This window comes from Bradysia coprophila (genome assembly GCF_014529535.1).
Source record: "Bradysia coprophila strain Holo2 chromosome IV unlocalized genomic scaffold, BU_Bcop_v1 contig_5, whole genome shotgun sequence".
Lineage (NCBI taxonomy): Eukaryota > Metazoa > Arthropoda > Insecta > Diptera > Sciaridae > Bradysia > Bradysia coprophila.
The window spans coordinates 3,616,148-3,687,200 of NW_023503374.1; the positions used below are offsets into that span (position 1 = coordinate 3,616,148).

Sequence of the window (71,053 nt, forward strand, 5' to 3'; positions counted from 1 at the left end):
TCCTCAACTCACATCACGTCATTTTACTATAAAAATGTTGAAATTTACCAATATGTTCAAATTAAATACTTTTATGCGTCGGAAATACCCGATTCCTGAAACGTTTAGGGTGCCCCTCATAAAACGAAATATCAGACTCGAGAATAATTCAATGATTACAGGATATGAAGGGTTAAAAATTTGAGTATTCGACGCACAGAAACTGTAGACATTTTTCAGGCTTAAGGCTTAAGAGACAGACGGATGTCTCACTCTGGTTATTCATGTATTGCACGGTATCACAATGTTTCATAAAGCTCGTATCAAACATATTAAGCCCCTGTTGCAGATTTATTTCACAATTTTGAAACTCCCAGAAGGTCGACGACGACGTTACACTATTCACACAATTATTTCCCCTCAGCACGTCAAATGGAGATGCTCATACACCGTACTGTGTCCTGTCACATTAACTAGAAGAGATCCTGATCAGCCTCAAAGTCTTCACTAAATCTAATTCAGATGAGATCCTCAAACAGACCCAAATGTTGTTCACGAAAATATTAAAGCAATATCTCTGAAAATGAAGTCCTCATAAAGTCTGAAGTTCATCCGGGGTGGAAAGAATGTCTGGCCATCATAAGACATTTTTAATCGAAATTCTCACAAAGATAAATTAAATTCAAATATTGTAAAATCAAGTAAACCATTTCTCACAAAGGTAATTACGGTAATCATTCTTCAGTTCTTCAGTTTTTTTTTTTTTTCGTGTAAGAAAGTGATGTCTTGTTCAGTTAAAAACTTATGCATGTCGGCTGTCTTTCACTAAAATTTCTGTTTGAAACGAATTTCCTCATTTCCACCTTATATGACATTGCTAACGCACAATCAGGATAACGATCAACCATCGAAATCGAACAGGCAAATCACAAAACCATAACACAAAAAGTAATGAATTACCGGCGTTAATTGCTTTTGTCCGAAATTAAATTCAATAAAGGTAGACGTAGAAAAGCATGCAGAATGCACATACACCAGTAACAATATACTGATAACGTATTAATCAATAAAACTAAGTATGTCGTCGTTGCAGTTTTTGTATTAAATTAATAGGAATGTGGGATGTTCGGCTAGCGTTCGATGGTTCAGCAAAAAATTGAGTTGAGCTTTGAGATGGTAACTGAAGTGTCTTTGACAATAATTCTTATTAGATAATTTAGCATGTTTCAGCACGAGCGGAGCTAGCTTATACTCCGTGTCTAGGTTATTTACAACATTATCCACTGGGCTATTCACGCCGTAAGTGTGCCTAAAATGTGAATTTCAAGTGAACGATTCGATGAAAAAGTGAATCGAAAAGTAAATTGCAACGCTTCCTTGTATGATATTGACGCTGCGTTAGAAAGACCTCCGCACTTTTCATTTTGAATTTCGACCGCACTTACAGAGTCAATTCCTTATTCCTTATAGGCGTTTCAATACAATTTTACAACATTAAGCCGTTAAAATATATGACAAAGCGCACAGCCCTCAGCAAAAGGGCTTAATAGTGATATCGCCAAAACATCGAACAAAATCAGACATTTTGGGACAAGGGATCACGGATATTATTGCGTTATAGCTCATTCGATTCGTTGAACTGTTGCGAGTAAAACGTAGTACTGCGTTTGATGAAATTTATTTTGTTGTCGACGATCGAGATCAAGAAGTAAGGGTCTGTTAAAATCATTTTCTTGCGATTAATCGAGGGAAACAGTTTTGAGAAAAAACTTTTATAGGCCGCTTTTCCGCGTATCCGCGTTTCGTAAAGTGCGATTTTTGATTATTGGAAAATATGCGTAAAACTTTCGAAATTTGAAATCGCCATACCATGTCACGGACTTGTGTCACTGCAGGCGGTCGGGGACTTGGAAAAATCACCTATTTTTTCTCCTAAAATCATTGTTATCACCAACAGGTCAACATGGACCTGTTGGTGTGTATACTCAAAATGTGCGTCTCTTCAAGGCCTATAAGGCTAGCTAAAAAAGTTTTTTCTCAAAACTGTTTCCCTCGACTAATCGCAAGAAAATGATTTTAATCCTTTCTTCTTGATCTCGATCGTCGACAAGAAAATAAATTTCAACAAACGTAGTACTACTTTTTACTCGTAACAGTTCAACGAATCGAATGAGCTATAACTCAATAATATCCGTGACCCCTTGTCCCAGAGCTGTTCGAAGATTTCGCGATATCACACTGGATGAGCTATCTCGGATATATTAAAAACAAAAACATTAAAAAAGCAAAACGAAGATATAAAAGGAATTAGATTCACTTGTTAGCGATAACGAAGACAAAAAAATAATGACAAGCTCTGGATAATATGGAGCTTTATATAGTAAAATTGAAGTACTCTTCATATGCTTGCCGTCTGTAATAGGTTAAAGAGCAAAATCCTAAAACGTCGCATTGGAGAGAGCAAGCCACCGACGCTGAGAAGCTGCTCGTTCTGCCTCCGAATGTAATGGCAGTCACTGGTTACTCAAAAATGTTTGTTGACTTCAAACTTTCTATTTTTACGAGTCGGAAGGTTGTACCTTAACGCGAAGCTGTATAATATTTTTGTGTTGACGCGGAAACACGAAATTAGGTATTTTTCTAAAGCATTCTAAAAGGCTTAACAACACGAGCCGCGGAGGCGTATTCTGGAATTCTGGCGAATTCGCTAAAAAAAATCCTTTCCTATCCTTTCCTAAAAGACGACGTAAATACAAGTTAGAAAATACTAAATACTTACTATTGGGACATATCATACAAATAACACTCTTTTTTTGAATTTTGCCTATCTCGAGCTATAATTCTAAAATTCTGCAACGACGTCACTTTCGTCAAGGAACAGGTATGTTCGATCGGTTGAATTATATTAATAAGCACACTCAAAATATATGTCAAAATAATATAGAAATGGCGTGCGTTTAGAAAATCGTTATGTCCTCCGGGTCCACATTATGCCATACCTGTTTTATACATTCATTGACTCTGGTCCCCAAAGCCTGTATAACATTACAAAACGATATAATTTGCTCTATGCGGTCGTCATGTATTTCGACATTGCTGGATTTAAACAAATTTCATTTCAATGATTAAAATTCCGAAACGAAATTGTTTGATACGCCCGGCTTAAGGAGAAGTAAACGGTAATATCGAAGAAAACGTTGAACTGCTCGAAGACAATTGTTTCCTCATAACCGATGCACCAAACGACCTTTATAGCTACAAAATCATTGGTAAGTGCCTACACATCTAATGCCTAAAACCGCATTTATCACTCCAGAAAAAACTATTGAGTTTGGCGTTTATTGATCTGAGGTTAAGCTAAGGGTCCTTAATGTTACGAAAGAAATGATTGAGTAATAGACACATTTTTTGGTTCTGTTCCTAAATCCTGTAATAGGCTGGCCATTAAAAATTTCCATTGAATTGTAACGTTATTCGCAAGTATCCCATACGTGTACTGTTGTAGATGACCGATATTTCTATATTTGGCTTGTTTAGGTCACACTCTTTATCAGCGTTGAAATTTACAAAATTTGAGTTGAACGCGTTGTCGGTTATTATGTTGTTTTGTTATCGCAAATCTTACTGAAAGTTGTACAGCTTGCGCTGCTGACAAGAATAGCGACTACAAAAATACAGCCTTTTGGAAGTGCATTTATCTAATTTATTGTAATAAAATCATGTTGACAATAAGAAAGCTTGATGATTCAGCTAGGTAGAGTAGTAGATCTACCAGCAGCCATCGCAAAAAAACTTAAAACGAAGGTTTCAGCCTTTCAAACTTTAAAAAAATGTTGGAAATAGAGTTTTTAGGTTTGCGAAAATTATGAGACATATGGTTGGAAAGTATCATTGTCAACAATAGCAAGGCTGTAAACTTTGGGTAGGTCACGCAGATGTTGATACGCAGGTGACAACCGACGTTTCATTCTAAAAACTCACCAAACCATTCAGAATCGTATCTAATAAAATGTCAATATGCGTCACATTCCCAGAGCTTAGAGCCTTGACTAATAGCAGTATTTGACAGCTGTGAATTGTCACAACCTGTCCTGTCCTAATCTTGGGTGACAAAAACAATTTTTTTTTTTTTTTTGGTTTATACACCTTTATTGGTATGTATAGTACAATCTTAACTATTGGTTAAGTTATTACTAGTTTTGAATTGAACATCTCCCTTTTACTTGCGTAATTAGAAGACGTAAGACGTGTGCAGGATTGACGACCCAATGGTCGATTCCCAAATTAATGTGCTGTAAGCATAAGCATACTTCTTCAGGTCAGTTCGTGTGGTTTAAGTCGTTTTAGTCTCCTTACTTCATTTGTAATATCTAGTAATAGGATAGCTTCTACGTTGGTATGGTTTAGAAGTCTCTTCTCGTGTCTTATGGCGTTTTCCCGAATTACGTCGGCTACCCATTGAATTTTTAAATCTCTGTGTATTTCCTTATTTGTCACGTAACGATAAGCATTAGTGATTGGAAATTGGAAATTTTGTTACAACATCGATGAGAACCCCTAGCTAGACAATACTAATGATGACTGTGAATACATACTTCAACTAGAGGTGGAGGATCACCGTTAGGGAAACAATACTTCTTCATTGAGCTCGAGAAACGGTGGTTTAAGAGCTAAATGTACTAAGATATTATATCTGCAACATATGATATCAGACTCCGTCCGCCTTAAGTAAATCGCCAACCATGGTTTTGACATATTTTCGGGAAGTATACTCGACCTTAGCTTTCCAAAGAACCCATAGTCATGCAGGTCCCTGACTTTTAGCGACAACGTTAAACATACCCGGGAAAGCCATTTTTAGACGTTTAGCCGTCAGTTCCTCTTCAAGTATGTGCAGAACAAATAATGGTTCGATTTTCTAAAGAAATGCTTAATACTCAAAACAAAACATAGCTAACGCCGACCCGTACGAAACACCTATTCGTATCAAAAGCCTTTAATGTGAAACTCTTCATTTCTCTTACTTCATTTTCTTCTCTGCTGAAAAACTATTCTCCCTTTAAAATCACTTACATTATCCACTCTTTGCCTTGTTATCATATACAACTAAATTGCCGGAGGCAATATAGACAGCCCCGTACGAAGACAAATTTCATAAATTCCTATTTAAACAGCTATATACCGCTATATTTAACTATATTTCACTATAAATAAACATTTCACAGATAAATATATGCTATTATATAGCTCTATATGCCTGTATATAGCTCAATATAGCTGTATATAGGTATATATAGATGTCCGTATATGGAATCCCTGAAACCCCACACACATAACAAATTATTTCCATGTTAACAGAAACTCTCTAAGTATCATTTTTCCCAAGATATTTCTATTTTACTAAAATCCAATATGGCCGCCGGCAGCCATTTTGTTAGGAGAGCGGAAATAGTACCGACGCTTTACATTCGTTAATACCTTTCAAACAAAAAAAAATTCATGAAATTCGGTCAAAATTTACTCGAGATATTGTCAAAATACACCACGTTCACTGTACTTCCGAGTAGCCAGATAAGAGCTCACTCCAAGAGACCTAGCTCACGCTCCGGAGAACATAATTTCATAAAAAAAATTTCCCTGATTGGTACGGTCAATACCTATCTAATAAAGCTAAAACAGACGAAATATGTTCAAATGTGGCCGACCTACAAGCAAAAACTGCTTGCCGCCCTGTGCCTGTTCCACACCAAGGGGTCTAACTCACGAGTCGGTCATCCGATTTCCATAAACTTTTTTTTTGTCGATCGGTATTGTAAATACCTTTTATTTGACGTATCACTTACAAGTTTAACGTTTAAATGTCCGGAGATATCTTCGAAAAACCGTAAAGCACTTATTGGGCCACAGCTCGGGAGGGGTCGATCCAAAATCACTCATCTTCGAACTTAGCCTGTCTTTTGACATTACCAAACGGAAAAAAAAAGAATTTTCAAAATCGGATGCGTTTTACTCAAGTTATCGTGCAGACAGACAGACGGACAGACGGACAGACAGACGGACATTTTTTTTTTCGCGGATTTGGCATCTCTAGACAACCACAATAGGTTTCCCCTTACTCAGGGAGTCCAATTCGACGTGTTACAAACGTATGCGTAAACCTATAAGACCCCAGTACTTCGTACGGGTCTAACGAGGCATTGAAAACATGTTTTGGTCCTATTTTTCATGACGAAATTTTCAAAACTGTCAAATAAAGTTAGAACTTTTTCTATTCAAAATCGCGACTGCTGCATCTGTCAATGAAAACTAGGACCAAAACACGTTTTCAATGCCTCTTTTGTTTTGAGCATAAGAGCTTCCTTTTGTAGCTGTCCTACGTTATCACTGTCACGTTACGCCTTAATTTGAATGAATTCCGCTATAACATGTTGTCTCTTCAATTTTAGCGCTTATCTAAACAAAATTTTACTTATTCAGCACAACCTTGATGTCGTGTCCATTCCGAATTCGATTTTAATTACTTGTTCATTAGCATGTTATTGATAACGTATCATTCAAATTCTTCTATATAGATATCAATCGATCTCGATTCGCCGGCAATATATAAAAGCCAATCGACCAGTCCAAGTGAGAAGTTATCCGGCATAGCGAATCAGGTGCAATGGCTTCCTCATTGTTGAAAGGTTCGAATTTTTATTTTTTAATTTTTTTTTTTAATTTCAAAATTCAGTTTTTATTCGCAAATTGCAATTACTGATTATACGGTTCTCCCTCGAACAGTTGCAATTTTATTGGCTATTATTACATTAGTGACAGCCCGACCAAGAGTCGAATGTGGCGAATGCGCCGAGGGCTCTCCGGATGTTTCAAATGAAGTACCAATCACAGAAGAACCAGAAGATACATGTGAAGATGGAGTCGAAGATGTATCACGACCACGTCCACCGGAAATCATCACTGACCCACCACCATGCTAAAATCTATTGAAATTTATTGACGGTAAAATTTAATTGGTGATGGAAAGCACACGTTTTGCTCATTGATTGATAAATTGGTTCTTATGCAAAATAAATTTATTTCTTAACGGAGGTAACTAAGCGCATTTTTAATGTTCCGGTGCAAAAGTGCAAGTGTTTTGATCCATGCATCGGGTATAATTGCACTGTCCCCGTCACATACGAAGTTTTTGGTGTTAAAATCATCTTTTCTTAGCAGTTTTTCATTACAATTAGTTGTTTGTGGAATTACTAAGACATATTGTAAAAGTGCATCGGATTAACAATTGAAACGCCACACGAAGTCGGTTGAAAACCAGTCAACGTAACAGGAACAGTTCGGATTTCTGCTTCACCTACAGTCGGTTTTTCTTTAACTTGCTACATACATTAAATTATGATACCAATGTACCAAAGACAATTTAAGTAGAATTACCTCTTAGAAAACAAGGGAATGTAATCTGACAGTGTGTCAGGCAATGCAAAAATTCCATAAAAATTTTCCTTTATTCTTTGACGTTGTAGTCTAGTTTAGTTTTTGCTTGCTAAGCTCTTCTCTACTTCGGTTTAGGACACAAATCGTTTTCCCATAATATTTTTGTTATTTGAAGAGACATGTTACTCTCTTTGGTCGTGACGACCAAACAAATTCAATGTATTACTGTCAATGTCAATCTATGCTTACAGTATCCTAACCTGTCACATACGGCTATTCATCTGTTATTGATAACGTCGACAAAAATAATAACAAGCTCTGGATAATATTATCCCTATGTAAAATTAAGTAAAATGCATGTTAACAAAATTGAAGTACAAGATTTGAAATCAACCGATTGAAAATACTTTGATCTATGGAAGTAATAGACCCGATAATATTACTGGTCATATGCTTGCCGCCTGTAACAGGCTAATGAGCATAGAATTACTTATTATGTCAAATGTCTACAAATAGACAGTTTGCGCAAATGACCTATAGTTTATAGGTCAACTTATAAGTTGACCAAGTTGACTTATAAATTATATGTCATTTGTGCAAACGATCTAATGTAGTCCAACATGATGTTGATGTTGATGACCTGTAATAAGTGCTTAATGAAGATTAACAGGAAAAATGTACCACAGAGCTCAATAAGCAAAGTGTACTACCTGTAATCGAAATAATAGTGGTCCGAAAACACTTTGTGTGTTTTTTGTCCTCCTAGTGATTCTGAATATGTAAGCCCGAGTAAAAATAAAGTCTCAATTGAGAACGATTTGAGCTATCTCAAAGTCTCAAATCTTGGCTGAGGATTGATTGAGGATTGGTGAGATATTGTTAAAGTTTAAATTTTGAGGATTGAGGATTTGTGGCGCTGCAGACATGAAGACTTTGTGCGACATGAGTATTTTCGTGAGATATTTTTTGTTAGACAAAAGGACTACGCTGAGGCTTGAGGACTTTCGTGAGATTTTTTTTGATAGACATGAGGACTACGCTGAGGCTTGAGATTTTTTGTGAGATATTTTTCGTTAAAAGTGAGGACTATGGTGAGATATGAAAATTTTCTTGAGATATTTTTTGATAGACATGAGGACTACGCTGACGCTTAAGGACTTTCGTGAGATATTTTTTGTTAGACATGAGATGTTTTATTTTATCAAATAGTTAAGCATTAGAAGAAAAAACAGAACATGTTAAGTATAAAAAATTATTCAGAAAGGTCACTATCGCTCAAGCCTTCTGAAACGCTGCCTTCTGAAACGCCATAGTCCTCATGTGTAACAAAAAATATCTCACAAAAGTCCTCATGCAGGCCTCTCACTCTAATTTTGGACTCCTTATTAAGGAATTGAGGAGGTTTTAGCACAAAAATAAGGAGAAATAAGGAAATCGTTAGTTGAAATTAAGGAAAAATAAGGAGAAAAATTCAAATTTTTCAACTTAAAAATTTCGAAATTTTACAAAAACTATTTTTTTTCTTCAAGTTGACATTTCAAACAATCTGTAATGAGTATGTTCAATAAATAGTATCTATTTGTCAAAATCTGTGTGTCAGCCGCCCTCGTGGGTGTCTTAACCTGTTCTTTCAGAACCTTGTCACAACAGCCTAGATGCCTCGTTTATGTCTCAAAAAGCCTGCTATGTCACAAAAAGTCATTTTTAGTTCTCACAATGCCCTCAATGTCTCATGAAGTCCTCAATGTTTCACAAAGTCCACAATATCTCACGAAGTCCTTATGGTGTCACACAAGCCCAGATGTCTCGCTTTAGTCTTAGAAAGTCTTCATGGTCTCACAAAAGTCTCGTATGAGTCGCACAGCGTCCTCAATATCTCACAAAAGTCTCACAACATCCTCAATTTCTCACTACAGTCTTACAAAAGTCTCATTTAAGTATCACAACATCCTCAATGTCTCACAAAAGTCTCAAGGTATCACGATGTCTCACAAGTCCTCAGCGCTACAAAGGCGCTACAAATGTCTCAATCATGCCTGTCGAAATCAGATATCTCACTCCCATATTAAAACACGTGAGGACTTGAGACATCTCAATTCGATTTTTTTTACTCGGGAGTGGTTAACGATAAGAAAAATTGGTACAAAAACTTAAAATAAAACTTAACTTCATATGTTACACACAACCGCAACTAAAAAAACGAATGCTCTCCAAACGACGGTGTTCTCTAAAAAGTATAGCAAACTGAATGGTAAAATTGAGTAAATGAATAAAGTAGTAATTATGTATACGCTTGGACGGGTAAGTAGTAATAAATCGACACTACACTGAGAGAAAAGTTGGTTCAGGTCAGGTCTATTCATCTGAACCTGATTTTCAGATCAAACTGAAAGTATTTGAATCTGAACTTATCTGACTTGAACTTAATCGTTAATTTTAAGGGAAACCAGGTGAGATTTCAGGTATGCGTAAAAATCCAATGTAGATTATACCTGAAATCTGACCTGATTTATCTGAATTTTTTCTGATTTTCAGATATCACGTAAATTTAGGCCAGGTAAAAATTTAAAATTCAGATTCAATTTAAATCAAATTCATATATTTTGAGCTTCGGGCTTAAGGTCGATCTGACCCAGAGACTTAAACGCAAGGTAAAGCTTAGTTTAAATGATGCTGCTCGCCCTCGGCTCGGATCGACAACTTTTCACACAATGTGTTTCATTTCCGTCATTTGTGTAATGTGTACTATAATATAATAGTATTTTATCAACATTTTTATTAACAAAATTCATTCATTCATGTACAGTGCAGTTTGAAAAGTATCATAAACAGCTGGTCGTTTGCAAAAGGTAATAATACTCAAGATATGAATCTCCTCTCCTCTTCATATCTGTTGAATTGTTGAGTAGTAATATACTAGTTCCCGCTAGTTAAATTAAACTCTCTCAAGAACGTCGTAGGCATTTATATTCAAAGCTTCATTCTACTATTTAAGTGTAGTGACTTAACGATCATAACATTAGTTTGTAACTTGCATTCGTCAACTTTAAATGCTAATTTTATAAGAGAGCGTGTTTTTGTTTAAACACAAAAATTATTCCGTCGTAAAACTGCTGATAAAGATATATTGCATTTCTGTTATTCATTTCAAAGAATTAATTGTATTCTGCGCTGTAAGTAATATTTCGTTGATCGAGTTGATTCATCCAAACATTAATCATATTGGGAACTGAACGTCGTAACACACGGTAAAGGTAAAATAACAATACGTGTTGAAAAAGACTAAACTGTTTTGCTGATAACATCAGAAACAATACGACCGAAAGTTATAAACATCTTGTGAATTTACTCTGACGAGTCACCATTGCACTTAATAGGTTTTTTTCGTTGTTGTTTCGATTAGTGGAATAATAATTGTTATTATTTCAGGTGTAAAATTCATATCATGACAACAGTAACGTCACTATTACTTTTATTACTGGTTTTTGCATCGGAAAATGCAGCAAGGCCACAACATAATGTTAATATATCCCAGACGGGAAATGTTAGAATTGCAACAGTAAACGGTAATTTTGAGCTATACTAAGATCCCATCCAACACATTCAACGTAATAATGATCCGGTTACTGCATACAGGTGCCATCACCTGCGATGAAATGACATGCCCATCTAATAGTATTGGATGTAGCGTATCGGTGGAAACCACTGAAGATATGGCCAATATTGAAACTGTTCGGAAATGTTATGACAAACAAAGTAAGTTAGCAAGTTCGACATTCAACAATTGATGCTAAGTAGAAGTAATAAATTGGGGCAGTAGTAATGTGGGCAGACCCGGGTAAAAAAAAAAGTGAATGTGAGACCCCTTTTGAGACCGTTTTTTTTGTATGGAGCTGAGACGTCTCTTTTCGAACCTTTGAGACTGGTTTCTTCTCATATACTGATGAATTGATGATGATGATGATTGCGAAACCGATGAGAAGTCTCGTTTTAAATGATTTAATAGACTGTATGAGACGGAGCGAGTGGTCTCTTTTTTTACATAGTTTACGAGACCAACCGAGTGGTCTCTTCTTCTGTATTTTGCGAGAACGACCGAGTGGTCTCTTCTTCTGTATTTTACGAGACCAACCGAGTGGTCTCTTCTTCTGTATTTTACGAGACTGACCGAGTGGTCTCTTCTCCTGTATTTTGCGAGACCAACCGAGTGGTCTCTTCTTCTGTATTTTACGAGACCGACCGAGTGGTCTCTTCTTCTGTATTTTGCGAGACTGACCGAGTGGTCTCTTTTTTAAATAATTTGCGAGACCGACTGAGTGGTCTCTTTTCAAAAATATTTATGAGACCGACTGAGGGGTCTCTCTTTTAGATTTGACTATGTTCGATTATCAAAATATTTTTGAGACTCCTTGAGACGTCTCTTTTGAGTTTTTTTTTTCGAGATCCTTTTGAGGCCATCTGAGAACTCTCACTTTCTTTTCGATATTTTTTGCGATTCTTTGAGAAGTCTCTTTTTAGTTTTTTTCCGAGATTCTTTTGAGGCCATCTGAGAACTCTCACTTTCTTTTCGATATTTTTTGAGATTCTTTGAGAAGTCTCTTTGTAGTTTTTTTTCGATATCCTTTTGAGGCAATCTGAGAACTCTCATTTCTGTTTTCCAAGTGTGAGATATTAAGCTGTTGATTGTTCCTGCATTCACAGATGGCACAGTTTTTCATTTTTTCTTATAATTCGCTGAAATGATAGAAGTTTGAGTATTATTTGATTTTTTTTTACCTTTTTTTTATTTCGTGATGTATTTTCCGGTCACCACTCCAAGTACTAACCGCGACGAATGATGCTTAACTTAGGGATTCGACTGCCAGCCACCTTACGCGTGTTGCTAAATTGGATATATCTGCGTGTAGGTCTTATTTCGAACCGTTGTTACAAAAACTTTGAGACCGACCGAGTGGTCTTTCTTGGAATATTTTTCGTTGGACTTTAAGAGACTGGCCGAGTGGTCTCGTTTTGAATATTTTACGAGAATGCAAGAGACCGACCGAGTCGTCTTTCTTGTAATATTTTTCTTTGGACTTTACGAGACTGGCCGAGTGGTCTCGTTTTGAATATTTTAGGAGAATGTTAGAGACCGACCGAGTGGTCTTTCTTGGACTACTTTTCGTTGGACTTTAAGAGACTGGCCGAGTGGTCTCGTTTTGAATATTTTAGGAGAATGTAAGAGAACGACCGAGTGGTCTTTCTTGGACTATTTTTCGTTGGGCTTTACAAGACTGGCCGAGTGGTCTCGTTTTGAATATTTTAGGAGAATGTTAGAGACCGACCGAGTGGTCTTTCTTGGACTATTTTTCGTTGGACTTTAAGAGACTGGCCGAGTGGTCTCGTTTTGAATATTTTAGGAGAATGTAAGAGACCGACCGAGTGGTATTCTTGGACTATTTTTCGTTGGGCTTTACAAGACTGGCCGAGTGGTCTCGTTTTGAATATTTTAGGAGAATGTTAGAGACCGACCGATTGGTCTTTCTTGGACTATTTTTCGTTGGACTTTAAGAGACTGGCCGAGTGGTCTCGTTTTGAATATTTTAGGAGAATGTAAGAGACCGACCGAGTGGTCTTTCTTGGACTATTTTTCGTTGGGCTTTACAAGACTGGCCGAGTGGTCTCGTTTTGAATATTTTAGGAGAATGTTAGAGACCGACCGAGTGGTCTTTCTTGGACTATTTTTCGTTGGACTTTAAGAGACTGGCCGAGTGGTCTCGTTGTAAGAAAATATTTTTTTTAGATTTTGAGACCAACTGAGAGGTCTCATTTCAGAAAAATGTTTTTTTGGACTTTAGATACCCTCCGATAAGTCTCAATGCAAGAAAATATTTTTTTAGATGATGAGACCAACTGAGAGGTCTCATTCCAGAAAAATGTTTTTTTGGACTTTAGATACCGTGAGAGAAGACTCAATGCAAGAAAATATTTTTTTTAGATTTTGAGACCAACTGAGAGGTCTCATTTCAGAAAAATGTTTTTTTGTACTTTAGATACCGTCCGAGAAGTCCGAGACCAACATCAGCTAAAAAAAAATATTTTCTTACAACGAGACCACTCGGACAGTCTCGTAAAGGCCAACGAAAAATATTCCAAGAAAGACCACTCGGTCGGTCTCTAACATTCTCCTAAAATATTCAAAACGAGACCACTCGGCCAGTCTCGTAAAGGCCAACGAAAAATATTCCAAGAAAGACCACTCGGTCGGTCTCTAACATTCTCCTAAAATATTCAAAACGAGACCACTCGGCCAGTCTCGTAAAGTCCAACGAAAAATATTCCAAGAAAGACCACTCGGTCAGTCTCTAACATTCTCGTAAAGTATTCAAAACGAGACCACTCGGACAGTCTCGTAAAGTCCAACGAAAAATATTCCAAGAAAGACCACTCGGTCGGTCTCTAACATTCTCCTAAAATATTCAAAACGAGACCACTCGGCTAGTCTCATAAAATCCAACGTAAAATAATCCGAAAAGACCACTCGGTCGGTTTCTAACATTCTCCTAAAATATTCAAAACGAGACCACTCGGCTAGTCTCATAAAATCCAACGTAAAATAATCCGAAAAGACCACTCGGTCGGTCTCTAACATTCTCGTAAAGTATTCAAAACAAGACCACTCGGACAGTCTCGTAAAGTCCAACGAAAAATATTCCAAGAAAGACCACTCGGTCGGTCTCTAACATTCTCCTAAAATATTCAAAACGAGACCACTCGGCTAGTCTCATAAAATCCAACGAAAAATAATCCGAAAAGACCACTCGGTCGGTCTCTAACATTCTCCTAAAATATTCAAAACGAGACCACTCGGCCAGTCTCGTAAAGTCCAACGAAAAATATTCCAAGAAAGACCACTCGGTCGGTCTCTAACATTCTCCTAAAATATTCAAAACGAGACCACTCGGCTAGTCTCATAAAATCCAACGAAAAATAATCCGAAAAGACCACTCGGTCGGTCTCTAACATTCTCCTAAAATATTCAAAACGAGACCACTCGGCCAGTCTCGTAAAGTCCAACGAAAAATATTCCAAGAAAGACCACTCGGTCAGTCTCTAACATTCTCGTAAAGTATTCAAAACGAGACCACTCGGCTAGTCTCATAAAATCCAACGAAAAATAATCCGAAAAGACCACTCGGTCGGTCTCTAACATTCTCCTAAAATATTCAAAACGAGACCACTCGGCTAGTCTCATAAAATCCAATGAAAAATAATCCGAAAAGACTACTCTATCGTTCTCTTACATTCTCGTAAAATTTTCAAAACGAGACTACTCGGCCATTCTCATAAAGTCCAATGAAAATAATCCAAGAAAGACCACTCGGTCGGTCTCAAAAATATTGTAAAATATTGAAAAAGAGACCACTCGGTCAGTCTCGTTCAGCCAAAGTTCAACAATCATCAAAGAAATAAAATATTGAGAATGAAATGAGACTGAAAACGTAATGAGACTGAAATGAGACCGTTGATCATGCTCATTTTACGGTCTCACTGAGACCTTTATTTTCACCCGGGGAGTCAGATTAACCCATTGGCTAAGTGGGCTGAGCCCAGGGCGCTGGAGCAGTTGGGCGCTGAGAAGTGAGCAATAGAACGTTTTGAAAGAACAAAATTTAATAAATTTATCGCTCGCTCCGCTCGCGAACATTTGCTTCCTACTTAATATCAACAGCTCAGGGCGCTGGAATTGGTAATCCGCCCCTGAATGTGGGACGTGATGAGATCGTGGTAGCAGATAAAAAGTACCTGAAAAATTTGAATTTATTTTTGCTGACGAGACGAGTTACGAAATTGGGTTTATGATTTATAAGAAACTGATATAGAAGAGTCGGTTAATATAGTATTTCTTAGGCTCAGGCCTATTACCACTCATATAGCTGAATTAAATATTATGTCAAAGCTAATGAAGTAAAAGGTTTGTTATCAGAATGTTGAAAAAATTAGACAAAGTGAAGTAGCAGATTCGGTAGTTATGTTCGTAACACACAAAGTTATCCAGGTTATAAGTGTGTTGAGCATGATATATTGTAATTTGTTTACAAGATGGAAAACTTCATTTAACATTTCATTAGACACATGTGTCGTCTGATTTCAACGCGTTCGTTGGACAAACATGAACTTTTAGTGTTCCGTAACTAAATTGCAAAAAAAAATCTGTACTGCTGTGGTGCGTGAACTTTCGATTTGAATCCATATTAAGCGATTTTGCTTCTGAACAAAAATCTTAAAATTCCTAATTCATGTCTAAGTGATTCGGCTCGTATTGGAAATTTCCAATCTTATCAGAAAAACCAGTCATTTAGGCACTTTTTTCGTAATTAAATGTTTCGTACACAATTATTTAGTGTGAATAACAACGCAATTCCGTTAATTTAATCGAATATGGTTTTATCACGATCAGTCTAATTAATGATTTGTCCATCCTCTAATCAAACATTACTTAAGTCCTCTATGTGTTACGCAGGAGTTACTACCAAAGAAGAAAAAACAACATCGCCGAATCCGTATCCTGGAACTGTAGTTTCTAGCTATTCAGATTCTTCTAACACTGGCGTAATTCAACATTTTAATTATGAATTGAATGGAGACGGGAACGAGTTTTCTTCACAATTGGGTGCGATAAATACGGAATTCCAAGAGTGGCAGGAAAAATTCCAGAAAGAGATGGAGGCATTCAATGCGAACTTTCACAAGCAGATGTTGAAAAATTTTCAGAGCTCGATTCCGAAATAGCCAAGTCAATTGGGGTTTACCGAACGTTCAATGGTATGTAGGAAAAAAATAAAATTTGATGAATTCTGAATACTGAAACAATAAAAGAGCTTTTTTATGTAATTGTTCGTTGCCCTGAGAAGATTAATCTGACCTGAGCATTTTATTGAATCGGTTGAACACACATTTATAGAGAACATTCTTTTATTATCAACATATTCAACGAGAGCTTCTCAGGTTGTAGTATCTCTGAACACTGAAAAAGAGTTGTGCTAAGTAAGAGTTTGTATCTTAAGGACATAAGTAAACAACCATAAAAATTAAGTCAAAAGACAAACGTTTTTTTCATTATTTCATTAAATTTCTCAAGAAAAACGTCTGGTTGGCTGTTGTACAGCATAATTTTCAAATCAATTTACTTCCATACCAATCGGCACATTAATTCAAAATGTATTTTCATGAGATTGATAATATTCGTTTATAATAGTTTCGATTCGTGACATTTTCTTAATATAAACCAACAACTTTCCGCAAAAGATGCTGCTTTTTAGCATGGAGGTGGAGTTGTAATAATAGGCCTATCTAGATCATCTTCTTCTCCACTTTGGCAATAATCTGGAGGCGATGGTGTGACAGATGGAGGGCCACGAGTTGTCTCTCGATCACCTTCTTTGCAGTCATCTTCGGGGCATCGAGTTGTTGTTGTAACACCTGGATCTTGGGTTGTTGTTGTAACGCCTGGATCTTGGGTTGTTGTTGTAACACCTGGATCTTGGGTTGTTGTTGTAACACCTGGATCTTGGGTTGTTGTTGTAACGCCTGGATCTTGAGTTGTTGTTGTGACGCCTGGATCTTGGGTTGTTGTTGTAACACCTGGATCTTGGGTTGTTGTTGTAACGCCTGGATCTTGAGTTGTTGTTGTAACACCTGGATCTTGGGTTGTTGTTGTAACACCTGGATCTTGGGTTGTTGTTGTAACGCCTGGATCTTGGGTTGTTGTTGTTACGCCTGGATCTTGGGTTGTTGTTGTTACGCCTGGATCTTGGGTTGTTGTTGTTACGCCTGGATCTTGGGTTGTTGTTGTTACGCCTGGATCTTGGGTTGTTGTTGTGACGTCTGGATCTTGGGTTGTTGTTTCATCTGGAGTCACATTGAGAAAATATCAAGAAAAACTTGTTAATTTTGCGTTCTTGTTGCTCTTTTGTTATTCCGACGTATTAGTTGTCACAATAAACTAGACTCTGGGCCTCGATTCTCATACGATCGTAACGTTAAGGATTCGCAACTTGACACTTACATGTATAAAATCCCATAAGAACTGTCAAGTTACGAATGTTTCAAGAATCGGCGTCCTGAATCCTTGACTTTCTTATGACTAGGGATTGGAAACCGAAGGCAAAATTATTTATCAAAATTTTGATTGGGAGATATTCTTTTTTGTTGTTGTTGTTGTTGTTAAACTTTCTGTTGTTTTTACTGATTAGCCTTATGTTACTATTGCAACGCAATTACTTTGAATAGTAGATTTCCTTTTGATTTGGGATTTGCGAAAAAAATCAACTAAATCTTAATTTTCAAAGTATTGGAAGATAAAAGAAAAATTACCACATGGTGGCGACGTTGTTGTTGGACAAGGTGGTTGAGTTGGACATGGACATAGCGTAGTTGTGGTGGTCGTTGTTTCACAAGGTGGTTCTGTTGGACATGCACACGGAGTTGTAGTAGGGCACGGTGTCGTATCGTCATCAATTTGCTTCACGATATTCACATAATTTGCTGACTTCACACAGATCTATAATCACACAAATTTTAAAACGCTAATAAAATGTCTATAGCCATTTGACTTACTGCACGATGAGCATTAAACTCCATTCCTGGACTGCATTGCATTTCAATCAAATATCTAGACGGGTGACATTTGTAGTATTTTGTTACATCTTTCGGGTTGGGTATTACAGCATTGTCCAGAACATGGCCGGGACATCTTAGATTTAGAGTGCTCGCACTCGCAACCGTTATCGACACGAACAATAAAAGTACTAAATGGAGCAAACTTTTGAGGTGATTGTTTCAGTATTGATGTTATTGGTGAATTACCTGTTGTAGGTAGTGAATCCATCGCAACACACAATAGATTTTGATTCGAAACTGAATCGATAGCTTTTCATTTCCGCTTTTATATAAAAGAAGTGATTGTTTCGAAGATTATTATCGCGGTGAAAAACATCGCACTTAATAACATGATACATCAACATTTTTGCTTAGTCGAATTACAATTAATTATGATTGACCAATTTCTAAATTAGTACGAAATGCGTCAGTCAGAAATAATTTAAAGAAATGTCTTGCCGAAAATAGTATACCTTTATTGTGCTGAGTGTAGTTATAACATTGTTTTATCCATTGCGGTCGCTAGGTTTTATTAGTTGAAACTATTTGAATTATAAATTAAGTGAGTCGTAAGAGAATAGTTTACTGATGACCTCTAACAATTAGAAGAAGAAATTGGTATGCCTCATTTAGCTCATCCTTACGTATTCTACTTAAGTTAACCTTTTAGAAAGTCGTTAACTCTACTATTTCATTTGTATAACCTATCTCCTGGTGTTGGTGACAAAATATCTTCAGCATTTTAATCATATCTTCCGTTATAGTTATAAGAAAACACTAGGCAGAGAGATCATCGCTAATTCTTGTGGTCCTTGTCGATAGCAGATTAAGAGCCTTTTCTTACTAGTGTTAACTTGAAGAAACTCCAAAAGTTTTAAAATCAACAATTTCAGAAAAATATTGGCGGAAAAATGAAACAATTGCTACGGATGCCTGTTTCTAACTGGCGACAGAATCAGAACACAGAGCTACTCTTAGATGGTTAAGACCGGCCATTATTTTGCCGCATTTTAAATTGAGATGAAAAGTACATTGCGGTGCAAAATTTACGATTCGTATCTCAACCACTTAGAACGACGAGAAATAGGGGAAAGTCAACAGCGAAGAAAGTTAGTAGAATGTGTAGACACCCGTACCATTGCTGAGGTTATTAAAAACTTATCCCGAGACCCATCAACACAGATTTCGGTCAAAGTTGAACGCAGCAGCCGTAAAACCTCACCTAACTGTAGCACTACGGCTGGACCATGTAGGATGCTGTATTATTGAACTAACTATGAAGGTTTGTTCCGACCAAAGTGTATAAACTGGAGCTGCTTTGTTACGAGTTACGACACTTTTGTTTGGGATCTGTCCCAATGAGGATCTATTTTTATTGCTCATTGAAATCTGAACATAAAATTCGTCTTAATTGACTTGCAAGAATTGAGAGTTAGAAACCCCTTTCATACGCACACAGAATCTTTAGTACATCTCATTGCATATATATATTCTGCATGTTTCGCTTTTGTATTTCAATTAAATTTTCAAATCAATCTGATTGAAAACAACAACCAAATTCAGGTAAAATAAAACCGAAACACAACTTTTTCATTAAAAACTAGGCCGTGTCAATGTGTTCATATGATTTGCCGTGATTCGCTTAGAAAATTTGGTTCATAATTTGGAGCAATCATTAGTGAGTGTATAGCATGCTAGCAATGATGAGAGCTTTTAAAATACTTGTGTCTATTTGACAAATCACATTTAATATGCAAATACTTAAACAACTTACGACATTAACATTGACGACGTACGGAAAATGCTGAAACAAGATTATGATTTAGATATGACACTTATTACTTCATCTCGACCGTTGAATGTGTACACACTTAAGTTGGATAACTCACGGATGAGTCAATTAATTAATCAATCGGCTAACGATCGTCATTAGAACTTACGATTACGACTGATGCTGAAAAAAATTTACTTCTTTCTACCTTGGTTCAATTACGTGTTTTGGCGGTGGTTTAACTATGTGAGATTCTGAAAGGTAAGCAATAAATTACCGCTAAGTAAACAGAAGAATCAAAAGTTTTTAAGAATCTTAAATACGAAATAGAAAATCAATTAAAAATTGAAATATACACTGAGAAAATGAAAAAAGATTACGTCTGATACGTATAAAGTGTGGTAAGGAAGTTATACGCCAGACACATATGCGTGCTAACGTACAACACGTATTGTTATCCAAACGTCTTGTATAAAATACGAGTGGCATGTTTCTTACCTTAGTCATCGTATATTATACAGTGACTATGTACGTGTCGTGTGTAAGTACGCATACGTGACTGGTGTATAACTACCTTACCACACTTTATACGTGCCAGCCGTGATCTTTTTTCTCAGTGTACATATAGCTCGTATTGATCTAGACTGTCAATTTGAAACACTTTAAGGAAATGCTATACAGAAAACATGATGACAGTTAAAGTCAACCATATGGGTGTCTTATTTCACTTCGGCTGTTTTACATGACCACTCCCCAAACTAAGCAAGCTGAATTTAAAAAACGATTTTAAAAAAATCCATTTATCTCCTGTGAAGTCATAATATTCACAATTTAAGTGTCACTTTTAGAAATTAAATGTGCTAGATTTAAACGCGTCATTCACAGAACGTACGTTTATTAACTGAAAATTTCGATAAATGGTCATTTACGCACGGATAACTTCGATAATTTCACATTTATTCACGGAAAATTGACAAATTCTTAACATGTGTTTTATTTGTTATGTGGGGAATATGAATGAACCCAGTACTTTTGGGCTGCAAGCCTACAGAAGTATTTTAAAAAAGGTTGGTGCCAAAATGTAGATTTTTTTTCTTCTTTTCCTTCAAGCAGCGTATGTTTGCAGCCCAAAAGTACTGGGCTCATTTATATGTGCAACGATAGTGGGTGAGGCCAACTACAACTCCCCATACTCAGTTCCGTGGAACATCGATGCTGCAGGGTGGACGGACTCTCTGAACATCTGCGCTATATTTTTAGTCATAACTCTCGTGGATCTACTTGCACCACGCAGTGCGTCTACCTGTAGGTCTTTCCAAGGCCGACATTCGTACAACATTACAACAATTTAAAATAATTTTGTCTTGAGTTATTGTCGAAAAACTGTTTTCGGTACCCTCTGACATGTCTTTACTTTTGAGCGCTTTTCACAGAATTTTTTTTTTTAGAAAAAGTGAAAGATTACGTGTTTGCTAGAATTGAAAGACGAATCCAACGAGCTATAACTCATTGAAATCGGACACCGCTTGTTCCCCAATCGCCTGCAGTCTTGGCGATATGACTCTTAACAGGCTTTTGATGACTAAAAAAATTGGATGGTAATTAAGGAACTATTTAGTTTTTGGTTGAACGTTAAAAATAATTAATTTTACCAATATTGTCATCAAATTGGTACCAAATTCGACTTTGTAATGTTAAAGTGATTTAAAATATTTTTAAAAGAAAAATTAAAATGGTTGACCGAGAAAAAATGATCTCTCAAATATAAAAAAATTTCTGAAGCATGATCTAGCCTACAAAGTGATACTAGGAAAGTTTATAATGAGCAGATGCACACAAGTACCCGGGTTCAGCCAGAATTTTGAATTTACATCATTCATTTACGTACGTTTACAAATGAATCAAGCGACCAACTTGCGTAGCTTTCGCAAGTTTGCCATTTCAAAACATTTGGAAAAGGCCATATAACAACAGTATTTTACATGACTAGAGATAAAAAGATGAAAAGTAGAGCTTTCGTGTGAATTTTGTGGATCCGAGGCGAAGCCGAGGCAAATAAACACACGAAAACGAGACTTTTCATTTTAATACCGAGCTATGCAATGGATTTTACATGCTGAGGGCGTCGAAAGAAGTGCTAATATCATGAAAAGTACGATTTTCGACGCATGTAGCATGTAAAAGCATTTTATGTCAAACTCATGTTGCTATGTCGTGTAGTCATTTTCAGAGTCACCATTTACAGTCAAAAAATCGTTCTAGTTCGATAAATTCTGTTATCAGTAAGAAATTTGCTTTCCCCTACAAGCTTTTACCATTTTTTATTGCTGTTAATTTTTCTTGATAACATGCATTTCGATGACAAACTTTTTGTGATGACGACAAAAATATAAAAATATCAAACTGTTCGAATTAGCAAACGACACACAACATACAACGTCAATAGAATGTTAACAGATTTCGTGATAGCAATGAAATAGCTATCAAATTATTACGAACGTGTAGTCTTATCGCGTACACTAAGGTTGTAATTCTTTACTTATCTAAAATTCACATGAAATTGGTACAATTTTTTCATTGCAAAATTGGTAGAAACGGGCGTAGAGGCTATTGAAGTTCGAGGACATATCGTATCGGTATTTCAAACGGAAATTCGATGCATTATCTTTCATTATTTATTAAAATATGGAATTGATTTCGCGGCTCCTCTCATTTCGGGATGAAGTTTGGAATGCGCTTTTGTTTTCGAAAATAGTACGGCGAAAATAGATGATAAAAAGTTGCAGCCAACGCACTGCAAACCAAGTACCAAGCGCCGGAGGAACATAATCATTCGATAATGATTTCCATTTCATTGAGTTAGACATCGTTGAATGACGAGAATTTTCTATTATTTATTAATTAACATTATTATTAATGGGGTTGGACCAATATTTTATTCCAGCAATCTGTAGATCTAATTTGCAGCAACATAGCGACATGGAGTTGGAAAAAATCCATTCGTTTTATACAAAATTAATTATGCGATTTGCGTAATAAAAATGGGTCCCCATCAAATTTGGTAGTTTTGGTAGCTTTCAGTCTGTAGTTGGTATTTTTGGTAGTTGTGTTAGTTGGTAGTTATGGTAGTTGCGAGCTTGATTGACATTCAAAATTGTAAAGCCACCATGAGCATATCAACACCAGGCAAATAATAATTATTTGTTATCTGATGATAGCCAACAGTTCACTTTGCAATTCGAAAATTTGGTAGTTGGTAGCTGACTAGCAAGGCTACAATTGACTATCAAACGTAATTTTCGGAGCAGAGATGTTTACTGTTCGAGAACTACTCACCAACTGACGATATTATTATACCTACTTGCCTATTTAAAGCCTAATTTTTGGTAGTTGACTACCAAACTGGTAGTTGACTACCGTGAGAGCTGTACACAAACTGATTAAATTATTTAGGCTGCTTGCCTATTTATATTTCGATAATGTGGTAGCTGACTACTAAATTGGTAGTAGTTGAATATCAAATTGGTAAAAAGTTGGTGGAGATGTTTACTAGTCAACAACTTAATATGTACTGATGAAACTGTAATTCCTGCTTGCCTCCAGAAAAAAATTGAGAAAAAGAAAAAAGACCTCACCAGGCTTTAGCCGGTCTCTTCTTGTTATCAATTCAATTCGTAATACGATATTCAACAACAGAAAACATCCTCCACCCGACGAACACATGTTGGAAAGTGGCATTTTTAATGGCGAAGAACCTATAAAGGACTCAGATACTAGTGCTACGACAGATTCGAAAACACCGAAACGGAAATTCTTTTGCATCCATTGTGGAAAAATGGTTTCATCAAACACCGACGAAAGGTATTTAAAACGTTGATACCTTTTGGTAGCAGCACAAGATCACTTAAACGTATGGAATATTGTTTGTAGAGTGCATTCCCAAAATTGACATCAAAATCATCACGGTCGAATAAAAAAAAAAACGTCGACTGTACCAAATATGTACTGCTGTGATGGTTGCGATGTCAGTTACACTGACAAAGTCAAGTTCCTGTAAGTATCGCTAGTTTTTAGGTTCAATTTTGACCCGTTCTTGTTGAATTTTTGAACTTTTTGTATCCTCCTCAACGACATGCTCGAGTGACGATGATAACGATGGAGAGAGTCCAGAATCCCAACTGATATCGAAAAGACGTCGGCCAAACGAATCTGGTCCATTACATTCAGCGAATGTGTTCCGTTGTGAAGTGTGTGGTGCAACATACACTGACAAAGTCAAGTTCCTGTAAGTATTGATTTAACATTAACAGTAACAAGTCAGAGTGTCTGAAATAGACTTCCCAAAATTCAATTACTAATCATTTACTCAATTCTTTCTTCAGTCAATCATGCTTCTCTTCACAGAGAACACCGAATCATTTGCCAATATAACTTCACGTGACCCTGTACAAATTCGGATTCGGTGCAATCGGGATTTAATGGAATTCATCGACACACTTTGAATGCAACGGGTACGACAACTTTAGGTAAAGCGCACTTCGTATCTATGGCTACCACTGTAGTCTTTTCCTACGATTTTCGACTAATATCTATACTTCCACAGTTACCATCGACTGGTCTGCACTCTCTGCACAAAAATATAGATTCCAGCCAAGATATCGACGACAATGTACTTTAATTAGAATTGTTTTTTTTTTCGAATCAAAGTCGGTTTATTCATCTTACAGATTAATAAAATGAAATCGCTTTTGCTAGATGTGCACAACGAAATTATTTGTTCCATGCGAGATCCCGGTATCGATTCTTTTCTTCATAGAAAACTAGAACAACCCAACTCTGTGCAAAATGTGGAGATTCGACGAACTTTTTAGTGTTTTCTTTAATAAGTGATGCTGCAAGTACTTACGTCAATTCCTTCGGTCTCATATATTGGATAAATATTGTTTGGAATTAAATGAACGACGACTCGGATTTAATATGGAATTGGCTGAGACTTGCATCGATTTTTTTGGCAAAACACCCATTTTCACAGTATTCAGGCCTGCCGAAGAGGTTAGTTTAGTCCTCCTTCAACGAGAGCTCACCTACAAATCAAATTTCATGTTTAGACGGTTCCGACTGTAAGTGGGCAATCACAACGTCCGGTCACAATATTATTACTATCACAACAAGCACGGCAGAGTAAAAGTAACCCTATAGTGCATTAGGTCCCTCATTTGACTTTTCAATAATGAACCGCTCCTGCCAGGGTTACTTTTACTCTGCCGTGCAACAAGTGAATGTAATTCACGTCAGCTACATAATGGATTACGTGACCGTTGCGCGCTACTCTGCATAGCTTCTACACTAGCTAGTGCTAACTTTGTCAATGAGGCTCTCTTCTCTAAAATCTTTGTTTGAACTTGATAAGAGCTAACCAGGCCTCTCACTCTAATTTTGGACTCCTTATTAAGGAATTGAGTAGGTTTTAGCACAAAAATAAGGAGAAATAAGGAAATCGTTAGTTGAAATTAAGGAAAAATAAGGAGAAAAGTTCAAATTTTTCAACTTAAAAATTTCGAAATTTTACAAATTTAACGATTGGTCATGAACTGAAACAAAGCACCTAGCAGGGTAATAGAGGTTTTTACACGTCAAATAGAGTAGTTTTTTGATACTAATAATACCATTAGCAGCCTTAATGGTAATTTTGCAATGACATTATGAAAAAAAGGTATGGAAATATTCGCATTTTTTTTTAAATTTCACTTTATTATTGTCCCTTTTTCTAAGTGTGGAACACAATCAGTAGGAAACTGTAAGAAACAGTTTGCCAAACAACATTATATCAAAAAACGAAAAACATCTTATTTAATTTAGAAAAATTAAATGAATCATTCATAGGTCAATTTTGGATAAATAAAAAACAATAAACAAATCAATAGAAAAATTACAAATCAATTCAAAAAGTAGAAAGGAGAGATACCTACGAACTCATCACAGTCCTTCATCACTGTGGTGCTTACTATCGAAGGAAACCACAAAAATATATGGTATAAGTCCAGTAAATCAATCATATTGGAACGACAATGCGCCACCACTTCACTTTTCTATTATAGTTCTTTGTGTTGCATAATAAAAGTAATTTGGAAACGCCGCGCAACGAATTATTAATTTTTTGTCGGTGAAATTTGCGAAAAATAAGGAAAATAAGGATTTTTAACAAAATAAGGAGGAATAAGGAGGTTTTCATAAAAATAAGGAAAAATAAGGAAATAAGGAGGTATGAGAGGCCTGGAGCTAACAATCCGTCACTGCAAAGTATAATTATCAAGCTCACCACGATGTGCACTACACATTCAGAGACATTTATTTACAACTTGGGGCACACTCGAAAAACATCTCACTATGTTGTTTCGTTTAACTTAAAGAGCTTGTCCCAAATAAGGTCAAAAAGTATGGATACAGTTCAGCCATTACCTGATTTGCATTTGAAACACGAATTAATTTCTAATTGCAATTTTCCAATCAACGCAATTTGATGCATTTTATTTCTGTTATCGTTTTACCATTCGAAATTCAGTACCTGCAAAAATTATTGGCAGAGTAACATGTCTGTATTGCTAAAAACACTGTACGTTTTCGTTGCCGTTTTAATAACAACGGTTTTACATTGCAAAGAGAATATCCACAGTGCAATAGGTATTTAATGTTTTATTTTAAATTAACTGAGACTTTGACTCAGCCTAATTAGACATAACGGACAACGCTCTACTTACATGAATAATTAAATGCAAAAAGGTGACACGTCACATTAGCAAGGAAAATTAAATTTGCCCTTTTTTCCGTCGTAGTTTTTCATTTTTTTCTTATCGATCAACAATACAAATCACTTACATCGTGTTACTTCAAGAAAGATCCAAAATATTTTCATTTTTTTATAATTCGCTAATGCAGAAGGGGCATGTTCTGTATTTAAGAGTGATATCGCCAAAACTTGAACCGATTATGGGGAAAATAAATACAACGGGACGGCCATCCGGTCGAGCTATAGCACGCGTTGGATTCGTCTTTCAATTCTAAGAAATAGGTATCTTTTGTTTTTTCTGTTAGTTTCCCATTTTTGGAGTGAACACGTGAAAATTGAGAGCATGTCAAAGGTAGGCGGGCATACCACTTTAATAGGATTAACTCGAGATGGACGAATTCTTAAAAGTTGAAATGTTGTGCGATTGTGCGTCTCTAAAAGACCTATCATTACAGTATAGGCACAGGTCGGTACCAGTGCACGTTCGGGAGTAAACGATGAAAGTATGGTCAATTTTCACACGGTACTGCTGGCCCACAACAGAACTTATCCGCGAAACCGACTATGGGGTCTTGTTAGAGAAATGATAAGCCTGTGGCGAGATAGAAGGAATCTGAGGTTAAAAATTGTGTATGCGGCAAAATTGTGGAAACTCTTGAGCACACCCTGGACCGACTTGAGTAAAAAAAAAATTAATATTAATAGTAGATTACAGCAGAGCCTATGTAAATGAGTAATACATATGTGCGATGTTTGCGGCGTGTGAGCCGTAACTTTGCGTACCTCCGTTTTGTTCATTTACGAAAAAATGATCATACAATAGCACACATGATAGGCCTTTTATAACACGTGCTCTTTTGTCAAGTAAACGGATGAACCAAACGGACAAGTCTGAATTCAGCTTTAAAAGTAAAATAACGACATAACTGCACATTCTAAGCAGCACATAAATTGCATCAATTTATATGGACGATGGACTTTTGCGCGGAGAAATGTAATATTGTGTGCAAGTAAAAATAATAATTTCAAAAAAGAAAGAAAATCAGTTTTATTTTCATACAATATTACATTCTCCGCGCAAAAGTCCATCCTTCATATATACACAAAATGTAACATTTCCCCGCGCAAAAGTCCATGCTTCATACGCAAAAAAAAAACAATTCGCTCCTCCGTGCAAAAGTCCATCGACTTTATACACAAAACGTTCCTCCGCACAAAAGTCCATCCGTTGCGCGGAGGAGCGAATTGTTTTTTTTTTGCGTATGAAGCATGGACTTTTGCGCGGAGTATACAATTGTGTGTGAGAAAAGTCTATATAAGCCGGTTGCAATATGTATCTGTACTGTAGTTACTCGTTGACTACAGCCCAATCAACTGCTCAAAAAAAATTGTTTTCCGTAAATTCAAAGAGTATAACAATGGAGTCACACGAAAGTTGTGACCACAACGTATTTAAAAGACATTGCGAGTCTTGCCGGACCAAAAAATACCTTGAACAAGCCTTTAAGTATTCGAAGGCATAAGAACCAAAGTCGATCTGCACACCGTATGCACATCCAGGAAGACCCACGTTAGATCCTATGAAATCTTACGGCTATACAACCGTGAGATGCCTGATCAATTTGATTGTAATTGCAAAGGAAACTTGATGACAAAACGCAGACGGCAAACATTGAATTTTGATCGTGTAGTTTGCTTCCATTGCACGTCAAGAGTCAAGAGTTGCACGGTTTGCAGAAGAAAGAAGAAAATTGAAGCCGTTTTTTAAAGATCGAAGTATGTGGTGGAAGCATGGATTACATCGTCCAAAAAAAGAGAGTCGATCTTACATACCATCTGTCAGTCGATGAATTTATAAACCTTTAATTGAAATCCAGAAACGAAAGATCCAAACCTATTAATTAGTCATGATGTTTGTGTTAGACCCATAATGTTAGACGAATAACTTAACAGGAGGGTATACCATGAATTTGTAAATGTTTTTTTTTCCCTCGGAGCTGAGCACACCCTGAAAATCGAGTCTAGCTACGGCCCTGGTATGCGGGAGAGAATTACATACGAATTCTCTCAAGAGACCAACTTATCATTTCTCTGGGTGTTTTAGCTGGACACATTCACTATCATCCCATATAAACAAAACATCAGATAACTTGTGTTGCAAGCCAGGAAGTTGGACGAAGCAAAAAGTTCACCAAATGGATAAATTCTTTTCATAATTTCGAGTTCAACGGACGACGTAAACGTCTGATTGTGATCAAAAATTACCCTAAAGTTATGCTACTCGCTTTTAGTGATCATATAATGAGTCGAGGAACGAACAATACTATTATTCTTTGTGTATGCACACACAGTACAAATGATGGGCTGAAAAATCATTAAAGGCAAAATATAGTAGTTAGGAGATGTAAATCTTTAAATTCTGAACTCTCCGTCGCCCGGATGGCCGAACCATTGAAAACCATTCAAATTGGTTCAAGTTTTGGCGATACCACTCTTAACTATTCAAATATTTATTCTTTCCAGAAATAATTCAGGACGGTCCAATTCAAATAATTGGAGTCAACGGTAAGCTCTGTGTAACTGCAAGAGAACTGCGTGCATTGAAAACCTTAAAATTGCAGATATACTTAATTGTGATGGCATCATCTGTCCTCATGAAAGCATTTTTTGTTATGTTCAAATCGATTCTATTGGCCATTTAGACTGTATTCGCAGAATTCGAGTTTGTATCGATTTAAATGGAAATGTGACAATATTGCGCAGCGACGTTAAGCCTAATCCTCATCCTGGAGAGCCCTATCATTATTTCTTGGCCAATTACGATATAGAATGACAGTCCGGTAGTCTTGCAAAAAATAATCAAAATAAAGTCGATAACCCGATTCAAAGAGTTTCTTTGACTCCCTACACTATACACAATTGAGATATTTCAATGAAATGCCCCAGCATAATATGTTCTACAACCGGATCACAACATGAAAACTCTGCGTTGGAGTTGGTAACTCATTTATTTGATCATTTCTGTAACACTATTAAACTGAAAAGAAAATTTCGTGTAGGAATTACAGCTCAATTAAACTAAAATACACCCATTATGGACTGTTTCTTTATGGAAAATTGCTAGTAATAATAAACATTAGTTACTATACTTCTCCAGAAGTTTTTTTTTTCTTCTATGTACTTCGCTTAAACTTGACTAAAACTAGAACTAAAAAATAATCAACAGGTCGGTGAATGTTCCCGATAATAAACAACTTATTAAATGTTTTCTTATCAGTTACAATTAGATAACTGAATATTTTGCAAAGCACTTCGTCGTTCTTCACCATTTCGTGCGAAATACACTTATTTTAGAGGCATTCCATCGACAATCTTCTCGGGCATATCTGTAAACGACAGGGGCGGATCCAGCTTTTGTTCTGACTCGGGCGGTTAGAAGACAACAATTTTCTGACCCGGGCGGTTTTTGTTTTTTAGAAAAAATTCCATATAAAAATCACCCTCTGACCCGGGCGATCGCGATTACCGCGCATAGGTGGATCCGCGCCTGGTAAACGATTTCCAAAATTATGTTTTGGTGTTTGATGTAAAATCTTGTACTTCATTCATGCGTTTCGCGCCACATTTTTTTCTTAGTACTTCATTATCTGCGGCTTATTTTCATGTCAACCAACTTCACATTTGTCATAACAGAACAAATGTCACCATATGAAGTTGGTTCACATGAAAATAAGCGTAGTGACAGCAGTTATTTTATGACGGAATGTACTAAAATATGGAAAAACTACCATAAAATGTACTAGATTTCTGGCAGTTCATTGGTGGAATACCTGCATATTACATTTCTTCTTAGTTTACTATACTTCCATCAATCCACATATTTATAATCTGTTGATTTCAAATCTTGTACTTCATTTTTTTAAACATGCATTTTACTATATTGTCATTATTTGCGTCGCCATTATCGATAACAGATGATTTGACAGGTTAATGTGGACTGTAATGACAAAATTGAAGTTGTTCCAAAGGAAAATAATCTGCAGAGAATGAAGTACTACGTATTGTAGCGCCTTTACAGATCGATCCACTTGGCGAATAAAGAGATTAGCAGTTTCTAAAGCATTAATCTGTTTCTTACGACTAATCATCTACCTTTCGAACACCTAAACTGCAATTGCGTAATTAAAATTAACAAACATTTTAGTTAAGTGATTAACCTGAGTTAGCAAGCATTATTAATTGTAATCCAGAACGAAGAAAGGAAAAAATAAAATAAAAAAAAAACAAAAAGACGAATAAAATATGAAAATTGTAGACTTGTTTTAGAGTAAAATAAACCAGACGGAGCGGTTTATTTTCGAAACCGATAGTAATATTTCGGTTAATAAAAAATATAAAAAAGGAGATATAAGTGGAGATAAAAAAGTGTGATGTGGAGATATGAAACTCCAAAATGGAGATAAATTCCATAGAAAATTGGAGATAATAAAATATAATTTCGGAGATAATAAAATGAGTTTTGGAGATATTATAACTAGAAATGGAGATAAGAAATGTATGGAATGGAGATAAAGTAAATTAAAAAGTGACGATAATAATTTCAGAAAAGAGATAACATCAGAGATTAAAAATTTTAAAAACGGAGATACCAAGTGGAGATAAAAAAACTAAAAACAGAGATAACAAATTTAAAAAAGGAGATACTATAACTCCGTTTTCAATCAAATTATCTCCATTTGTTAATTTTTTATCTCCGTTCCTTGTTATTTAATCTCAAGTTTTAGTTAACTTATCGGCATTTTTTAATTATTTATCTCCATTTTTCGATTGTTTATCTCCACTTTTACTATTTTTTATCTCCGTTTTTCAATTTTTTATCTGCCGTTTATTGCGATCCTTTTCGAAAAGTCAAATAAGGGACCTAATACACTGTATGAAAATGAACTCAAATGAACACTGACATAAATTGGAAAATTTTATTCGCAAAAAATAAAGGGCTACTAGATTATTCAGGTCCCTAGGCAAATCAGCGCTCCTGCCTGGTTAACTTTACTTTGTCGTACTTGTATACGAGTCCTCACCCAAAGACACTAAAAAATAGGGCTCTTCCTTTCGATTACAAACATACCGAGTATATCGCGTATATTCTGAGTATATCGATCAGGTGATACTGGTCATATTGAAAACTAATTACCTTGCCAGACTCCTGAGATCACAAGCTACACACTGTCATTTTGTTTGATCGACATCCATCGCGTAAAAAAATTCATTTTTCTAAATGTGGCGGTTGTCAAACTCATGCGACTCATACTCGATATACGGAATATACGGAAGATATACTGGCTATACTCAGAATAAACTCGATATACTCAGTGATTAATTTGATGCCAAATAAAAAACAACTCAAACGTCCGAAAATCAGTTTACTTTTATCTTACGATGATTAATGAACTTTTAGTTGAGATAATAAAATTGCTTGTAATAATCATCAACACAATTGTTATTAACTGTATCACAACGATAAGTAAGTATTTGGAACTTGAATATCACACAAAACAGAAAATGAAATAAATAAATCTTTTAATTGTTTAAAGTTCTTCGGGCCTCTCTGCGCAGAAAATAGTAAAGGGGTGAAGACGAGGCATATAAGATTACATAATATTTATGTGAAAATGAAGCCTATGCTGAATAATCGGAATCTGACCCGTCATAGGGTGTAGTTGTTCTTCTTGCAGTGGTTGGTCTGGTTCGCCTTGTCGTTGTTGTAGTTTCAGTTGTGGTAGTAGTTGGTCTGTTTGCCTTGTCGTTGTTGTAGCTTAAGTTGTGGTAGTAGTTGGTATGGTTCGCCTTGTCGTTGTTGTAGCTTCAGTTGTGGTAGCAGTTGGTCTAGTTCGTCTTGTTGTTGTTGTAGCTTCAGTTGTGGTAGCAGTTGGTCTAGTTCGTCTTGTTGTTGTTGTGGCTTCAGTTGTTGTAGCAGTTGGTCTAGTTCGTCTTGTTGTTGTTGTAGCTTCAGTTGTGGTAGTAGTTGGTCTAGTTCGCCTTGTCGTTGTTGTAGCTTCAGTTGTGGTCCAATGAGGTGGCAAAGTCCAGTTTGACGGCAATGTCCATTGTGGCGGCCAAGTCCAGTTTGACGGTAATGTCCAGTGGGGCGGCAATGTCCAGTTGCCTGGAAGTGTCCAATTTGTAGGGGGTGTTTGAGTAGTTGGAGTTGGCGTAGTCCATGTAGGCATTGTCCAATTCGGAGTCGACCAAGTAGGTGTGGTCCATGTAGGCATTGTCCAATTCGGAGTCGACCAAGTAGGTGTGGTCCATGTAGGCGAGGTCCAATTCGGAGTCGTCCATGTAGGTGAAGTCCAATTCGGAGTCGTCCATGTAGGCGAGGTCCAATTCGGAGTCGTCCATGTAGGTGAAGTCCAATTCGGAGTCGTCCATGTAGGCAAGGTCCAATTTGGAGTGGTCCATGTAGGTGAAGTCCAATTCGGAGTCGTCCATGTAGGCGATGTCCAATTCGGAGTCGTCCATGTAGGCGAGGTCCAATTAGGAGTCGTCCACGTAGGTGAAGTCCAATTAGGAGTCGTCCATGTAGGCGTAGTAAAATTAGGAGTCGTCCATGTAGGCGTAGTAAAATTTGGAGTGGTCAATGTAGGTGAGGTAAAATTCGGAGTAGTCCATGTAGGCGTAGTAAAAGTTGGAGTAGTCCATGTAGGCATAGTAAAATTTGGAGTTGACCAAGTAGGTGTGGTCCATGTAGGAAAGGTGAAATTCGGAGTAGTCCATGTAGGTGTAGTCCAATTCGGAGTTGTAGAAGTAGGTTCCGATGTAGTTGGTTCAGTTGGTTGTTCCGATGTTGGTGGTTCCGATGTTATTTGTTCACAACCGGCATTTTCTGGATGATCACAAACGCCTATATTTGGATTGAAATGAGTTCCATCTCGACACATGATCTTGTATAAAACACCGTGAGAACACTGATAAAACGATTCACAGTCGAATGGATTTGGATACAACTCGCCATGGTTGCATTCCGCTGAGATAACATTAGTTAAATAAACCAAGAAAATAGCCGTAAGGAATATAACTTTGTGGATAGACATTCTTTCAAATTTTACGTGTTGTTATTGGAAGATGATTCCGAATTAAGCTGGTCACCGACTAATTCAATAACTTTTATAAGCAAAAATTATCTCATCGATAAGATTAGAATATTCCCAAAACTTAAAAATTATCTTTTTTTCGAGAAATTTGTTTCAATTCCTCGACTTCTCCGTAGTCTCCAGTACTCAATCATTATTTTTCATCATACTTCCCACACCAGAGTGTGCTATATCAATCGTTGAGAAATACCCAGACAATTTAAGATCAATTATTGTTTCAGAAGTGGATTTCAAGTGGAATGAATAAGCGAATCATTCATGTTTATCACGTTATCATATTTTAGTTAGAAAATTTGATTTTTATTGATGGCAAGTCATGAATGAAACCATGGCAATAACAATGATAAGAATGACAACAAAGACAGTCATTGACAATTATACCACCTGCAATAAAGTTTTTTTTTGAGTCATCTTGAAAATATGTAAAATACAATCAGCGCTTGTTAAAACGTCATTAGAACTTGCAGCTGGTGAAAACTTAAAATCAGGAATTTATGTAAGTACTGATAAAAAGTTTTGCATTTCGAGCCGCAGGTGAGTGCTTCCTAAACACATGGGAAACATAATTTCCAATTCTAGTTTTGCTGTGTTTTGTATGGAATAGTATATTACTATACCAGTGAAGGAATTTGATATATTTGATATATTTGAGAGCTTTAGCCCGAGGTACTTTTACTCATCGTAATACGAGATATCAAATTCCTTCACTGGAAGACTTTTTACTAATGAGGGAAACGGCGCTTTCCTTCCCTATTAAAGTAAAATAAATTTATACAAAAATCCTGCAGTCCTAGGAATACTGGAAAATACTGGCTACGCTTACAGCTTCGAATCGGAAAAATAACCGCAAAAATTGTACCGAAAGAAAAAATTATCGAAAAAAATGACCACCTAGTAATTCAAATGTTTCGTTGTAACAAAGTAACAAAGCAACAGAAAGTTGGTTGTTGAACTCTGTTTTTTCACATTGGTAAAATTCATCTATTTCAAAATGAATGGAAATCAATTTCTTCATACAAATTACCAAGTTTTGAAATTTAATATCTCGGCCAAATCTTAACCTTATGTGGTGCGTGATAGCTCGTTGAACTCGTATGGACGCCCAGATTGCGAATAAAATAAGTGGGGAGTAGTACAAGCGGAAGGGGAAAAGTCAAAAAGTTCGTGTTCAAAACTTTCAGTGTGAACGGACTTGCGTCACGGCCCTTCACTAACGTAAGGCCATGATAATTCACATTACATGAGGACTAAATTTTATGAACTTACTCGTGTGATTTTAGGCATCGCGCGTTGGAAACTATTATTTTGACAAAAATGTCGACTTTGCAAGTACCTCATGTAATTACTTTCGCAGCATCCAGTGTAATCTATACTATACGTCCGTATCCGTAAGGAAGTTCTCTAAACCAATTGTTTTCTCTTCTCTTATTTACTTACTCATATCAAACCATCTAAGTATGACCATTGGTCATTGACCAATTCATCATCAATTTTCACATAGAAACAGTCAAATACTGAAAATTGATAGCTCTATCTGGCGTGAATTTCGGGAATTTCGTTGTAAAAAACAAGCGCGATAGCAGCGACTTATCAGCTTAGTAAATGATAACATTCGCCTTGTTGAAAATTGTGAAAATAGGAAGTGAATGACTAGGAAACAAGATACAGGAAATATCTCGAAGATGACAGTAATTGATCCAGTCGCGAATGTAAATGCACATCTACTCTAATCCGTCCATTCTAGAGCGGAGGAAATGTTAACGTCACCGTTGAGAATGTAAAAAGTGGCGATGTTTCGTCGGGGCGATTTCGTTGAAACCGGAGAACCACTGGTTCCGAACATGAAACAATCACAATTTTAGCTGAAAATCAATTTATTTACGAATATCTCTCAACATCATGACATACTACTGTGTATATGTTGTGAAGTCCTCCTTCAACCAAGGCGAATCGATACCACTAGACGTGGTGCTGTTACCTGAGTGATCTGACGTTGACGAAATGTTATCTTTCAAAAGCTGTACGATCGGAAAGAGAATTATGAAAAAAACTGGCCGCTAGTGTCAATCGTATCGTTGCAATTCTTACCTTCGCTCGAAGATGCTTTATTTTGCGCAATCGTTCCAACCAATTCGATGCGTACGGACTTTGATTTTTCGTTTTTAGTGATTGTGATACAAGCGAAGCCAACTGTCGAAAATGATTCATCGAATTCAATTCGCCTCTTTTACGGTAAAACTTAAAGTACTTACATTAGCGTGCAGAGCCAACTGTCTAGCTAATAATGGCGCACTACTGTCGGACACAATTTTCGGTTCTGAATAGCCCACATATTTGGACACATCTTCCTTAGACCGCACGAAAATTCGGTTACTGTTCAGTTCCATGGGTTCAACGATGACGCACGCATAGTTGAATTGACCCTGGAAGATTTTGCAGCAAAAGATTAATGCGGGAAAGACCGGTCGCTCGCATGAAATTGATTAAAATTGAACGCGATCCACTTTCCATTATCTCTCTAGAGGCATTACGGTCGACTCATATCGCACTGTACTTCCTACAGAATGAGCTTCAACACTCACCTTGATGGTATTCAAATTGTACTCCTCGTTGCTTTCTTTGTACACGATCGTAACGTAATCATTCCCGATGTGCTTCTTCTTCTCGTGACACAACGGATCCTGTTCCTTATTCGGCATCAGTGTGGCCACATGGAATGTCACCTGAACGATGTCATCCTGCCAAATGTACGTGAAATTGCCATCGCGTCCCGTCGAATCCATGTTGACAAATAAATTATGTTCCTTCGCGTCCTTCAACGACACCAACGTTCCCAAGTTCTTCAAAAACTGAGTGTACCGAAAGCTGCCATAACGATTCTTCAGTATGTCCGTTTCGTTTGCACACTGCCCCGGTCCCACATACAGGACACCGATCTTATGTGTTTCAAACGGCGGTATCAGATCCAACAATGCAATCGCCTTGGCATTGTTCGCTCCAATGTGAATGGGATGATCGACGGATGAATTCGGACCGGTGTTGTACAGTTGCAAGAAGACTGAGCTTGGACTAATGCCCGTGCGTGCTGTAATTGTAAAGGTTTTGTGTGAGTCGTCGGTTTCAATTCGGAACTATCTTCACGAGCAACTTACTGCCACGGAATGTCCATTTCGAGTTGTCACGATTATCATGTTCTCGCACAACCGAAATGGTCTTGGATCGTCCTCGATGATACGAATCACCATTACTTGATGCTGTTCCAGCGGATGGAGCAAATTGAATTGATGCAATTTTGTTAGCTGCATTTTTGGCCAAAAGTCTCGGCGATAGCGGTGCAGGTGAATGAGGTGGCTTTGTTGTCACTTTGGGCATATCCATCGGCAGTTTTAGTTTCGATGTTGCGGGTTGATCAGCTTTCTGATCCGTTTTACATGGCATTAAGGCATCGTCAGCAGAAAGCTGCTTTTTCGGTGGGCTTTGACTGTGCGTTTGTAGTGACTGCTTAGCGTCGGCAACGGTTTCACTTGTTGGAAATGAAGACGAAGGAACCAATGTGGCAGGTTTGGCCGTCACAGCCGTTGCACTGGCCACAAGAACCTTCGGATGTAGACTAGTTTCCACCTCTTTGACAGAATCCGGATGGCTCGGTGGTGTCGATCCAGCAATTTCTTCCGGAATGGCTTCGCAACTCACTCTCATATCTTTTCCAAAGCTTTTCTTTTTCTGCTGTTGTTCACCTTCCACATTGATACCTTCCTCCTCCTGGCCGGCACCACCTCCAGAATTACTTCCGATTGGATTTTTTTGCCCCAGAAACGGATTCTTCCAACTGGAACTCATTTCAGGACTAGAATTCACTCTCCTTACTGGGTTTCTGAGCCTCGAGGCTTCATCATCTTCAAAAGGTACATCCGGATTTTCATCGTCCTTTTCCGGTTCAACATCACTAAAACTTCCAGCTGCTTCCTTTTTCGGCTGAGATTGCTTCGGTATGTCTATCGGTGATGTAACTGTCTCGCTCGGGGGAGAAATCGACTTTTGTTTCACTGACAAATTGTTGCTTTCCACTTCCCTTTTCTGCTCTTCCTGCGACTTAACGTCTGATAGTTCACTCGAGAGTACGGCAATTTTCCGTTGATGATCGATGATCGTTTCCGGAGTGAGTGTACTTGAGTTCAAGAATGGACTATCAGCGAGAAAATCGGAACCAAACACTCCGCCCAACGACGGCATGAACAGCGTTATCAAATCTTGCAGAGGAACTTCGGTCGGTGTGTCAATGGACATCTGATTTTGGACGCGCATGATCCATGATATGTTTCCAGTCGGACGTCGAACGCATATTTCCGCCCAGCCGGTACACGAACAACTGCACGTTTGCTTCGATCGTTCGGGAATCTGTTGCGGTGACGTTTGCAAATTCGATGAAATCGACTGATTGGAACGGGCCGAATTGATGAAAGAATCCGTATTGTCGGGTGTGTCAGGATTACTGCCACGCCGTGATAGAAATTCTAACGATCCGGATGTGCTGCTGAAACGTGCATCATTCGAAGTTTGTCGGAAGAATCGACTGCCGCTGTCAGTGCTTTGATGATATGGTGTTGGAACAGTTGATGACGATATCGAAGATGTTGTGCTCGACGATTCTTGTCCGCTGAGATTTTGATCGATTTTAGTTAGGCTACGAAAGAATCACAGGTCAAAATGACGTACCTTGTGTGTTGGAGACTGGCTTTCGTATAGCGTTTATTCACGGACGATGAATCCGTACGCGTTGACACTGTTTCAGGTGATGTGGGCCCCATTGACGAGTTACCACTAGCTCGTGTAGAAGCTTTGCAGAGTAGCGCGCAACGGTCACACAATCCATTACGTAGCTGATGTGAATTGCATCCACTGGTTGTGATGGTGATAATATTGTGACCGACCAACCAACTTTGTGACTGCCCGCCGGCAAGTAAGGAACTTACAGTCGGAAATCTAAACGCGAAAATTGATCTGTAAGTGAGCTCTCGTTGAACTAAGGACCAAGCTAACCTCTTCGGCAGGGCCGAACACGGCGAGAACGTGTGTCGTGCCAAGAAATCGATGCAAGTCTCAGCCAATTCCATATGGAAATTGTACAAAGCATCGTCTTGCTTCGGCCGGGTTGTTATCTTTTGCAACGTTCGATCGCGATGTCTGGAGCTTTGCTCCGTCAAACTCGAACTGCGTTTACGGTTCGACGAATCTTCGTTGTTCATCTGCGAGAAATCCATTTTCTTGATTTCGTGGAAGGGAATCTGAATGTTCGTCTCGAAATTCTGTGGAAGGTGAAGGTGATTGGGTTAATGCGACCACTGTGTTGCGGACTAGTGTTTACCTTGATGATGTAATTAACAAAGTTTCGTCGGAGCGGAACTTTGCACTTCAAGAACCAGCCGGCTATGACGTGATGGGCCAAAGAGACAGTGTAATGGTCGTACTTGTACGGATTTGTATACGGCACCGATATCGCAAACACGTACATGTATTGCACTAGCACAAAATTGGCGAATCGTCGACTGGGCAAACGGATCAGTGCTAAAAAATGGAAATTGAAATTTCCACCGCCATTCGTCGAATGAGGCAAACTTACTGGACAAAAATTCGAGTACGGGCACGGCTACATTGACAGTGGTCGACATTTTACTCATTTCCAACAAAACTTCCGGCAAATGTCGCAACATCATTTCCGGCATCTCCAGCAGCATAACGGTTAACGCATGGACACACACTTGGGGATTCCGTGAAAAAAGTCCCGTCGTTAGTGCCTCAATCATATGCTTCTGCGTGTGTTGACCGATTACTTGGTTGTACGGGACCAGACTCGCAATGTTCGGCAAGATCAACGCATGGAGTTCGGCGAAATTGGGCCGATTCATAGACGGAGCCAGGAGGTCCATGGAGTTTTTGTTCATGTACTGAAATTGGTAATTGTGTCATTAGCAGCGGAGCATTGACTCCGAGAGATGCAGGTGAATCCACCATCTACTTACCATTCCAATCAAAGTTGTCGCCAATGTATCCATATCGTTCCCCTGAAGAATGGCCTTGTTCTGCAATATATTCGGCAGCTCCTTCAGCACCAACTGTATGATGTTCCAATCCTTTTCCTTTTTCAAACATTCGACGATACGTTTGCAACCGCGTCGTATCGATATGGTCGAGAACATCGATGTTGGTACACTGGACACATCGCTTTGTTGCCCCGATCCGGATGATTGGCCGGATTGGGTTTGTTGGGCTTGGGTGTGTTGAAAACTCATGGCGTGGTGTTGATGATGCTGATCGATGCCAAGGTAATGACTGAATCTGACTTGATTGACGTTGCTCATATCGGGATAGCCAATGTGAAATGTTGCGTTGGCCCTCGCTCGCAGCATCCAACCGAATATTTTTGAACGAATCGTGCTGGAGTAATCGAGCAGAGCCGGTGTCTGGTAATACTTTTCCAGATGTCCGATCAACAAATGGTAGATTTTGATGGCGTGTGACGATGGTAATCGATAGAGTTTCACGATGAAGGTCTGACGGAAGAAATTATTTGTCAAAAATTGTGACTTTCGGTCAATTTGCAAGACTTACATCGATTAAACCGTCCACAATGGTAACAACATCCTGAATATCGGCGTCAGTTCTCAGTGTCGTTTTGTTGTGTTCATACATTTCGAAAGGACGGTTCAGTAGCTGCAAATGTAAAGGAACACAATTGAAGCAATGCTTCGCGTATCGAGGTATTCCAACAGACCTTTTCCACAATGTCCAACAACTCGAGACATCGCTTCGAATCGCAATGCCATGCAAAATCGATTAACAATTTGCCAACGGCACTCCTCACATTTATATCAGGCTCCATGTGAACATTACTGAAGTGCGGTATGACCACCCTCTCCAATATTTCCTCTTCATACGCGGCACGATTGACGTCCATGATTTGTATTAACGATTGCAGCGATTTAACCCGAATGTTGGCATTCTTCATGCCATAAAATCGTTCGATGAAATTGTACAGAGCCTGCAGCCATTCCGGCTTCGTGGCACCAATTTTCGACGACGCGTAATTGATCAAATGCATGCACGACACTTCCGGTCGGTCTTCGCACACCGATTCGATCAGTTTGTAGATGCGATCCGGATTGGCGGCGATTTCGTTTTTCTGGAGCAGAGACTCGATGATGTTGATCGTTTCGTGGAATGATGTTTGGACGATGTGATCTTTGGATAGGGAACTGGTCTTCTCTGTGGTGACAAAAAAATGTTTTAAAAAAAATGGGAAGGAAATGGTATTTTGTTCAGCGAAGGGAAAAAAGTTGGAAATTTCATTTTGAGGGTGTTGTTTGTCGACAGAGCGTAGCGAGAGCAACAATTCACACGAGAAAATGAAATTTTTTACTTTTTCCCCGAGGTCAACACAACGTTTTTCACAACAAAAGCTCCCTGAAGCTTCAGCTGAGATGAGAAAATGACTATTTTCTCGTCTGAGCTGTGAAAAATTTGTTGGAATATTGGAGGGACCCAGTCAATGCATTTTTTCGTTCCACCGAAAGTAACAATTTCTTTCAATATGCCCGTAATGATCCAATTTCTATTGTTCCGAATCGTCTTTCATTTAATTCCAAAAGTCAATTATCCAAAGATTCCACAGAATACACTTCGCCGTTCGACTGCGAACTTAGACAAATGTTCACAGCGACAATTTAGGCGCTCGCTTTTACTAGACCAGTTTCCACATCTACTCAACTAATTCACTTTTGAGCTCAACATTTCTTTCCTCTCAACAAAAAGTACTGCGTGAGAGAGCGAACTGTCAATAAAACAACGCAAAAATTGAAAAAAATCAATTTTGTCTCTCAGACGGAGTACTGTCAAGCCTTACTAGGTTCCACAATCCACTTTACACTGCGTCACACATAAACCAATTACACAAACTGCAATGAATATTCTTGTAGGAAAGAAGTGCGGCAAGGTGCAACTTTTCGACCACCTGAGGTGGAACTGTGCAATTTATCCAATTAGAATGTTTACATTGATTACAATGAAATGAACCACAGGGTAACGTTGGAACATTTGTGGATTGACACATTTCGGTTAAAATCACAATTTTCGTTGGAACGAAGCAAATAGATTTTTCGAACGTCCACATGTGGCACATGTGAACCTTAGGACGAATCGTTCTAATTTACCGTAAAACGAAATATTCTCCGATATTGCGCAGAGAATGTCACATATCACATCCCACGACGGTTCACTTAGTTTGTTGCCGTTCATTTTGATCAACCGTTGAATGCTCAGAATGACCTCGTACGTAACTATGATTCGCTTACTACCGAGTGCCTGAAACAACAATCCATTTCAGTTCCCGTTCATCCCGAATCGCTGTTCCAACACTCACATGCAAAAAACTCATCAATACGGTCGACGGCGAACAGCGTAACTTCGGTACGGCCGATCCCCACAATCCCATGTTAATGTGAAAAACTGCTCCACGCAGTAGTGCTTCGTCGTTGTACATCAATTCGTCGTTCAAAATTTTGCACATCGTCAACAGTGCAGCATGGCCCAGATTCGTGCCCAGTAGATTTTTCATAATTTTCCACGAAGCCTGGCAATAATTCTCCCGGTTGACGGTATGGCACAGTGCCACTATACACAACGGTAACGTTTCGATTGGTATGCCTCGACAGCACAGGGCTGCGTCCAGCACCTGAAGACATTGCAAAACGGTTCGTGTGTCGTCGATTCGGGAGCTGAGGCAACACGCATTTCTGAAAGATTAAACTTTGTCAGACGACAGGCGACACTCGAGACAAAAATCGATTCTCATTTACTGGACAATCCCCACCAGATCGTTGTTTTCCAGATGGGCTGCGTTGTATTTGATCATATTGACAAGCACTTCCAAATACGATTCGGTGACACCTTCATCCACAATGACCTGAATCCATTGCACCATAAACGCACCGATGCTATCCTCAAAGTCTTTGATATTTTTGCCGTTATCCGTTAACGTTCTCAATATGTCCAGGCGCTGCAGAGTGTCCTCGGCAACATTGTGCTCCTGAATGACACGGAAAAAGTGCCCACGCATCAGGCCTAAACTTTCGAACTGTCCTTGGATCAGTTTCTGGTAAAATACTAGCGCTGTTTGCCGCTGTTCAGCCGGCTTGTTTGGAACTATCAAATCTTTGGTGAGATCCCATAGTTTCTTAATCGATGCCTGTTGTGCGATAAAAGAAATCGATTAGAGAACTTGTCGAGCCGTCAGACCAATGGTCACCCCTAACATCTTCTAATTTGTTTGCCTTAACGGCATCCCCTAATTCCCTGAGTGTTTTGCATCTCTGTGCCACTGGTGTCTCCGGCTGAAGGTTGCGCTCAAGCTCAGCATCAACAGCAAAGTTAGATCTTTGATTGCCACCTTTTGATTTGCCGAGATTAATTTTGTGAATTGCAAATTTGATACGGTAAGGCTTTGCGGTCACTAACCTGGCCTATTTCCTGAGAATCCCAGAAATTGTTTAAATTTTTTGAAATTGATAACATGGTCCTGTCGATTCATATTGTTTGCGTATGATATTCCCGACAGAACTTTTACTTCGTGCAGGTTAGAATTTGAGATTTTCACTGTACATGTGGTGTTGCATGGAACTTAAACAAAAATGAATCGAATCTATTCAACGTAAGTTGACTTGTTAACCCTAATTCGTCGGAATAAATCACATTTTATGGAAGTTAAATGAAAAAAAATTCCATCGACAATCAATTACCGAAAAATACACAAAGGAAAATCTCAAATGTCAACGAAGCAGCTGATTGGCGCTCTTGACTCTACTACTTTTTGTTCTCACATCAATGATACGTAGATGGTGTTGCATAACTTGGAATGTTTTACCGCGCGACATTTCAAATTATGTCATAGTTAATATTGCCGTTCAAGATTACAGCTGATTTTTTTCTTTATAAAAATAATTTTGACAGTTCAAAACACATTGCAGTACTAGAAAATACGAGAATTTTTTTAGGAGGAGCTAAATTTCAAATATAAGCCCCCTCCGAATTAAAAATTACATACATTTTTTGAGTGCTGCAATGTGTTTTGAACTGTCAAAATTATTTTTATAAAAAAATTCAGCTTCACAACAAACAGTAAATAAGGCTTGATTCACTTACCAAAAAAGTACTCCGTGTGAGAGACAGAATTGAATTTTTTTCGACTTTTGTTTTGTTTATTTGACAGCTCGCTCTCTTACGGCTCTCACACATAATACTTTTTGTTGAGCGGAAACCATAGGTTTGTTCCAAGTAACTGTAAACACGAACTTTGACAACCCGAACAACGACAATTTCATCCACAGCAACGTCGCTTACGTGATATTTCATACAAATCGACCAACGTCGCCTACGCGATTTACACAGATATATTATTGAGGTTACGGTTCTATGGATGAAATTTGACAATTCATATGGCCTTGGAACAAACCCATTCTCAAGGTAAACAGATCTGTTCCAAATGCAGATGCAAAAGTGCACTTTACTGTCAAACGTCATCCACACAGCCATAGTCTCAACGCTTTTCCATACATTTGGTTTGGTTATGTTGGCTGTGTATGACGTTTAACATTTCGACGTTGCACTTAGAACAGACCGTAGTAGTACAGGCCATTGTGTGAGAAAAAAAGCTTCATTCGCCAAAAATGTACAGAAAAAGTTGATTTTCCAAAAAGAAACAAGCAACCCGATTATAGAGGACATTCCTCAATTATGTGTTCAAACATATGCGACATGAATTATAGTAAGGATATGACACCAATAACATCAAGTTTCGCAGTCGTGTCAAATATCAGAGAAAACATTTTTACAACTGCAGACGGTTTCAACGTTTTTGGGTATTAGTAGTGGAGGTACTACTACAAGCATTTAGCGACTTTGTTTCTAAAATATCGTCAATTGTATCCTTCCGAAAATCTCAATTTCTTAAACTTCATCTAGCCGTCACCGTTTTTCTTCGCACCCATGGAACCATATTACTTTTTATACCATTAGCATTTCCCTACCAATTAAAGTCTTATTCAGTTCTCGCTTCTTCTTCTCGTGGTCTGGGTGCCTGGATTCCTCTGCAATGAATGGATAAAAATGAAAACATATTGTGAAACATCGTTCAGGGCTCCTAGCTGATGAATACTATTGAATTTGCCTCCACTCCACATGTTTAAATAAAGCGCATTGAAACACACCTCGTGGTTGTCATTGGCTATTCGTTTAACTTTGTAGGTCTTTTTTAGAAAAAAACCCTATTGTGGACACTTCATCTGTCCGTCTGTCTGTCTGTCTGTCCATGTGTCTGTGTCACAAATCAGAAATGAGACAATTACAGAATTGATTCAAAATTGCAATGCTACTATGAGCTTAGAGTAATTATAACTAGAGAGGAAATTTGTACGACGAAATGTGAACCCAACATAAGTTTGTATAAGATACACAGTTCGTATAATTTTACACCAATACATGTAGGCGTTGACGCTTTTTCGCTTTTGATAGTTAAATTTGCCTTTTTAATCCACGCCATTAGTCGTATAAATTTATACGTCAGAGAGAGCTTTTTTCTCCTTTGTTACGATCTGTCAGTTTTTCTATTTTGCGATTTAGTATGGAAATGAAAACTAAAATCGAGATATCTTTGCTGTTTTAAGTGGTTTTTCTTACTTTTTTGGACCAAAATGTTTTAAAGTGTGTTTGGAATCGATTGATATTAACAAAATAATAAAATAGAAAAAAATATTTTCACACGATCTGTTAATGCCAATCGATTCCAAACATATGTTAAAACATTTTGGTCCAAAAAAATACGAAAAACCACTTAAAACAGCAAAGATATCTCAATTTTAGTTTGACATACATTTTTGAAATTTTCTCCATACATTTTCGCGTGCAAGGGGGGAGGGGGGTCTGAAATTTCGAATTTGGTGCGTGCGTAATTTGTGAATGGTCCCTAACCAATCGCTCATAGTTGGCATTGCAATTCGAAAATTTGGTAGTTGGTAGTTGGCTACAACAGTGATAGTTGACAACCGAATTAATTACCATCGAGATGTTTACTATTCGAGAGCTTCGCACCGACTGATGCAATTATTCTGCCTGCTTGTCTATTTATAACTCGAGAATTTGGTAGTTGGCTACCACGATGGTCAATTGCAATGCTACTATGAGCAAATCAACACCAGGCAAATAATAATTATTTGTTATTTGATAACCAATCGCTCATAGTTGGCATTGCAATCCGAAAATTTGGTAGTTGGTAGCTAAGAGCTAACTACTAATATTATAATTGACTACCAAACATAATTTTTGGCAGAGATGTTTACTATTCGAGAACTGTGACGAAATTTATTCTGCCTGCTTGCCTATTTAGAGCTTGAATTTTTGGTAGTTGACTACCATGCTGATAGAGAGGTGGTAGAGATGTTAACTGTTTGAGAGCTGCACACCGACTGATGAAATTATTTAGGCTGCCTATTTATGATTCGATAATTTGGTAGTTGACTACCAAACTGGTAGTTTAATACCAAATTGGTAGTTGAATACTAAATTGGTAGTTGACTACGAAACTGATAGAAATTTGGTGGAGATGTTCAACAGGTAAATATCGACTGATGAAACTATTCTTCCTGCTTGCCTATTTACAACTCACTTGTTCGTAGCTCCAGAATTGAGAAAATTGAAAGAAAGAAAAACGACCTCACTAGGCTTATAGCCGGTCTATTCTTGTTTCATATCTAGGCTTCCTTACATCGAGGGCGTTCCATGAAACAGTCAAGAAGAGTATGAATTGATCTTATAGAGTTCAAACTATCTGAAAAATTTCCTATCTTCCAAAACATGTTCATGAAAATTATTTTACTCACTATACCCCCTCACTGATAAAAAAGATTTTGGCGGTGTACTTCGGATATGTATGATATACTTCTGTTATGCATAGTATGCGTCGGGTATGTATGGCAAACCTGTCGTATGTAAGTTTACGTACGATATGTGTGCCATACATCTCACGCGTGTAGTCGACGTAGGACATGTGTAAAATTTTGGTATGTGTAACTTCATCGCAAAATTACCTCATACGCCCGTTGTAACACGTTTGATAAAAGCACACGTTTAGGATGTTTGTATACGCATGGTAAGTATGATGTCAAAAGATCGTACTTGTTGTGCGTTAACATTCGTACACTGTGCATTTTATATTAATAGCAACTATGTCAAGTCCTTTACGTACATGAGATGAATGTATCTGTATCAGGATTTTAGGATTCACTTAAAAACAGAAATATTAAATTCAGTCATTTAAATTTCAAAACGTTTTATTCCCTGAGTTCCAATCTCATACTGTTGAAATATCGAAATATTACGCAAAAAGAAGAAGAAGGAATTACGATTACGATTCTCGATATTAGGTCATTGTCATATACCATAGTTACGATATAAATGAATAAAAACACGAAAAATAAAAAAATTAAAATTAAAAAGAACGAAATTTGACGAAATAATGTACATCAAAATTTCATTTTATTTCGGATACCAGAGCAAACGTACTGGACGTTTACTGACGCAGTGCACGTGTACTAAACGTTCCCGAAGTTCGATCCAAAAATAGCTGTCTGCCAGCCAATTTACACGTCCACTACATACAGTACACGTCCAGCGCGTTAACTTTTCTATCAGTGCTTACTTTACTGACATGAGCGTAAATACGCATTTCCCGGGGGCTTATTGACATTACTGTCTCTTTGTGACATTTTTTGTTGAGGCGTGTGTGAAGGTTGCATTTCGAGCCGAAGACGAATATATTATGGCCGATAATGCGAAAAACTGGTATTTGTTTAAACGGTAATGACGCATTTTCTGTTGTAATGATGGAAATGGATTACGGAGCTGTATAAATGAAAACCACTCAGCTTGGTTAACAAAAGTAAAGTAAGTTTATTGACGATGCCGGATATAGTCTTTGTATACATAGATAGAGTGTTACCTGATAACACTTGGTACTAAAGCAATTAGTCAGTTTAATTTCTTCATATCAACACTCCAACTAAATTAAAATGACCTCCAAACGAAAAACAAAAATCAAAAAAAATTCTAAGTCTCAAATTTCAAAGTTAATTCAGTCTCAAGAAAAAGAAATTTGAAAAATAAAATTCAAAACAATAAACCCATACCTTCTGAACAAAATAAATGCTTGATAGAATTCAACGGCTTGGTCAATACATCCGCCACCATTTCTTCGGTTGGAATGTGTACCAAATTGACATGTCCAGATTCGATATGTTCTCGCAAATAATGATGTCGCACATCAATATGTTTCGTTCGGACTTTATATCCGGTCGTTGTTGCCAAGTCCAATGCACTGGTGTTGTCACAGAATATTCGGATCGGTTGACATTGAACACCAAGTTTGAATTGACTTACGAATTGTTTGAGCCACGAAGATTCTTGCGATTTTTCCTTCAAAAACAATTTCTTCTCGTTGTCATTGGTGAAAATCATCAGATCGTCGATGAAAACGGCTACAAACGTCATTTTCGGCCAATTGATTATGAAATATACACACGGATCGACCAATGATTGCTGAAAACCATTTCGCTTCAGATGGGAATCCAATTCCAAGTACCACTGTCGGCTTGATTGTTTCAAACCATAAATCGCTTTGATCAATTTGCAAACTCTGCTATCTTTCGCAAATTCTGGTGGTTGTACCATGTAAATGTCTTCGTCAATTTTTCCATGTAGAAAAGCGGTGACGACGTCCATTTGTTCGATGTCGAGATTGTATTTCGCTGAAATGGCCAACAACATCCGAATTGAAGTGTAACGCACAACCGGTGAAAATGTTTCACCGTAATCGATTCCTTGTTGTTGTGTGAAACCTTTTGCCACAAGACGAGCTTTGTATCGGACTATTTTGCCATCGGCATCTCGTTTCGTTCTGAAAACCCATTTGCACTGGATAGGTGTACGATTCGGAGGTAACTCTGTCAGTTGCCATGTATTGTTCTCTTCCAATGAATTAAACTCTTCATTCATGGCCGCCTTCCAAACTTTAGAATTTACGCTGCTCAAAGCTTCTGCTACTGTTGATGGATCATCCGGAATTAAACTACTGACGCAATAAGTGACAAAATCCGGAAACAATCTGGGCTTCGGTACTCTTTCACTGCGTCTAACATCTGGCAATGAAATCGTATTTGTTGGTATAATGTTGTCAATCTCGTTCGGTGCGTCGGTTTCTTGAAATGAATTGTGGAAATCTGGATTCATTTCGTTCACTTCATTCGGATTTTGATCGTCGGAATCCGATTCGTTGTCAAAATACGGGAAAACGTCTCCAACTGAATGTTGTGATTCTTCGGTGGAACAAACGTTGTGATTGAAATCATTTTCTATAAAAACCACATCGCGACTTATGCAAAGTCGCCTTGTTACTGGATGAATTAAACGGTACCCCTTTGTGTTTTCACAATAGCCAACGAATATCATTTCGGTTGATTTGGGATCGAATTTTCGACGAGCCTTTTTCGGAACATGCACCAATGCCTTGCAACCGAAAACTGACAGATGACTCAAATCTGGTTTCGATCCAGTCCAGATTTCTTCGGGAGTCCTTCCATGACCTCTTGTTGGCGAACGATTGATTAAGTATACGACCGTCGCAACAGCCTCGGCCCAAAAAATTTTCGGTAAACCAGCAGCAATCAAAGCACTTCTTGCTCGTTCAACAATTGTACGGTTCATCCGTTCTGCTAGCCCATTTTGTTCAGGCGTATACGGAGCTGTCGTTTGATGAATGATGCCACATTTTTTTAAATATTCTTCCAGTTCTGACGTAATGAATTCACCACCATTGTCTGATCTCAAAACTTTAATAACAGCGTTCAGTTGCTTCTCGTTCATAACTTTGAAATTTTCAAAAATTTCCTGAACATTTTCTTTGGTTTTGAGAAAGAAGACAAAAACTTTTCTGGATAAATCATCAATTAACGTCAAAAAATACTTAGCTCCATTAAACGATTGTACTTCCATAGGACCACACAAGTCGGAATGAATTAATTCCAAAATCGATGTCGCACGTGATCCTTCCTTTGGAAATGGTAAACGGGATTGCTTGCCTTTCAGACACGGTACACACACACTTTTATTGTTGGAGTCGGTGAATGAAATTCCTGTTGCCAAATGGTTCTTGAGCTTTGATAAATCTGATGTATTTAAATGTGCCATCCGTTGATGCCAAATGTCTTTCGTCATTGCAACATTTTTAGAAACAAAACATTGTTTTTCAGTTGAATGTGACGTATGCAGCTTAAACATGTTGTTGATGTGTTCACCGGTAGCAACGACCATAGACTTCTCGTCCAAAACTTTGCATCTTGCCTTATCGAAGATGACGGTGTATCCTTTGGAAACAATTTGACTTATTGACAAAAGATTTGCACTCAAATCCGGAACATGTAGCACTCCATTCACGGGCAATTGTTGCAAACTGTTTTCACAAACAACTTGTACGGTGACTTGTCCAGTTGCTTTGACATCCATAATCGAATTGTTTGCGGTTGTAATCTTGTCGACAATTGCTGGTTGTTTGTCATTAATCCAATCGTCACGCATTGTCATGTGAAATGATGAAGCCGAATCAAAAAACCAATCGTTGGGACCTTCATAAAACGTTGAAAATGCAGCAGCAATAAATCCCTTTCCTTGCGTTGTTGGTAAACATTGACCATTTTGTGAGCTTTGTGATGACGTGGATTGCTTCTTCTTCGGACAATTTTTTGACATGTGGCCAGTTTGATTGCAGTTGTAACATCGTACATTAATCAAACCAGGTGATGAAGTTGCTGCACGATCATTCGACGACTGTTGTTTACGATACTTTTTGGATGAGTAAAATGCTTTCGGTGCAGTTGGTGCATTCGTTGGTTTCTCCTCTTGCAGTAATTTCGTTTTAACTGCATCAGCTGTAATCGGTATACCTGAACCCTCCAAAGCCATAATCATCGGTGTGTATCTTTCGGTCAGGCCAGCCAACAAAAAGGAACCGAGCCAGTCATCACTCACTTCTGCTTGTATATCACGTAACTTGTGCGATGATGTCATTATTTTGTTGACATATTCGTCCATTGATGAACAATTTTGAAGTCTTGTCGATGTTAGAGAGCGGATCAGTCCAACTTTTCGTGTGAGGCCTGAATCTTCGAAAGCAGATTTCAACGCTAGCCATGCAACTTTAGCAGTTGAACAGTTTTGCACGTGATGGTAGTTGCTCGGATGAATAAGAAGGATGATTTTCGATTTAGCTTTCAAATCCTTTTTAGCTTCTTCGATCGCGTACTCAACGTCTTCTTCTTCATCGCCATTTGCATTCGCCTTTTTTCTTGTTGCCGGTCTCTTTGATTCTGGATCCACATAATCCCACAAAAGTTCATGTTGCAGAAACGTTTTGACTGCAAAACTCCACGTATTGTAGTTTTCACGTCCTAGAAGTTTCTCGATGGCCGGTAAAAACGGTGATGTTTGTTGCGCCATTGCAATGGCGTGTACGGAACAAACAAAAAATTATATTTCGCTAAGCGAATTTCACTTGAGTTATACGTTAATACGGAACGTATTTTATTAAACTTTACTACGGACAGCTTTATTATTTCCCGGTATTACGAATTCCCATAACCTGTTGTAATGATGGAAATGGATTACGGAGCTGTATAAATGAAAACCACTCAGCTTGGTTAACAAAAGTAAAGTAAGTTTATTGACGATGCCGGATATAGTCTTTGTATACATAGATAGAGTGTTACCTGATAACACTTGGTACTAAAGCAATTAGTCAGTTTAATTTCTTCATATCAACATTTTCTGCGCACAAGACAACAAAGTAGCTTACGCAATACACTCTCTAACATTCAAACTACATTTTGTGCAGTCAGTCAAAATGTAGAATAGTGTTTGTAGAATACAAAGAAATTAGATGTGAATTAGACACAGAGAGCTGAGAGTTTGTTTGGTAGATAGAGTATTGGCTTAGGTCCTTCGGATCATTGTTAACATTGTTAATACAAAGTTCCAAACAAGGGCGTAATCAACTATCGTTCTCATAAAAAATGTTTTAGGAAAGTTTGTGTTCTACTTTTGATCATATGGTTGCATTGTCTAGGACGACCCTGTAACTTCCAATACACCATATCGATAGACGACTTTATCAACATCAAAATTATAGAAAATATTTACATTAGACCCTTCCACCCACTAACAGAGATGGGGGTAACTAAATATTTCGACTCGATTGTGATTCAAAAATGTTCAAAATGTAAATAATTTTGGCCCGAAATCAAATTCTCAATTCAAATTCGGTAAAAACAAAAAAATATTTGTTTTAGGTATAAACAATTTCCCGCTATATTGATGTAATCCGCTGCTCAGACAAAAAATATTTTAAAAATCTCTGTCGTAATATCGATTTATTCACAAAAATCTAAACATTTACTTATAAATAAGAGCACACAATTTTCTTTGGCGGTTTACGTTTACTTTGACGAATTAACATTAATTTGTTTGGAACGAGTATATCTGATTAGTTATCTGAACTCTGTCGTTAGGACATTATTCATTTATAAATTTACAAATATGGTGAGGTATAGAGATTCGGATGACACATCTGTCTATTCAATTGTACGTTCTTACCCACACAAAAAATACAGCACTATTAAGAAGACAAACATTGAGATGAGAAGGATATTTATTGTCCACATTAGTTTCGAAGGTTTGCTATAAACAATTCCCATTGGTTCTCCCAAAACAGTCGAATCTCGTCCAATCATTGAATGATTGATGGCACTCTGGAACATCATCTTATTTTAGAGCTTTGTTGACAATGTTGCACTGGTAAAGAAAGTTTTTGTTAAAGACCAAATGCAACATTCATCGCAAACAAATTTTTTACCGATAAAATTGAGTAATGAAGGCTTCTCTTTCAAAATCTGGTGGTTGTAGGTCTAATATTTGTCGAAAAATATTTCTGAGTAATCAGGATTTTGGAGGTAAAAAGCTTTGTTGTGAAAATACAAAGAACTGACAGCTACGGAACATTACAGGAAAATTGAGGAAAAATCATTAAAACGTATTAAACGCACTCTTCATTCAATCATTTCCCTTAAGTATTTTTGAAATATCGGTTAGAATGTGGTGTACCAAGTAATGAAGGATGTTAGTAATATTGCTGCAAGTAATCATCCATGAGTATGTCCTAATTTTTTGATTCAAAGTAGAGAAAAGTCTACATTTTCCAACGTTTCTCCTACTGTCCTGAAACACAGTGATGATCGTCAAAAACTACTAGGGCGAGAGTCCACATGGTAGAATTGAGTGTTACTTTTTTCATGAACTCCCAAAATGGGCGACTTATTATCAATCTCTTATTTTTAATATTCTCCACATCGTTCCACATGAGTCACAAGATATTAATGATGTGTGGAACAAAGTGGACTAACAAAACCCCCACGGTAATATACTGGATTTATACAACAATTATCAGACCTATCCTTCTGCATGGCTCTTTCGTATGGAACCACATTGGAGACAGAAAAAATGTACAAGACAGGCTCAAAAAATTCCAGAGACTGGCTTGCGGAGCTATTACGGGTGCATGGAAATCCACACCAACAGATGCGTTGGAAGTCTTATTAAATCTACCCCCACTTCACATTCTTATACAATCGGAAGCAATTAAGACCTTAGATAGAATCGCATCCTTGGATGACTAAAACTTGACACTTACTGAACATTCCAACACTTGGTTTGAGGCAAAGGATTCCCTACCTGTTCTGTTTATGCCTTCAGATAAAATTACCAAAGTTTTCACTTTAGATAGAGATCTCGAAGTTGTTATCCCTAGCCGAGAAGAATGGCTGAATGGCACATTCCCACCCAAGATAGTCACTGTTCTATATACAGATGGTTCAGTTATTAAGGACAATGCTGGAGCAGGCAGGCATTGCTCTAAGCTAAATATCGAAATGCTAATTCCACTAGGAGAGTTTTCATCGATTTTTCTTGCTGAACTTCGGGCTATCTTGGCCGCTGGCCATTCTTTGATATATGACAATTCCATTCGACAATCAATATATATATATATTTGTTCAGACAGCCAAGCAGCCCTAAAAGCACTTAAGTCGTACACGCAAAGTTCTGCCCTATCGTTAGAATGCTGGTACCTAGTGAACCAAATAGCACAGGTAAATAATTTGAAGCTTCGAGGGTAACGAAAAAGCTGATACGCTGATACGCGGCAGCTTTGAGCAAAACATATGGTCCGGAACCCATAACTAGCGTACCGCCTTCGATAGCTAAACGACAGATACTTTCCTTAAGAGAAAAGAAATTCAGAGAACACTGGGCTAATATCAGATCATGCCGACAGTCCAAACATTGCATACACATCAGCAGGAACAACACCAAGTACGTAATTTTTTAATTAATGTCAGTCGTACGAGGTTAAAATTATACACTGTAGTGATCGCTGGACACTGAAAACATTGAAGTTGAGACGCATCATCAGCTCTATCTTCTTTATCTATATCATCATCTTCAATTAAAATACTACTCTGTTTTTTCTATTAGCAGGGTAATAGAGGTTTTTACACGTCACTGGTTGTTCTATTCTTTGTGTTTATTTATTTCAAAATTTACGTAAAGCATTTCATGTGAAAGGGTTCTTTGAACTGTAGCGTAATGCTCGTGTCATTCAGGGAATATTAGGGATTAATGGCACAGCTCAAGGCCTCTTCACGAAACTATTTTCTTGTTCACCTGCTTTAAAAATATTTGCTTCATTTTTTCACAACAAATTTAAGAGTGATATCGCCAAAACTTGAACCAATTTTGGGCAAAATCAATACTTGGGTTCGGCGATCCGGGCGAGCTATAGCGCGTTGGATTCGTCTTTCAATTCTAGACAATACGTATCTTTTCCTTTTTTTTTATTAATTGTGTACTTTTGGTGTAAATTGGTAAAATGCATTCACATGTCATAGGGTAGGGAAAACACTTTTTTAGTATTAACTCGAGGTAGACGATTTCTTAAAAGTTGAAATGTTGTACGAGTGTGCGCCTCTAAAAGACCTATCATTAGAGTATAGGCACGAGTCGGTGCCACTGTACGTTCGGGAGTAAACAATGAAAGTATGGCCGATTTTCGCACAGTACTGCTGGCCTGCAACAGAACGTTTCCGTGAAACCGACTATGGGGTGTTGTAGCTGGACACACTCACTATTATCCCACGTAAACTAAACCTCAGAAAAATTCTGTTGCAGGCCAGGAAGTTGCTCGAAGTAAAAAGTTCACCGAATGGACCAAATTTTTTTCAGAATTTCGAGTTCAACGAACGGAGTTAAAGTCTGATTGTGATCAAAAATTATCCTAAAGTTATGCTATTTGCATTTAGTGATCAAATCATGAGTCCAGGAACGAATAATGCCATTATTCTTTGTCTATACTCACACACACATCACAGATGATACTTCATTTTTGTTACAAATGGAACAAATTTTTTATATTTCGTCTCCATCAAACCCGAAAAATTCTTCTTCATCATCAGAGTACAGCACAAAGTCAATAATGTCATCAATATGATTGTTGATCTCATTATATTGAGGTAACGATGTTGAGGGAGACGTAGTTGATATCTTTTCCTTTCTTCGCAAACCGGAAATAATGTTGCGGATGCGTTTCACGTCCAGGTACTCAGCTGGTGAGAAGTAATAACTCCCCTCGACCATTTCATCCTTCATTCGAGCAGCCATCTGCTCTGCAGATAATTTGGTTTTACTATTAGCCCCGTCGGTGTACAATTTTTGAATGAATTCTTTTTGTTTGACAGTAGTTTTCTGAACCGTACGAATTTTTCTGGCCTCTTGAATATATTCTGGAAAAGTCGCTGTCGTCGTCATCGTCAACATCCATGAGGTTAGAATTAGCATTTCGAGATGACGATGCATGTTGAATATGTTTCTGACTTGCATAATACAATATAGCGGTATCGATTCCAGTTTTCGCAGTAGCATATTCATGCTCATCGTTGGCTATGTGACTGTTCATATCTGTCTCGTTACTAAATTGTAAAATGCATAGTGGATCCGGACAGTTAAAGTTAGTATTGGTTTTCCGACTGCCCAATGTCATGGGTGCAGCCTGCTCAGCTGAACCTATCCAATCTTTGACCAAAGAAGCACCACTAGTGAATTTTGTACCTTTAAAGTGATCGGTGGGGAAGTTTGTAAAATTATTGATATTGCATACCAAGGTCCTTTGCATAGGCTCTGGACTAGTTAGAAAAATTGCAATTTGGCACTAACCGTTGAACTTATGGAATTTTCCTCTTCCAATGTCATAGAACTCCCTATAAAAGGCACCATCGGATGTGAATTCGACGCTATGATAAAACGAAATGTTGACGATGTTTTTTACATTTTCTAATGCAGCTTTAGATCTGTCTATCGTGACTACACACATTTTTGTGTTTTGTGGACCACCAGCAGAAAAAACGGCGTCTGTCAGTTCTTTCGCATTGGTTATTTTATTCGTTTCTTTAGTCAATAACCATTTTTCTGCGCATCGTTTGAATATTGCTGTCTCCCTATCGCATTGATCTTTGCCCTAAACAAAATTAAGCTTTAAAAAAAAAGCAAAGTTAAAATGAAATTTTTACACACATGTTGGGCCTCGTTGAAGTTATACGCATTAAGAATAAATCCATTCTGGGCTGCTAATGTGTACATGGATTCTGGAATTCCATTCGCGTGGTAATTTCCTTTTTTGGAAATTAAATGTATTGAAATGCACAGAAAACTAATCGAAAAACAAACCTGCATTATCAGTTTTCAAAGTAATGCGGCCGATTCCGGGAAAATCTTTTTTAAATTCTCGGAGTACGATGTCAGCAATACATAAAGTTTCTAATGAACCTTGATCACACTTATCTAATGCAACCAAATACACCTGCTTATGGTATGTTCCCGCTAACTTAAAAATGAAGACTTCAACTGATATACTCATGCCGCGTTTTCCAAAATACTCGTTCATCGATTCTACAGTCTACATGAAAATAATTTTTACACTTTGAAATAGGACGATTAGAATAGACTGCTACCTTAGTTGGAAGATATTTCTGAGCAAAATCTCTGATCCAAAATGCACTTGTCGAGTCAAGATTTTTCAAAGCATTTACTCGTGCTTTTGATTGTTGTACTCCTCTCATTATGTGTCTTTGCCAGTCCATAATTTTTTGTTGAGCTTGAATTAGTTCGTGACAAGCAACGTCTTTTTGGTGACTTGGTGGTAATTGCAGGACTTTTAGTTTCAGTGTTGCAATCTTAGAGTAATTATACCTAGAGAGGTATTTCGTACGATAAAATGTGGTCCCGACATCAGTTTGTATAAGATTCACATTTCGTACAATTTTACGTAGAGCTTTACACTAACACATGTAGGCGTTGAAAATTTTGATAGTTGTCAGTTTTGTATTTTCCAAATCGCGTACAACTATTTTTGAATTTTGTTTAAAATCATTCGCAACAATAATTATTATTAATTAAATAAGAAGGCAAATGTGATTCATTACGGGATGCCAAAGTAAAGAAGTTAAGGGCAATGCCTGTTAATTTTTCGGTATTTTTAAGTGCATAATAAAAAATTGCTCGAGTTGCATCTGTTTGTTGATTTGTAATTTTCCTTCAAATGAGACTTAAACCCGATATTGGCTGGAGAAAATTTTCCAATTAACTGAACAAACAATTGCACAACTAATTTAAACAACACGGGTCAATTTCTATTTTTTTCGTTGTGTTTGTTGATATCAGTTCATATCGTGGTATGTAAAAGGTTCTCATTAAAAAAAAAGAATCCTTCTAGTAGGCACATTCAAATTTTTTGCGCTAATTTGCCCACCAATTTAGTAGGGAAAAACTCACACTATCAAACATTACGTGTTTCATGTCGGGACCACAAATTTTACGTAATTCTGTTCGTCACTTCCTCTCTAGGTATAATTACTCTAAGGTTGCAATGGAAGTGATGAGAGACATGCATTCGCCACAAACCGAGTGATGAATATTATTGCAAATGGAAAATAGGTCGTTGTCAGTCGGATGTGAGAGTGCGTGAGTGATACAATGGCTTATACAGGGATCATCGTTGCTGCAGTGGGTCCTGTATCTAGCTTTAAGATATCGTTCACATGAATCTATACACGTCATCAGTTCTTGAGTATGGTCACCTTTTTCTACCAAGTGCAGACATTGCCTTAGCGTCTTTGGAAATAAAGTACGAAATAATACTTTGAGCTGCACTGGTTCATCGAATAAATTAATTACCTCAAATGCCTCAATTCCTTCCACAACAAACGAATCAACACCTGCTAATTTGCTGCGTATATGAGGTTTCATTCTGTTGAGAATTTTTCGTAATGTCGTTTGTCCCAGCGAATCATAATTCAACTCGCTGCAATGAATTACATATTCTTTAATGGCGTGCTCGTGTATTCCATTCAGAATTGTATTTGAAACGACAATCTTCGCCCCATTATCCAGTTTCAGGTTGGTTGTCCCATAAGCTACTTCTTGGAGCAGTCCGGTTGTCAACAGGAAATCAATGAAATGTTGTGCTTTTTCTGGATTCAGTCTTGAGTAAGTTCTTTCTTGTTTCGGTTGAATTGAACACGGTCCGTACAGCTTGCATGTAGCTCTTGCTTGCTTTATTTCATACAACGTACAGCCAAATCGTTTGCAGACTTCTGACTTACTGAATTCCTTTGGAACTAACATGAGCACAGACAATCGAGCTTGTCTAGTAATACACGACCGAAAGGCTTCCTCCAAATGCATTACCTTTCCTTCGGATTCATTTATTGTCTCGGTTTCTTCGTCTAAAATCATTTTCAATTTTTCTTCTTGCGTTGGAGCCACCAGATGACAAAACACGTCTGTTAGTTTATCTTTGAACTGCTTAAATATGGTGCGAAAGTAATTTAAAGTTGCCATCGATACAAAATCTATGCTACTTTCCAGTTGAAAACGGACATGCTCCATCCCAAAAATATCGCATAAGGCATCAAGTTTTTCGCGTCTATTCAGCTTGTCCCCAACATTAATCACGGGTTCATAGAAATCTTTATCTTTCGTCTCATCTCTACTCTCTTCCACTTCCATTTGCGTTTCTTTTCTCATTGTGTGCAGTTTTTGCTGGCACACTTTACATATCAAAGATCCCAATATGAAAGTAGAATCAAGTTCTCTGACAATCTTATACGTGTCCCAAGAAATTTTCGAAGTTTTTACTTTCGAGGTTTTTGGATGAAAGAAGCACTTGCATGTCTGAGTTGGTCTATAGTCTATTCCCAATGAAAATCGGTGATTACAACAAATCAATCCATCATAATTTATGGGAACTGGAGATCTCATGAAAATTAAATCACATTCTTTTAACTCTTCATCAGCATTAAATAAGTGTCCAACGTCCTGCGTTAAGTCTTTAAATAATACGCAGCCTGACTGAACTTCTCGTCGAGGTAAAAAATTCCCACATGAGGATGATTGAAATTGACAATTTTTTGGATCAGCTTTCGGACTCGTTTCGACATCCTTTTCCCCATTCACAGGAGTATTCGAATCTGTTTTCTGATTTGGTTCGTCAACGTTCATGACGGTGATATTTACAGATCGAATCTGATAAAAACTGTGTATACAGTGGACGAAGTACTTTCTGTTACAGACTGAATTTAGATCCTTATTGTTTGATATTACATGAAACAAGTAAAAAGATCTCGTACACAATGGGTCTTCATCATGAAAAACATTTACAGTTAATTTGTAACAAAAATGAAGTATCATCTGTGATGTGTGTGTGAGTATAGACAAAGAATAATGGCATTATTCGTTCCTGGACTCATGATTTGATCACTAAATGCAAATAGCATAACTTTAGGATAATTTTTGATCACAATCAGACTTTAACGCCGTTCGTTGAACTCGAAATTCTGAAAAAAATTTGGTCCATTCGGTGAACTTTTTACTTCGAGCAACTTCCTGGCCTGCAACAGAATTTTTCTGAGGTTTAGTTTACGTGGGATAATAGTGAGTGTGTCCAGCTACAACACCCCATAGTCGGTTTCACGGAAACGTTCTGTTGCAGGCCAGCAGTACTGTGCGAAAATCGGCCATACTTTCATTGTTTACTCCCGAACGTACAGTGGCACCGACTCGTGCCTATACTCTAATGATAGGTCTTTTAGAGGCGCACACTCGTACAACATTTCAACTTTTAAGAAATCGTCTACCTCGAGTTAATACTAAAAAAGTGTTTTCCCTACCCTATGACATGTGAATGCATTTTACCAATTTACACAAAAAGTACACAATTAATAAAAAAAAGGAAAAGATACGTATTGTCTAGAATTGAAAGACGAATCCAACGCGCTATAGCTCGCCCGGATCGCCAAACCCTTGTTTTCAAATTGGTTCAAGTTTTGGCGATATCACTCTTAAAGGAAAAGAAAGTTAAAAAAGAAAATCGAAGAAAATATTAAAATCTACAAGAATTTCAATAGACAACAGGCTAACAACCGCTAACAAATCCGCTAAATGTACTTACACATCGCCGCGAGAGAAAAATTGCAAGAATTACTTTCGGAATCTTGTAGTGATTGACTCATTTCGAGAGTTTGCCTATATTTTCTTTCACACGAAAATTGGTTGGAAAATTGGTTGAAAACCATAGGCTTCCTCATATAACTTAGTCTCGACACTGATGTCTGTTCACTTTGCTGTCCAAATTCATAAAGAAATTGCCCAAACTATTAAGTTTATGAGTAAAAGATTATTTTAGAGAGTAAACATGGTGCATATCGCATCGGGGTCTCTGAATCTGCCTTCGTATCGTTTCCATTTCAAATAACAACAAAAACCAAATCGAAACAAAACAACCTGAATATGTGTGTGTGAAAACTAACCGATTTTTATATTTTTTAAATACTTGCAACTTTGTGTGTACTAATTGACCACCTAAATCCTAAATGCACTTCTTAACTGAATTCTTGATATTTTTCGAAACGTCCTTTAGCTGTATTGAAATCAGCCCTTATTCTACTAAATTTTAATTCATAAAAATTCAGACGCAATTAATTCATCAAAACAACCAAAAAAAAAATTGACCCTTTATTCGACAATCTCAATGTATTCATCAGTTCGCGTACTTTTGATAATTCCAAATTGAAACAACGACACAATAAAAAAAAATCGAAAAAAAACCAAATTTTCCATCAAAAAACAAACCTGTTCGAAATTTGTGCCAAACAACATTGTCCCAACGATCAACAATCCACTTCGAAGGATTCCCCACTGTCCAACCAGCTGCCATCTTCCACAATTACGCTTTGTTGTTGTTCACTTGGCACTCTTCCATGTAGCCACATGTCCTTCCATTTCATGGTTTGAAGTCCATACGCTGACCACGATGCAATTGCAATTCCAACATGATTGTCCACTCCACTGCTGCCGACCCTCACGTCCAACTATTAAACACATTTTTTACCGGTCACACAATCGCTCGCAATTTCAAATAAACTATTTACCGAATTTGATGAACGTAATGATCCGTCGTCGTCCACAGTCAACTTCACTTGTTGGCCAATTTTTGATGGTTGATGCATTCGACCCATTACATTCTTGTGTTTCTTGTTGTCCAATACCGCTGCCGTGCGTATCGTTGTTAACAGTTTTCATCACCACTGATCCTAGTCATTCTTTAACGATTATTATTCACATACAGTCGTGTTGTGTTCTGCGCGTTTGTTAGCTTAGCCCAAACAACAAACCATTTCACTGCTGCTGCTATTGCTTTTGTTGTTGGTTGCTGCTGTTTCATTTGTTGTGTTGCTACTCTCGCTACTCCGGCAATCCAATGTCACCGGCAAATAAACGAAAATCGGTCGATCAATCGTCGCCTGCACCGCCACCGGCAAAACGAATGAAAATTGCTGATGATGCTGATGATGATGGTGATGATGTAACCAGACATGTGCCACCAGCGTTCGCGTACACCGAAGAATTAACGTCCATTTGGCGAGTGATGTGTGCCAACGATCAAATGATGTTAGCTTCGATTGACCCATTGGAATCGCAGCACCTCCGCCTACACCGTTCACGCTTGCTCGATTGGCTCATGAACATTTCCGATCGCTTCGAACTACTCCGCCAAGCATACCATTTGGCCGCAAATTATTTCGATTGTTTTCTGTCGAAGCATCAACAGCATCTGGATGCCTTCACATCGGCCCGTTTACCGGCCAATTACAATTTGATTGCCATAACTTGCCTGTTTGTTGCGGCCAAAGTGGAAGAAGTACATCCGCCCAGCATTCACGATTTTGTTGTTGTTGCTGCTGCTGCTGCTGATCAATGCACTTCAATCGACATCATTCGTACCGAGAGAAATCTGCTGAAAACGCTCGACTGGCAGGCGGTCACATTCACAGCCATCGACTGGCTATCGATTCACATGCAATTGGCAATTGCCGGCAATACATTGCATCTGATGCAAACGCACACCGCATCGTTACACTTGCTGGTACGTTTTTTGTTTTTTAGCCCCGTACGAAGTACTGGGGGCTTATAAGATTAATATGCCGTTTGTAACACGTCGAATTGGAAGCAGACAGTAAGGGCAAAGCATTTGGTTATGTTCATAGATGACGAATCCGCAATAAAAAAAATGTCCGTCCGTCCGTCCGTCCGTCCGTGACCCCTCTAGCTAGAGTAAATCACAACCTTTTTTCAAAATTCTTTTTTTCACCGATTGGTATCGACAAAAGTAAGGTCAAGTTCGAAAATGGGCATGGTAGGGTCGGCCCTTCCAGAGCTAGGGCCCTATAGGTGTTTTTCAGTCTTTCGACGATATCTACCGAAATGCGCACGCAATAGCTGCTTGTGATATATCAAATGAAAGGTATTGACGAGTAGAACAAAGTTGCTGAACATTGTTTTTGGGTAAGATGCAACGTGGGCTTGTTGGGAGGGCTCAAAGGTCGTTACTCGGCCCTAAGTGTTTTTTGCACATAAATCGAGTAAATCTCATCCGATTTTGCTAGTTTTAGTTTTTTATGGAAGGTAATTGAATACCGAAAAGAACGTGATGAAAAAAGTTTCAAATTAGGGCCCTTGGACTAAGGCCGCTACTCGGCCCTAAGTGTTTTTTGCACATAAATCGAGTAAATCTCATCCGATTTTGCTAGTTTTTGTTTCATTTGAGAGATAATTGAATGCCGAATAGAATGATGGCGAAAAAAGTTTCAAATTTGGGCCCTTGGACTAAGGCCGCTACTCGGCCCTAAGTGTTTTTTGCACATAAATCGAGTAAATCTCATCCGATTTTGATAGTTTTTGTTTCATTTGAGAGGTAATTGAATACCCAATGGAAAGTTGGCAAAAAATTTTGGGTTTCTAAAATAATGTCGTAAATTGTTGGTTTTATTTGAAAGGTACTTCGTACGGGCTTTCGTAATTGCGCTATGCGCAATTTTAAAAATGAACAGTTTCAGTAAATTTGACAATGCGCAACTTGACTTGCATTTTGGTAACAGACGCATTAGAGGGTTGTAGACGTATTAGGGTTCCGGGCTTATTAGGGCTACGGACGTATAATGGTTGCGAACGAAATAGAATTACAGGTTGTACGGGGCTAAGTCGCAGCAAACGCTCCGACTGTTCTGATGCCTTGTTTTTTTGTGTGTGTCCCCAGTGCTCATTTAAACATCAAATTGGTCAACGGACTACAATCGTTTTTCTACAGCACGATGTATATGCATTGCGTTCGCTTTCGCAACACCAATGAAAAATTTGGCCGCAAATCATTTCGAATCAATTGCATGCTGATGCACAAACAACAAGATAATGTATTTCTGGCCTACCGCAATTTTTGCTTTGTTCAAATCCTCACGCCATTTGAAAACGATTACATGAAATTGGTGGTACATGTGGTACATACAATCATAGCCTATACGTTATTGCCAATTAAGTGAATGCAGTTTCAGTTTATAAGTCGTATTTTCTGTGTAAAGTTCAGCTATTAGATTGTTTGAGCGTAAGACAGATTATGTATGGACACTACGTCGTGGAGGTGTCTTTAAATTGACAACTAAATTTCAACTGCAAAATAATTACAATACTTACCATGCGAATGTACACACCTTAACCCCATTCCGATCAAAATCATGCTATGTTTATAACTGAAATAAATCATGTTGCACATTGAGTTATACTTTTCATATTATTTGTCCTCCACTAGTTCCTCAACTACTACTAAGCCAACCATATGAATTTAAAGACCATGAAAACCATTGGGATATTGGAAACATTCTAAGCACTTTGATGAAAACAAAAAAAAACATCCAAACGCTCTGTCCCTTCTGTCGGCTCATAAGACTCGGAACATGTAACCTGAATTTTAGAGAGGTCGACCTGCAATATATTTCAACTGAACTGACCTGACCCGAATTTACTTGAAAACTGAAAATCTGTACGCACAGGTAAATGAGGACGTCTGGCCAACAATGTGTTCACAATTCAAGTTCAGTTCTAATCAGAGTAGATCGGCCACAAACGGTGTTCATTGTTAGTAATTGGGTTCTACAGCTGGATACAGTAAAACTATTCTTGTCTGCAAAATGCTTCTTTATTTAGTGAGCGACTTAACAAGAATGAACAATGAAAAGTATACTGAGGTTGATTGTATTACAAAAGCATACTGGGTGGAATTATAACTCAACACACCCCCCTTAATTCCATCCTAGTATCGTGGATTCAAACAAGGTTCAAATTCTTTCGGTGCTTTTCGAACAATATTTTTCCGAGGCTTTTTGTCATTACGTCGGCGGTTTGTTCGGACGATGGAGTGTACACAACGTTGATTTCTTTGCTTGCAATGCTGTCGCGAATGAAGTTATACTTGACGTCAATGTGCTTCATTCGCTTGTGCTCACGCGGCTCCTTAGCGACATTGATGCATGATTGATTGTCTTCGTAAATATCTGTAGGTGCAGTGCATTGAATTCCCATTTCACGTAACAAGTTTCGCATCCACTTTGCTTCGCAGACGGCTCCAGCGAGAGCAATGTACTCGGCCTCCGTTGATGATAGACTCACGGTTGACTGTTTTTGAGATGCCCAACTAACGACATTTCCAAAAACTTTGAAAACATAACCAGACGTTGACTTGGAATCGTTCTTGTCTCCAGCCCAATCCGAGTCCGAGTAGCCAACTAAAATGCTGGAATTTTCGTCGCGATTATATTCCATTTTCATATTTTGCGTTCCCTGAATGTATCGCAAAATTCGTTTGGCATGACTGTAGTGTTCACTGGTGAAACAATGTTGGAAACGACTCAGGTAAAATGTTGACCAACATAGATCTGGTCGAGTGGTTTGAGTTGCATGGATTAGGCAACCGATTAATTGACGGTATGGTTGACTGCTCTCATCGTTGGCAGCATTATCGGTAATTGGTAAGTTCAAGCCCACTTCCATTGGAGTTGCCGCTGGTTTGCAGTTTTCCATGCCAAATTTTTTTAATAGATTCTTCATGTATTGTGGCTGACTAAGACTTAGCACTCCTTTCTCGTTATCCTGCGTAATGTGAATCCCCAAATACGATTCCACTTGCTCGATGTCAGTCATTTCAAATTCTTTTGCCAGTGCCCGTTTGATCGATGTTATGACTTCGGAGATGTTTGATATAATGAGCAAGTCGTCCACAAATACCAGAATGAATCGCACGACGCCGTTATCGACTTTTGTGTAGAGACAGGGATCAGCTTCGCACCGCCGAAAACCAATTCGAATGAGGAATTCGTCGAGCCGTTGGTACCAGACTCGCGATGCTTGTTTCAGTCCGTACAATGACTTTATTAACTTGCAAACCTTTGTTTGATCCTTTACGAATCCTTCTGGTTGAGTCATATAAATTTCCTCTTTCAACTCGCCGTTGAGAAATGCCTAATTTACGTCCATCTGTCCAATATAATACCCAAAATGATTTGCCACTGCCATCACCACTCTGAATGTTGTCAATTTTGCTGTTGGTGAGTATGTCTCTGAAAAATCGAATCCTTTTTCTTGGGTGAAACCTCTGGCAACGAGACGTGCTTTATATTTATCTAATTCACCATTCGCTTTGTGTTTTAGTTTAAATGTCCATTTACAAGAGATCGGTTTACGCCCCGGAGGTAGGTCGCACAGAACCCATGTACCATTTTTGACCAGTGACTTGTACTCTGCGTTGATAGCGTCTCTCCAATTCGTCCAATCGTTTCGTTCTCTTGCTTCAGAAATGGAAGTTGGATCGTCTTGAATGAACGATTCAGCATTGAGTGAATGATGTGCAAAAGACGCCCCATAGCGTTCCGGGGGTCGTCGATCTCTATTGCTGCGACGTAACGCAATCGGCGATTGTGGTTGTTCTTCAACTAAGGTTTCATCAATGTCTTCATTCGGTGGTTCCACGACCAAGGTTTCATCATTGTCTTCATCAACATCTTTGATTTCTTCTTCTTCGGATTCTTCCAGCTCGATGTATTTTGGCTCTGATTTTCCTTCATTGATGATTGACTTTTCATTGAAAGTAACGTTACGCCCAATGACTAGCTTGTTCTTTTCGATATCCCAGAGTCTATAAGTCGATGGTGTTAGACCGTATCCTAGCATGATACACTTGCTTGCTTTCGGTTCAAATTTCGATCGATTGTCTTTCGGAATGTGATTGTAACAGATTGAACCGAAGACTCGTATATGTGATAGGTCTGGCTTCGACTTGAACCATATTTCTGCCGGGGTTTTGTTTCTAAACTGATCGCCATACGCAGTCGTCGGGCAGCGATTTTTAATGTAGTTAGCAGTCAGAATGGCTTCGTTCCAAAAGCGTTTCGGCAATTTACTTTCCAACAGCATTGTACGTGCCCTCTCGACTAAAGTACGATTGAGTCTTTCCGCAACACCATTCATCTCTGGATTGCTTGGAGCGGTCAGCATCAGTTGTATTCCCTTTTCCTTACAGTAGTTCTTCATTTCGGTCGAAATGTATTCACCACCGTTGTCTGCACGCAGATTGGCGATCTTCGTACAGTCGACTTTCTCTACCTTCGCACAGTGCTGAGACTCCGCCATGGCCACATATTCTTTGAACCTTTCGAAAACGTCGCTTTTTCGTTCGATGCAGTAAACTGTGGATGTTCTTGAGAAGTCATCGGTAAAGGAAACGAAGTACCTTGATCCATCCCAAGCGAACTCAGTTACTTTACCAAAGACGTCCGTGTGTACCAATTCTAGCAAACGTTTTGATCGAACAACGTTCCTCTTTAAAAATGGGAGACGGCACTGTTTGCCACCCACACACGGTTCACAGAATTTGTCGTTCGTGTCGACGACAACTTTTTCTAATCCAGTCACCATTTCATTGTCGATCAGTTTTCTCATGTCCTTCTTATTTAGATGACACAATCTTGAGTGCCACAAATTCTGATTATACTTATCGGCGACGCCAGCGAAAGCGGTGTTATCTACTTGGAAGACAGCTTCGTACAGCATTCCAATCCTCTTTGCTTTAAATGCAATTTCGCCATTTTTGGATACCACAGCTCCATGCTTCTTAAACGTTACCTCGTACCCTTTATCGCACAATCGTGCAACGGACATCAAGTTACACTTAAGACCTTCTACGTACAGCACATCTTTGATCGTTCGACTCGGTGAATCCTGTCCTGTTTTAACGGAAATGTTACCTTTCTCATTCGACAACAATTTTGCTCCATCCTTGGCAACAGCTATGGAGATTGGTTTAGTTTCACTTGTTTCACCGAAATACGACTTATTGTTGACCATGTAGTCCGTTGAACCAGAGTCCATAATAAATTTCAGTTCTCCCTCTTCATTGCATTGGACAGCTTGTGCCTGCGAATCGACGATCAATGCCGCACTATTTTCTTCGTTGACGAATGCACAAAATGATGACGCCTCTGATGAATAACCGTCGTTGCTATCTTTCGTAAAGTTGGCGCTTTTTCGGGTAGAATTGTTCGTTCCATTGCCGTTCGAGCCGTTGCTCTTTTCCTGCGATCTGCATTGTATTTGATAGTGACCTAACTTGCCACACTTGTAACATCGGACCTTCGATCGACTTGAGTTCATGGCTGATGGATCATTGTTTGTCTTACTACTCCCTGCGGCATACGAGCGTTTTCCATATTCGTCGAGGATTCGACTTTTAACAAATTCCAGTGTTAGATTTGTCGGGTCGATGGTTTCTATGGCAGTTACCAGAGTATCAAAACTCTTCGGCAATGTTAACAGCAGATGGCATATTATATCAAGTACTTCCATTGTGGCACCGATTGTTTTGAGATCGCGAACATTCTTGTCGAAGTTTAGGAAGTGCGTCTGCATCGCTTCACCATCGGTATACTTCATCGTAAGCAATTGTTTCCTCAACAGCAACTGACCCGCAACGCTGGTTCTCTCAAATACTTTCTTCAATGAATCGAATATATCCTTGGCAGTCTTCTTGTCCTTGATATATTCCAGTTGAGAATCATGAATGCATTGTACTAGAAGATTTTTGCATTTCTTCTCTTGCAATCGAACCTTCATTTCTTCGTCCATATCCAGATCTTCGACTAAGTCCTCCAAAGGGGTTAGTATGAACTCAGACATATCCTTTTCTTCCAGTAGGACTTCAATTCGAAACTTCCAGTTGTTGAAGTTCGTGCCATCGAATTGAATATGCTTGGTCGATTTTTCTCGTTCCATTTTCTCGTTACGTAATCCGAATGTTCTTTTCTACGAAATTCGTTCTCGTTTCGTACTGTCTTTCCTGATCCTCAGAGCTATACTGGGCCGATAACCTGTTAGTAATTGGGTTCTACAGCTGGATACAGTAAAACTATTCTTGTCTGCAAAATGCTTCTTTATTTAGTGAGCGACTTAACAAGAATGAACAATGAAAAGTATACTGAGGTTGATTGTATTACAAAAGCATACTGGGTGGAATTATAACTCAACATTCATGTCCAACAATTTTAGAGAGGTCGACCTGCAATATATTTCAACTGAACTGACCTGACCTGAATTTACTTGAAAACTGAAAATCTGTACGCACAGGTAAATTAGGACGTCTGGCCAACAATGTGTTTACAATTCAAGTTCAGTTCTAATCAGAGTAGATCGACCACAAACGGTGTTCATGTCCAACAATTTTCCGAACAGCTTTTCTTTTAAATTGCTTCGCGAATGATGAATTAAATCGAGAACAAAATTGACCACAGACGGACGAAGCCCACCCAACTGTTGAACACAAATTGCAAATGTTACAATATTCAAGACGTCGCACAGATGGCATATTCTAACTTAATGAGAATTCAATATATTCGTTTTGTTACGGAACGCCATACTCCACATGTGATTGCACACAATTTTGATTGTACATACCCGACCAGTGTACTGGTAGAAAATATTTGCACGACTTTTCGCAAATTTTCGCAATTTTCTCAAATTTTCTCACACAACAATTCACGAAATTTTGAGAAAATCGTGAAATACTTCCGAAAATTCGTGAAAATATATTCGCCTGTACAGGTATTGAGGCACTGTACGCCCGACGGTTACGGATGACGCAGTAAATTAATGAATACATTTTATTATATTATTGTCGTTCGACGCATCCATAATAACATGCTAAAGTTGCTGTACGAGTTGAATGATAGACGGCACGGATGGGTAAACTTTTTTTTATTTAACATGCTACGGCTTCAGCAAACACCTCATCACTATAGGCAAACGTTCTGATTCGAGCTGTGACCAATGCGGTCACCATACTGACACAGCTGAGCATTTTCTGTGTGACTGCCCTGCCTACATTCTAAACAGGATGAAGCATCTAGGCAACTACACCATTAAATACCAGTCCATCAAACATATGCTACCCAAGGACGTCCTGAACTTCATCGTTAGTTCAGGTAGACTCCTGGAATCAGCATAGAACCGAAACAAATCATCGATGGTAGCACAATAGGCCCAACGGAGGCCTCCGTGCGCGATCTAACTCACAGTAGTTAATCAGAGCTATCTCCTTAATAATAATAAAAAAAAAATTGCAAAAAAGGCGTCCCATTAAGGTGTTCTCTCGACTGTAGAAATAATACAGATTGATCGGCGCTCTGTGGCTGAGCCAACTCGCAGTGAAGAATGCTCACCGGGTATTTCTAGACAAACGTTTAAAATGAGCTTGAAGGATTGCTGGTGATCTTTGGTTCGACTTTCCAGTTAATACTTTGATTTTATTTTGTGATACTTTTGGAATTAATTAAAGAAGTTCAGTTGGGAAATTGTAACCCGTTGAATTGAGATTGAGAATAAATGGAAGAAATAAATGAATCTAAATCAAGAATAGGTCGAGTCCAGTTGTAACTTAAAGGTAAATCTAGATTAAAACATCGTAACACGGCTACACTCTCAGAGAAACAACACATTACACAAATATATAAGCACTACGTATATTTTAAATAGATTGAATTAAAAATCAATATTTTATTAATATTATTGTTATTAGCTTGTCGTAACATATTAATGAGAAATTAAATGTAAAAAAATAAATAAAATTATTATTAATCAATCAATTAATAGGGTATGTGTGCGTATGATTTGATAGTTGAAAACTCATATGGATATCAGGTTGGATATGTTATGTTTCACCGCTCAATTTATTTATATCAACGTTACATCGACTTCATACCTTACATACTAGCAAACTTATACCAAAGATTTGAGCCACAAACTCTCTAATACATGGATTGCATTAAAATTTACTACTTTTATTATTATTGATGAATAATATCAAAAAGCTGTGTAGGACTCGTAGGGTACGCAAATATTAAAATGGCATAATTTTATAGTTTTCATTTAGATCTATTTTTCACGATACCTCCTCCAAAAGGTTGCTATTGGTTCGTTCCGTTTATTAGTATTTGCCTAATGCTCGAAACGCAGAAATGCTTCCATTTCATTTTATTTACTTAAATACTATTCCATCAAAACTTAAAACTCTGTAGCTCCAGCATACCAGGAAACAATTCAAAGGAGGTACTACTTCCACTCGTGTGTCGTGTATCCATTATATTCACAAGGAAGTAAATATAT

General features: G+C 38.0%; 4 protein-coding genes and 3 long non-coding RNA genes across 17 annotated transcripts; 2 read left to right on the top strand and 5 right to left on the bottom strand.

Annotated features, from left to right (window-relative positions):
• Positions 1-6,551: 6,551 nt before the first annotated feature.
• On the top strand, positions 6,552-7,072 carry LOC119071819. The gene is made up of 2 exons (XR_005086722.1): positions 6,552-6,662; positions 6,760-7,072. It is a non-coding gene; the product is annotated as an uncharacterized LOC119071819 (long non-coding RNA).
• A 3,336-nt stretch (positions 7,073-10,408) lies between these two features.
• Positions 10,409-33,816, top strand: LOC119071810. Of its 5 annotated transcripts, XR_005086721.1 has the most exons (5): positions 10,409-10,583; positions 10,840-10,976; positions 11,047-11,166; positions 15,914-16,186; positions 33,806-33,816. XR_005086721.1 is itself a non-coding variant. In XM_037176877.1 (4 exons), the coding sequence occupies exons 2-4, from the start codon at positions 10,856-10,858 to the stop codon at positions 16,180-16,182; spliced, it is 510 nt and encodes a 169-aa protein (XP_037032772.1). In that variant the 5' UTR covers positions 10,409-10,664; positions 10,840-10,855; the 3' UTR covers positions 16,183-16,252. The 5 variants fall into 5 exon arrangements, 4 of the variants coding, with proteins under 4 accessions (XP_037032772.1, XP_037032773.1, XP_037032770.1 ...); XM_037176877.1 differs by lacking the exon at positions 33,806-33,816 and having other exon boundaries at positions 10,409-10,664; positions 15,914-16,252; XM_037176878.1 differs by lacking the exon at positions 33,806-33,816 and having other exon boundaries at positions 10,409-10,589; positions 15,914-16,252.
• LOC119071774 (salivary glue protein Sgs-3-like) lies at positions 16,576-18,410 on the bottom strand. 3 transcript variants are annotated; one of them, XM_037176829.1, is made up of 4 exons: positions 18,259-18,410; positions 18,010-18,200; positions 17,771-17,953; positions 16,576-17,146 (listed from the first exon to the last, which is right to left on the bottom strand). In XM_037176829.1, the coding sequence occupies exons 1-4, from the start codon at positions 18,278-18,280 to the stop codon at positions 16,709-16,711; spliced, it is 834 nt and encodes a 277-aa protein (XP_037032724.1). In that variant the 5' UTR covers positions 18,281-18,410; the 3' UTR covers positions 16,576-16,708. The 3 variants fall into 3 exon arrangements, with proteins under 3 accessions (XP_037032724.1, XP_037032723.1, XP_037032722.1); XM_037176828.1 differs by having other exon boundaries at positions 16,576-17,254; XM_037176827.1 differs by having other exon boundaries at positions 16,576-17,301; positions 17,767-17,953.
• LOC119071825 lies at positions 22,244-26,263 on the bottom strand. The gene is made up of 3 exons (XR_005086729.1): positions 26,142-26,263; positions 24,729-24,906; positions 22,244-24,658 (listed from the first exon to the last, which is right to left on the bottom strand). It is a non-coding gene; the product is annotated as an uncharacterized LOC119071825 (long non-coding RNA).
• Positions 32,024-33,763, bottom strand: LOC119071761 (mucin-2-like). 5 transcript variants are annotated; one of them, XM_037176802.1, is made up of 4 exons: positions 33,252-33,763; positions 32,654-33,101; positions 32,450-32,503; positions 32,024-32,402 (listed from the first exon to the last, which is right to left on the bottom strand). In XM_037176802.1, the coding sequence occupies exons 1-4, from the start codon at positions 33,701-33,703 to the stop codon at positions 32,289-32,291; spliced, it is 1,068 nt and encodes a 355-aa protein (XP_037032697.1). In that variant the 5' UTR covers positions 33,704-33,763; the 3' UTR covers positions 32,024-32,288. The 5 variants fall into 5 exon arrangements, with proteins under 5 accessions (XP_037032697.1, XP_037032698.1, XP_037032696.1 ...); XM_037176803.1 differs by having other exon boundaries at positions 32,450-32,921; positions 33,252-33,762; XM_037176801.1 differs by lacking the exon at positions 32,450-32,503 and having other exon boundaries at positions 32,024-32,416; positions 32,615-33,101; positions 33,252-33,762.
• A 1,803-nt stretch (positions 33,817-35,619) lies between the features above and the next one.
• LOC119071711 (tuberin) lies at positions 35,620-43,581 on the bottom strand. Its single transcript, XM_037176705.1, has 17 exons — positions 43,274-43,581; positions 43,072-43,205; positions 42,616-43,004; positions 42,180-42,552; positions 41,971-42,121; positions 40,536-41,026; positions 40,373-40,474; positions 39,784-40,314; positions 39,384-39,708; positions 39,129-39,328; positions 38,804-39,069; positions 38,480-38,746; positions 36,916-38,420; positions 36,346-36,848; positions 36,016-36,186; positions 35,852-35,953; positions 35,620-35,781 (listed from the first exon to the last, which is right to left on the bottom strand). The coding sequence occupies exons 1-17, from the start codon at positions 43,344-43,346 to the stop codon at positions 35,671-35,673; spliced, it is 5,694 nt and encodes a 1,897-aa protein (XP_037032600.1). The 5' UTR covers positions 43,347-43,581; the 3' UTR covers positions 35,620-35,670.
• Positions 43,582-52,269: 8,688 nt separating this feature from the next.
• LOC119071824 lies at positions 52,270-52,903 on the bottom strand. The gene is made up of 2 exons (XR_005086728.1): positions 52,767-52,903; positions 52,270-52,705 (listed from the first exon to the last, which is right to left on the bottom strand). It is a non-coding gene; the product is annotated as an uncharacterized LOC119071824 (long non-coding RNA).
• Between the last annotated feature and the right edge of the window lie 18,150 nt (positions 52,904-71,053).

What these genes read in the sequence shown, in the direction of transcription:
- LOC119071761 (XM_037176799.1), bottom strand. Translation starts at nt 33,703, where the DNA reads ATGTCTATCCACAAAGTTATATTCCTTACGGCTATTTTCTTGGTTTAT. An exon ending in CCGAATTTTACCTCACCTAC is followed by an intron (nt 33,102 to 33,251) that starts ATTGACCACTCC and finishes GACATCGCCTAC; the next exon opens with ATGGACGACTCCGAATTGGA. An exon ending in CAACAACGACAAGGCGAACC is followed by an intron (nt 32,403 to 32,449) that starts ATACCAACTACT and finishes GACAAGGCAAAC; the next exon opens with AGACCAACTACTACCACAAC.
- LOC119071810 (XM_037176877.1), top strand. Translation starts at nt 10,856, where the DNA reads ATGACAACAGTAACGTCACTATTACTTTTATTACTGGTTTTTGCATCG. An exon ending in TAGAATTGCAACAGTAAACG is followed by an intron (nt 10,977 to 11,046) that starts GTAATTTTGAGC and finishes TACTGCATACAG; the next exon opens with GTGCCATCACCTGCGATGAA. An exon ending in GAAATGTTATGACAAACAAA is followed by an intron (nt 11,167 to 15,913) that starts GTAAGTTAGCAA and finishes TGTGTTACGCAG; the next exon opens with GAGTTACTACCAAAGAAGAA.
- LOC119071711 (XM_037176705.1), bottom strand. Translation starts at nt 43,346, where the DNA reads ATGAATCGACAGGACCATGTTATCAATTTCAAAAAATTTAAACAATTT. An exon ending in TTGTGGACGGTTTAATCGAT is followed by an intron (nt 40,315 to 40,372) that starts GTAAGTCTTGCA and finishes TTCTTCCGTCAG; the next exon opens with ACCTTCATCGTGAAACTCTA. An exon ending in GAAATGGACATTCCGTGGCA is followed by an intron (nt 36,849 to 36,915) that starts GTAAGTTGCTCG and finishes TTACAATTACAG; the next exon opens with CACGCACGGGCATTAGTCCA.
- LOC119071774 (XM_037176827.1), bottom strand. Translation starts at nt 18,280, where the DNA reads ATGGATTCACTACCTACAACAG. An exon ending in AGTTTAATGCTCATCGTGCA is followed by an intron (nt 17,954 to 18,009) that starts GTAAGTCAAATG and finishes GTGTGATTATAG; the next exon opens with ATCTGTGTGAAGTCAGCAAA. An exon ending in AACAACGTCGCCACCATGTG is followed by an intron (nt 17,302 to 17,766) that starts GTAATTTTTCTT and finishes ATGTGACTCCAG; the next exon opens with ATGAAACAACAACCCAAGAT.